This window comes from Salvia splendens, chromosome 7, assembly GCF_004379255.2.
Source record: "Salvia splendens isolate huo1 chromosome 7, SspV2, whole genome shotgun sequence".
NCBI classification, from domain to species: domain Eukaryota; kingdom Viridiplantae; phylum Streptophyta; class Magnoliopsida; order Lamiales; family Lamiaceae; genus Salvia; species Salvia splendens.
The window spans coordinates 17441787-17513875 of record NC_056038.1 but is presented as its reverse complement, the minus strand read 5'-3'; the positions used below and the strand labels follow the sequence as shown (position 1 = coordinate 17513875).

Below are 72089 nucleotides of genomic sequence, written 5' to 3'. Positions count from 1 at the left end.
CCCACCCATATCGAATTCCTGGCTTTGTCCTTGTCTTCATGAGAGGGAAGAATAAACTCAATCCACAGTTGTCGCATATCCATCTTTAATCCTATGTTAGAACTGATCGACAAATCGTATATCTTAAGGTAACTCACTTCTTCACATCGTTAATGGAAACGTTAACAAGATCAACACCGTCGTCCAATAACACATCACTGTACCTTCTTCTATAACAACATCCATTTCACATTCCAGTTTTTCTCCCATTCATCTTTCTACAATAATCTATGTATTTATTTAATCAGTTTTATACGTAATTATTTATATGTTCTTATTTCTACAAACATTAAATAAGATTAGTAAGTAAAGACATGTCAAATTAAGAAAAATGAAAGATATATTAATATTTTGTTAAAAAACTAAAATACGAATTTAGTGGGATCAAGAGAAATCTATATATGTAGATTATTACTCAGTAATTAGCAGTGAATGATTCATCCCAAGTAGTGGCATGCTTTCCTATTTTTTGAAGAACCCTAATGACCTTCTCTGTTGTCACATTCCCCGTAACCGTCACCTTATTATATTGCGTATCTACGTCGTATGATTCTATATCTGCAATCACAAACAAACACTCGTTATCAAATTTTAAATTCTTTAAAACGAAAAATTAAATAACTAATTAAACTTTATTAGATGCTACTTTAACATAATATTCGAACAATGAACTGATTTTCTAAGTATGATTTCAAAAATATGTTACAAAACAAATGACCATGTTACTCAAGTTGTATTCTGTTTCACGTAATCTCAAGTTGCTTCAGTCATTTTTCTTTTTGCCCAAAAACTTTATGTAATTTCCTACTTTACTCTCTACTTTTTCTCATATTTTATTCTCTATTCTATTTTATTTTCTCTCAGCAAAACATTTAACCATAAATTTCTTAAAAATCTGTCCGATGAAATATATCAAGTAATTAACGGAGGAGGGAGTAAATTTTATCATTTTATGCTTGTCACAAAGATAAAAGCGCATCATAAAATTAGCCATAAATGCGGGAGCTTTAATTTTATGAAAAAAAATATAAATATCTTATTTTTATATTAACAAAAAACATATGCGTATATTTATTTAACTAAATTTGTAGAATACGTATAAATTTTATGTCACATTTCCTGTTATCACCAATATTATTTCAGTACCATAAAAAAATTATTAGTGTGTGTAAATGGAAGGAGGACCTTCAATTTTCTTGATGGCCTTCAAGATCTTCTTGATACATTCATCGCAGTGCAATCCTACCTTCAACTCCACCACCTAAAATTTAATCAATCACAATTTAGTAACACAAAAGACACATATACAGTAATAGTGTCATCACATCTGAAAATTTTAATTCTAGTGATTTTTAAAATTACAGAAATTTTAATTCTTTTAACTCCATTTAATTTAATTGGCAACTTAGAAATTCAAGAATTTCCGACTACGAGTCACAATTCCCCCATCATTTTCATGAAAAACTCTTAAAAAGATTTCAATAGTATCATAACAGTTGAGCAAGTTTTGAGTAAAGAAATCAAGAGGACCGGAAACCAATTAATTTCTAAACTACAAACAATGGCAATATATATAAATAAAGTAACCAATTTCTAAAAAACTTCAGATCAATTTTGCTATCGTAATATTTTAGACTAAAAATATCACCTTTCTAATTTCGAAAACCAATTAGAGTGTTATGTTTACTCTACACATATCAACTACAACCGTAATAAAAGATGAACATTGGAATATAGATTCGAAGCACTTACATTAGCCATTGATTGTTCGTCAATGAAAAGTGGGAGGAACGAGCTCAAAATTAGAATTTTGTGGTATGTGTATATAGTTGAATATGAATGAATTGAAGAGTTTGGTGGCATATAAAGTGAGAAATTGGGGGTGGAGGATATGATTCTTTTCTTTTGCTTTGCGAAAAGCTACTTTAAATTGCTTTCATTGAAACGCGGCGTAGTTTCGGTGGCAAATCTTGTGGCCATGTCTGGTGCTAAATGGACAAATTAGAGAATAGGACTTTTGCTACGCACCATTGTTTTCATTCAATCATGTAAATTCATAACATTTAATATACTCCCTCCGTCCCAAGGTACTTGGGCATTTCTTTTGGGCACGAGATTTAAGAAATTGATTTGTTAAATGTTAAAGTGAGAAAAGAAAGTAAGAGAGTGAATAAAGTAATAGAGATGAAGAGAGAGTAAAATAAGAGAGAATAAACTTTTTACCAAAAAATGAAAATGAATCAACTACCTTGGAACATATAAAAAAAGAATACGACTCAACTACCTTAGTACTGAATAGGGGTGTGCATTCGGGTTTCGGTTCGGTTTTTTGCCATAACCGAACCAAAACCGAAAAACCGAATTTAGTTCAAAATCCAAACCGAACCGAACCGAACCCGAAAAACCGAAAAACCGAAACTGAAAAACCGAAAACCGAACTTAAAAAACCGAAAAACCAGAACAAAACCGAAAAACCAGAAAAAAAAACCGAAAAACCTGAAAAAAAAAATAATATAAATGTATATTTATATATGTGTATTTTATTTTATATATACTAATAGAATATTTATATATAATATAAAATTAATAATATATATAATATATATTATATAGTAGAATATATTAAAAGAATATATATTATATATAATATAATATATTAAATTAATAGAATGTATATATATAATTAGGTTTTTCGATTTTTTTCTTCGCCCGAACCGAACCGAACCGAAAAACCGAAATTTTTTTATTTTTAAAACCGAACCGAACCGAAAAACCGAAAAAACCGAACCGAATTTCAAAATTTCGGTTCGGATATTCGGTTTATGGTTTTTTTGCTCACCCCCTAGTAATGAAGGAGTAATATTTTTCTAAGTTTGCACAGAAATAGCAAGAGTGTGAACAAGGGAATTCGGGAACACCTACGGAACTTTTACCTAACTAAATTAAAATTCTTAATTTAATCTTAGTCTAACAGAATATTTAATTTACTGCAAATGGTATTTGACTTTTCACAAAAGAATACCAATCTTTTCTTTATAGTATTTTTAGTACCTAAAAATTACATTTTTACAACCTGATAGTACCAATTTTCACCCCAAAATGCCCTATAAAAAACATATTTTCACATTTTTTTCCAAGAAGGACATTTTAGCATACACGAAAAAAGGACCTAAAATGATTTTATTCTTTTTTTCCTCTTGTTCTTCCCTAAAAGGATACTCCCTCCGTCCCTAAAGAATATGCACTTTGGGTTCGGCATGAGTTTTAATGTAAAATTGGTAAAATAAGAGAGATGTAGAGAGAAACAATAATTAAAATATTGTTAGTGGAGAATGAGTCTCACCTCATTAGAGAGAAAAGACTTTCCAAAATTAGAAAGTGCATATTCTTGTGGGATAAACTAAAAATGAAAGAGTGCATATTCTTGTAGGATGAACTAAAAAGGAAAGAATTCATATTCTTATTAGACGGAGGAAGTATATAAAAGAATTGAAATATTTTTAATAAGGTGTTTTGACTTTTGTCATTAATTTATGAATTAAAAACAATTGTGCCAATATGTCCTTCTTCTTCCCTAAAATGATTAATAGGTGAATATCTTCTCTCTCTTTCTCCTCTTCTTCTATTTAGTATTATACATACAACTAATTAAATTAATTTAATATTTTTAAATAAACCAAAAATCAAACCAAATCCTCATTATTTAATAGAGTATAGTTTTTATTAATCTATACTATTATTATAATGTTATAAATTAATAATTAATTTATTTTTAATATAATTCAAGTTATGATTCATACTTTGTTATAATTATAGTTATAATTATATATTATAATTTCACTATTATTATAATACTAATAACTAGTAATTAATAAATAATTATTATATAATTATTTAAATTATGAATAATATAATATTAAATAAAAAAATAAAATTAAGTATTATTATTATTATTATTTTACCTTTAATTAATAACTAACCCGTATACTCTTAATAAAAAAATTAAAATTATGAATTATATCTATAATAATATTAAATGATTGAATGTTTTTAATTAGGTGTTTCAGTCCTAAAATGATACTCTCTGTCCTGGCTAAGATGACACATTTCTTAGTCGCTACGAGATTTTAGGAGTTGTTGGTTAATGTGGTTAACTTGAGAAATAAAAAGAGTCGGTGTAAGTATTAAATAGAGAGAGAAAGAGAGTGGAATATATAATTAAAGAGAGAAAAAAGTGGTTGGGTGCATTAATTGGAGATAGAAAGTTACCAAAAATATAAATCTGTCATCTTAGTTGGGTGATGCCCTTTTTATTAGCACTAAATAAACTTGCAAGTATACAAAGTATATATAGTATAGCTAATGGTCAGTACTGGATATCGAATACAGGGAAAACTATCACAGATTGTCTACCTTCTACTAAGCTTCTTCTACTATTTGGAAAAACAAGAAATTTTGGTTTTTGAAAATAAAAATTGTAAAAACAAAAGCAAGTAATGATTGTAGATCAAACACAAACATTAATCAAATGAAGATAAGGGAATTCTAGAGATGCGCTTTCACAGTTATGGATATACAAATTCCAACTACAATACCCTAGCACAGTTCATACTTCACTACAACGAGTCACAAATATATTGTCCATGCGGCACAAAGTGGATTACAGACACTAGGGGCGTCATTCATAGATTAGTAACTGAAAGAGCAGGTTTGCGTAGGTGTCGTTCAAACAAGGACGTATCCTACTGATCAGGATGAACAATTCCCTGCTAAGCCTAAAACCTGGTATCAATAATTCCTCAACCCTCTTCTACTGGGTAGTATAGTGAAGGTAGGGGTCGAATCCCACAGAGATGAATGCGTTTTGGGAATTGTGGTGATATTCTGGAAATGTTTGGTTAGCTACCACGCTTTGGGTTGAGATTTATCTAAGCTGGAATTTAAGGTGGTACTCTACTGACTAGGAGGCGGGAAAGGTGTTGGACAGGCGGCTGTGTACGTGGAAAGTGGGGAACATGATTTTTGGCTAATAAATGTGGAAGGTACGAGTTTACTATAAAAGGTTAAACAGAATATCAGAGGAAAAAGAGGTAGTCAGGTGACTAGGCCTACAGGTCTGAAAAGTAACAGCTGAAAAGTAAGGAAAAGTAAAGGACAAAAGCAAAAAGTAACTAAAAAGTAAATGTGGTCCCAAATTTGGATGTGGACATTGTCTTCTCCAGCAAGTCTGAACACAAATCAAACAACTCAGGTTCCATGAACGAGAAATGCAGATTAACAACTTCACAAAAACAGATCTACAATCTAAACTCCAAATCAAAAGATTTAACACTGAAACTGCAATTATGCTTACTGGTCAACATGCAGGGTGGCAGAATAACGTAAACTCGGATTTCACACTAGGACACTTCTGGAAAATAAATCTAAACAGCCACTGAACTAACAAATCACAGATCGAACAACTCCAAATGAAATCATGCTTCCAACACTTAGAAATTCCTGCAACAACTAGATCTAAGCTACCTAGGCAGAATGAAACAGATTTGAACAAAAAGAGATGCATTAAAACAACTTCATTGCATAAAACGTTTGGATCTCAACAAAACACTTCAAAGGATGATAAGTACTGAAAATGCAGCAGATCCAACGAAAGAAAACAAGTAAAGGTTAACTAAGAAAGCGAATAAAGATTGTTTTGCCACTCCGGGCGATGAAACTGCTACCACTACGGAATAAACTGGCTGGAACGGTGGAAAGCGAATCTCCGGCGGACTTCTGGAACACAGGTGATCATGGTTGTGGCGAGGAATGAGACTCTGGACTGGGCTGAAGGACTGAACTACCGAGAGAATTCTACCTAAAATTGGATGATGATCCCCTTTATTCTACGGAATAAAAATTGTAAAAACAAAAGCAAGTAATGATTGTAGATCAAACACAAACATTAATCAAATGAAGATAAGGGAATTCTAGAGATGCGCTTTCACAGTTATGGATATACAAATTCCAACTACAATACCCTAGCACAGTTCATACTTCACTACAACGAGTCACAAATATATTGTCCATGCGGCACAAAGTGGATTACAGACACTAGGGGCGTCATTCATAGATTAGTAACTGAAAGAGCAGGTTTGCGTAGGTGTCGTTCAAACAAGGACGTATCCTACTGATCAGGATGAACAATTCCCTGCTAAGCCTAAAACCTGGTATCAATAATTCCTCAACCCTCTTCTACTGGGTAGTATAGTGAAGGTAGGGGTCGAATCCCACAGAGATGAATGCGTTTTGGGAATTGTGGTGATATTCTGGAAATGTTTGGTTAGCTACCACGCTTTGGGTTGAGATTTATCTAAGCTGGAATTTAAGGTGGTACTCTACTGACTAGGAGGCGGGAAAGGTGTTGGACAGGCGGCTGTGTACGTGGAAAGTGGGGAACATGATTTTTGGCTAATAAATGTGGAAGGTACGAGTTTACAAAAACAACTCAGGTTCCATGAACGAGAAATGCAGATTAACAACTTCACAAAAACAGATCTACAATCTAAACTCCAAATCAAAAGATTTAACACTGAAACTGCAATTATGCTTACTGGTCAACATGCAGGGTGGCAGAATAACGTAAACTCGGATTTCACACTAGGACACTTCTGGAAAATAAATCTAAACAGCCACTGAACTAACAAATCACAGATCGAACAACTCCAAATGAAATCATGCTTCCAACACTTAGAAATTCCTGCAACAACTAGATCTAAGCTACCTAGGCAGAATGAAACAGATTTGAACAAAAAGAGATGCATTAAAACAACTTCATTGCATAAAACGTTTGGATCTCAACAAAACACTTCAAAGGATGATAAGTACTGAAAATGCAGCAGATCCAACGAAAGAAAACAAGTAAAGGTTAACTAAGAAAGCGAATAAAGATTGTTTTGCCACTCCGGGAGATGAAACTGCTACCACTACGGAATAAACTGGCTGGAACGGTGGAAAGCGAATCTCCGGCGGACTTCTGGAACTCAAGTGATCATGGTTGTGGCGAGGAATGAGACTCTGGACTGGGCTGAAGGACTGAACTACCGAGAGAATTCTACCTCAGAATGGATGATGATCCCCTTTTTTTCTCCAAGTGACTTCCTTTTATAGGGAGCCTTACCCTTGATTTTAGGGTAAAACCTCGTGGCGAGATGACTTCTTTGCCCTTAGTTGTGGTCGATCAGTCCCAGCTATCCTTCTTCTCCATCTCGAGCCATTTTTGCATGCATACTGGTCAGTAAGTAATCGTCCTGACGCCCTTTTCATCTGAAGCGTCTGAAGCTTTTCCTACTGGCTAGAACACTCAACCTGCACACTTAAGCAACTGTTTTGCAGATATAATCTAATTATGCACATCATACTGACCAGTAACCAAGGCCTAGAATACGACTTATCAGTAACTCCTAAAAACTCCTAAAACTCCTAATGTTCTCGTTCTCAATTAACAGTGCCGTTTTAAGGGAAACTAATTGTAACGTCAACTAAGCTCTTCTAACTCGCAAACCTCCTCTCACGATTATGTTGCAAGCCAATAGATCATCGCAGAATGTATCACTCAAACGTGAAGTGATTATCCAACACTTAGAATAAAAAAAAGTAATGAACAAAATAAATATTAAATAAAAAAGAATTGTATAACCAAAGTCGTTACTAACACATTCCTAGAATTCTATGAGTTTAGTTACACATAGTTGAATAAGCTAAAAACATAGTTTGTAGGAAAATCAAAGAAAATATAAGAACTATAATGATGGAACTCAATGGTCGAATCTTGTAGCCTTGATCTTCTCTTGAATCCTTCTTCAGACGCCTTTGATCTTGATGAACAATGGAAGGACTCTAATATTATCTCTGAAAATTCTGCAGAAAAAAGATCATTTTTTGAATGAATAAATATCAAATAGAACCAAAACCAAAGTTAACATCATACACTCGGGCATACAAAGCAACATGGTAAAGACTAAACCCAGAGTGGGCGGGCCTCGTTAAAATCCCTTGGGGGAAAACCCCCATGGGATAAAACTCCCCAATGGGAAAAAGAGTACCCTGATGAGTGACTCAAAGTGCGTCGTAAACCATAACATCCAAAACCTGTGAACTCCATTATCTGTCTGGAAGGTGGAGAAGAACCTGCTCATGTGGAAAGTGTGAGTACAAAATGTTGTAGTTAGCTTCTTTGATCTCAAAGATGACCCTAGCTGCGTCCCAAGCTTTTCCATCAAAAATAATCTCATTCCGAGTCCTCCAAATAATCGCCACACTAGCCATTAGTGCATTCCTCTTCCCCATCTGAACAATCTGTGATCCTCGAATCTGCCGTCCTACCCATTTGATGATACTCTTAATCGTCGTCGATCTCCTCGCAATGCCAAGCCAGAGCATGATCTTCCCCCAAACTGCCCAAGTCTTCGAGCACTTGAAGAAAAGATGATCCACTGATTCATCCTCCCGGCTGCAAATCTGACAAGTGGCGTCCAAATTCTCCAAGTAGTGGAGGCGATCCCGTGTGGAAAGGCATCCGGGAAGTGCGAGCCAAGTAATGAACGAGAACTTAGGAGGGACAAAGTCCTTCCAAACACACTTAGCCCAGAAACTTCTCTCACCTCTCGGCCTAAACCAGTCATAAGCCTCTAGAACCCCTTTTCCCGCAAACCATGTGCTCCAGAGGGCTGTGATCTCGTCTCTAGTGTACCTGCCCAACATCTCATCCAAGATGGATAAGAGTTTCTTGATGAGCATGAAGTCCTTCTTCTTGTGTGTCGTCCACTCCCAGATCGTTCCGTTCCCAATAAATTCTGCATGAATCCAACGAATCCAGATAGAGTCCTTCTACGAGTAAATGTTCCATAGGATCTTGGCATGAAGCGCCGTGTTCCAAGACTTGAGGTTTCTGATTCCCAAACCTCCTTCCTTCTTCAGCTTGCAAACATCATCCCACGCAACTTTACCATATTGCTTCCCCCAAAGAAAAGTACAGGCAATCCTAATGATCTTTTTGATGACTGTCCCAGGTAGCGGAAAGGCTTGAAGCCAATAAGCTTCCATGCCCTGCAAGATAGATGTAATTAGTTCCAAGCGCCCAGCAAAAGGAAGAGTCTTACTTGGCCATTTTTTTATTTTGTCCTTTAGCTTGTCGATCAAATGGCGTCTGAGAAAGCAAGTCTCTTCGATGCAAGCGGAATGCCCAGATACTTGATTGGGAGATTGTCTTCTGGGAAGCCGAACACTTGCAGCAAAGTCTCCTTGGGTACTTTGACGGTGCTTGCAATAAACATGTTAGACTTGCCCTGGTTAATCCCAAGTCTTGAGCATGTCGAGAATTCCTCCATGATGTCTGGTCTCCCCTGCCGAACAGCAGAAGGTCATTTGCAAAAGCAAGGTGAGTAATATCCGCTTGCTCACACTTATTATGGAAGTGAAAGTCCGTATAAGTGTGAACAAGTAGCAAACGAGACAGATATTCCATACAAAAAATGAACAAAGAAGGAGACATGTGGTCTCCCTACCTAAGACTCCTTTTACCTCTAAAGTACCCATGGTGACTACCATTCACCGTGATCGTGTAAGAAGGTGAAGTGACGCACTCCATGATCAGGTGGACAAAGGAAGGGTGGATGTTGAGACCTGTGAGCACGATAGCTTCTAATTTTGTGCTCCTTAATATGGCAAATATTTAGCACAATATGGTAAATCTTGGAGAGAAAGTAGGTCAATTCTGTGCGCCGTGTTTTCCCCGCGGGCCGCCGCACTTTGTTTAGCGATCAATGCAAATTGTTCTATAGCTTCTGGTTTTGATCAGCGGTCGCTGGCAATAATCCCATAGCTACTGGATCTTCCGGAGCGGTCGTTGTGAACATCCCAGTGGTCACTGGGCCTGTTCCTCTTTTCAGCTCAAGTTTTCTGAAGAGGACAACTACTTGTTTAGCGGTCGTTGGCGGCCAGTGGTCGCTGGCGGACCACTGGACGGCTCGATAACTCCAGATTTCCATCTTCGACTTTTTGCTATCTTTTTAGACTCTATTTTGCACATTTCTCACAAAACACGTCAAAATACTAAAATAGATAAAACTTGTAATTAATGAACATGTAATGCAACATTGACAATCAAAACGGACCAAATAATGGCCTTAAAATAGTGCAAAATCCGAGTGTATCATTGGTGAAGGGGTTGGCAATGGAATTTTATACAAATAAATTACATAATAATTTCGATCTATTCAATAGATTATTTAGACAAAATCTATTCGCATAATTAATCACATGTATCATGCTCATAACTTGAATTAAAACATGCTTTAAGATTAATTGAAACATAAAACATGCTATTCTACGACGTAGGAATTATACCTTCTTGATTCTCCAAACAATCGTCGATAGCTCGCTACTTCTCCACGTGAAGGCGTCGAGTACTAGACCACGGATCTTCTGACTGGTTCCCGGACTGTATTCCGATATCAGTGTGGGCTGATCTCACCGAGATACTAGGACTTCAATAAATAAAACAGAAATCCCTCACGGAGTAGGAAAGGAAGAAAAATCGTCCCCTTTTGAGAGAAGGGAGTGGACGAAAATTTTTAAGAAAAATAAGTGTATTTTCTCTCTCATTTATTCTCTTATTTATATTAAGTTCATATTGGGCCCAGTCAGGGATCTATGGAAGGTTTTGGATATGGCCTCACTCAATTATCTTTTTACTAATTAAATTGAACCCAAAATTTAATACAAGTTTATATTGGAATATTATTAGCAGCCACTACAGAAATAATATTGCACTGCCCATCCAAATCTGAAATTACAAGTAGTTCGGGTTTCCATTTTGACGTTCATTTCCCGCGCTTAAGATATAAATGTACATTAATTAATTAATGTCTGCTATGGACTTAATTAATTAAATCTTATTCATTCCAAGAGTGGACTTAGTATGAAACGCTTATTTATTATTCATAGAGTAATTAAACTTCAACTAGCTAGGTTCCGTATAATAAAACATTGTTTCGAGCTCCTCTTGAGGATATTATCAAACGAGACTCACCTCGTGCACGTTTTAGTATAATAGCAATCTCAGCACCGCTAGATATTAATCACCACTACTCAATATATCAAGATTATTGGGTTGCGAAAAACCCACACCATTTGATAAGTCAAAGTAGTGCGTAATTAATACCGCATGCTCAATGCTAACATATATTGATTAAGAAATATATATTTATCAAGACCTTGTCTTTTAGTAGATAGCATAAAGACATGTTTTGTTGTTAGATCAGTTCAATGCTATACCATATCAATGTCATCTTATTTCAGTAAGGCTTAGAAATATGTGGACTGACATTGCAACCTTTCACGATAGGTAGTCTAGGCCTATCTGGGTTCTCAAATTCTTCTTTTTCTTTGTTCAGAACTGACCGTGTTACCTTAAAGTGGACGACGCCCACAACCGGTCTACTAAAACAAAGACTTAGACTTTGTTAAGTTGCTTATACATTTAAATATGCAATAAACATCTATTAAATGTAAAACATAATAACATTATGACAAAAATAATCTGTTTTATTCCTTGGGAAATAAAATAAGAGTTTTTACAATATTCAATCACTCGAAAGGTGTTTTATAGTATACAAACTCTAACAATTAGGACAAAGGAAGTATAAAACAATTGAATTAAAAATATTCAATTGATTTAATTAGTTTAAACAAATTATTTAATTAGGTGTTATTTTCTTAATTTATATTATGAATGTCAATTAGATGTATGTAAAAAACACTAAAAAGAAAAAAGAAAATGAAGAAAAAAAGAAAGAAGAGGATATAGAAATTGGAAAAGAAAAAAAAAAGAAGAAAGAAAGAAAAAAGAATCACACGTTTGTAACCGTTTAATTGAAACTTTCAAAAATATCTTTCTTGGCCAAAAAATTACATGTTTAGTACCCAGAGCTATTTTCGTCACTAAGTACCAAAAATGCTAGTGTTCATTAGTGAAAGATCAGATACTACCATTTATGTATCTAATCTTTCACTAATGAGCCACATTAGAGATCCATGAAAGTTGGACTTGTGCCAAACCTGTTTGGGTTTTAATTAATTATGTTGAGCCCCAATTTAATTCAAGCCTAAACAGAATATTATAATCAACAGCGATAGTAACATGATATTGACTACCCGTCCAATCCGAAATTACGAGTATTTTGAGGTTTCCTTTTAATATACTCCTTTTGTCCTAAGATAAGTGAAACACTTCTTTTGAGCACGAGATTTAAGGAATTGATATTTAAATAGTTAAAGTGGAGATAGTAAAGTATGAGAGAGAGAGAGAGAAGTTGATGAGTGAAGAGTAAAGTATGTGGAGAATAAAGTAAGAGAGGTGATTTTTCGCTAAAAAGTGAAATGATTCACTTATGGTGGGATATCCCAAAAAGGAATGTGACTCGCTTATGGTAGGACAGAGGAAATTTTCCATACTTAAAATATAAATATCCATTAATTAGTTTTAGTACGATACTGACTTCAATTAATTAACATTGTCTAGTTAAAAAATGTACTCCCTCCGTCCCATAATAGATGTTACACTTTCCTTTTTAGTTTGTCCCATAAAAGATGTCACATTTCCTTTTTCGGAAAAAGTTCCTTCTCACGTTAATATAAATTTATTATTTTCTCTCCTCATTTAACACACAAAATAACATCTCCTAAAAGCCCATGCCATTACCCAAGTGTGCCATTTTTTATGGGACGGAGGGAGTATTTATTATTCGTGGAATAAATTCTAAATGGCCGAGTTTCTGTATAATAAAACTTTATTTTAAACACAAGGTGTAATGTTGTTCCAACACGTGTTGGAAAGGTGTCCAAGTAATTGGAGTTGAGTACTGAGGTATGCTTTAAGGTTGTCCCAAATGATGTAAGGTTATAAGTACTATAATCTTCAAAGATAGATTTCTTGTATGAAGATCAAGAGATGAACTACAAGCCTAACAGGGTGATAACTCTCAAAATAAAGGGAAAAATATCAGATTTTCCACATTACCAAGAAGTCGTACCATTAGAAACTTTTGCACTAATAAAAATCAACTACAATAACTAAGATTGTAAGAACCATGTCGTAGTGGGAGCGTTCCTGAGGAACACAACAAGTTCATGGGTCTAAAAGTGTTGTAAGACTCAGTCTTAGATTAACTTGAACATAATCCCTTTAACTACAATATAGCATTGGTTAATTTGGATAATCATCTTTGAAAAGGTGATAGATTCTATATTACAATCTAAGATAGACAACATGTTTTAAAAGACTTGCAATAGTACCTACATGCTGTGTCAGTCAGTGGGAGCAAGTATCTTTGCAAGTGTAAATGTGGATCTCAAATGGCTAGACAATGACAATGGGTTATGCCCAAAGAGAATTATCTTCTTGATGTCTTTGTGCCAAGATTTATTCGATCCTATTGTCTATTAGGACTTACATAAATTAGAATGTATGTATTATGATTATCAAGACAACCTTCTACAAATAGAAGTCCTGAGGAAATCATCCACTAGAACATCCTAATGGGTATGTAATTAAGGGCAATAAACACATGATTTGAAGCTTATGAAGACCTTCGTGGTCTTAGGCAAGCATCTAAATCAGAGTATATTTGTTATATCAAAATTGTCAAATGTTTGGAATTTGACTTGTGCCCTTAACCGTGCTGTAAGCACAAGGAAGTTGAAAGTGCATTAAATATGGTATTATTGGTACTCTACGATGATGAAATCTACAAAAGTTGCAAACAACTAAGATTGGCATCTGGCGTAGGAAACTGGTTGTCTACCTAGTTTAAGATAAAAGATTTAAGAGAAACTAATTACATTCTGAGCATCTAAGTCCTTTTAACACTGCTAGAAATAATGTTGAGATTCTCTTAGGAATTCTATATCTATACATTACTTGGAACATTTTAGCATTAAAAATTCCATGAAAATGTTTTTACGTTTCAAGATGGAATTATCTTGTCTCTAGTCAAGTGTCGTTTGACGCTTAGTGAGATCAAGAATTATGAGACTAGTTTTCAAGATAGATGTCTCATATATGCTATGATGTGTACTAAGGTTGATATTAGCTTTGCTTTTGCAAAGCAAGTGTATGTCATATTAACCATTGTAAAAGACTTTGATAGAGGTTAAGAATATACCATAGTGCTTGAGAAAGACTAATCGCTATATTCTAGTTTACCAGTCATTCATGTAATGTCCTTGGGGTTACACTGACTTAGTTTTATGACTAAATCATTGATCGAGTGAGTCATCCTCTGAATATGTGTTTACCTTAGCAGTATCTTCCTAATAACTTTAATCGTAAGTTTGAGTATGCCTATAAGTATTATATTTTGTTATGATTACTCTAGGGAAGACCAAGTCAAGGGACACACGAGCTAATAAAGCTAAGCAATCACATAGAGAGATGGATTTAATTAAAGATCAAGTACGCAACAAAGACATTATGGTGGCAAAGATATGATCAAAGAACAACCAAACATATTTTTCACAGAAAATGCCTTTGTGGCAACATGTTTCAAACATGATGTGAAATAAATGGTAGTTCGATATATCTAGCACCAAGACCTGCTTTGAGTATAAGTGGGAGAGTTTGTGGCAGTGGGTATACTCGAAAGCATGTTTTGAACATAAGTGGGAGATTGTTAGGTTTGGTATACTGAAAAGCATATTTCGAGCACGAATAGAATCTTGCTTGTATACGTAACACTCTACAATCTACTTTTAACCCGATTCAGTATTATTCGAGAAGTTTGCACGAATAGAATCAATATATTATTACATTGTGTTTGCTTGTGCATTTATAAGAAGCAAATAAAGTCTTTAAACATTTAAATGTATAAGAAGCAAATAAAGTCTAAGTCTTTTGCTTAGTAGACAGGTTGTGGGCGACGTCCACTTTAAGGTAACACAGTCGGTTCTATGCAATGATTTGCTAAAGAAAAAGAAGAATTTCACAACCCAGATAGACTTAGACTACCTATCGTGAAAGCTTGCAATGTCAGTCCGATTATTTCAACCCTTTCTGAAATAAGATGACTTTGGTGTGATATAGCACTGAATGAATCTAACAGTAAGACGTGTCTTTATGCTATCTACTGAAAGACTAGGTCTTGATAAAATACTATTTCTCAATCTACATACGTTAGCATTGAACATACGGTATTGATTATGCACTACTTCGACTTATCAAATGGTGCGGGTTTATCGCAACCCAATAATCCTGATAAATTGGGTAGTGGTGATTAATATATAGCGGTGCTAGGATTGCTATTATGTTGAATCGTGCGCGAGGTGAGTCTCGTTTGATAATGTCCGCAAGAGGAGATCGAACAAGGTTTTATTATTCGGAAACTGACCGGTTGGAGTTTAATTATTCCATGAATAATAAATAAGTGTTTCTTGCTAAGTCCACTCTTGGAATAAATAAGATGTTAATTAATTAAGTCTATAGCAGGCATTAATTAATTAATGGACATTTATATCTTAAGCACGAGAAATAAACAACAAACAAAACGGAAACCCGGATTACTTGTAATTTCGGATTTGGATGGGCAGTGCAATATTACTTCTGTAGTGGCTGCTCGTAATATTCCAATATAAGCTTATATTAAATTAGAGTTCAATTTAATTAGTAAAAAGCTAATTGGGTGAGGCCATATCCAAAACCTTCCATAGATCCCTGACTGGGCCTAATATGAACTTAATATAAATAGGAGAACAAATGAGATAGAATACAAAAAAAAAATTATTGTGAAATTTCGTCCCCCTCTCTAATTAGTAGAGCCCGAATTTCTTCAACTCTCCTCCGTGAGATTTTTCTGTCTTCTTTATTCGAGTCATAGTATTTTGATAAGATCAGCCCACACTGATTTCAAAATACAGTTTGGGAACCAGTCAGAAGATCTGTGGTCTAGTATTGAAGATCATCGTGGAGAAGGCGCAAGCAATCGATGATTCTTTGGAGAATAAAAAATCTGTAACTCTTAACCGTAGAATTCATGTTTTAGGATTTACTTTTTTTGAGCATGAATTATTTGCGTTGTAGCATGCAATTATCTGATTAACATGTGAATTGATTAATCGCATAATCGGTCAAATAGATCATTGTCTGATTTATATGTTTTATACAAATCTTCCGTTGTGCAAGGGGCACCAAACCCCATCACATACCTCTTGAGATTTGGGTTCTAAATTTGAGATCTATTACCATCATACCGATCACAAGAGAATTTGTATTAGTTAGTCGACAGTAAAGACTAAAAACGTGAGAAGCCAAGTGTTTCTTGCTATGTTGATGCAAAAAGAGACCATGCGAACTTAAATTGAGTTTGGTTTTAGTTGTAAACTTGCACTTAAGTTTATGTTGGTTCTGGGTATATGGAGATACAAATTTGCAGGGCGAAATTATACGGAAATAACAGGGAGAAAATTACACAGAATAAACTGAAAATTACACGTAATAAACTTGTAGAAAAAGGTAAGCCGAGTCGAGGAGTCCTCTTTTTGCAAGATGAGATACGCTCCGGTAGTGCTCTTGGATTGGCGTATCGTCCCCAAAGATAAAACGGCTTCGTCTCTAAAGTAGCAGCACCGCTAACAGCAGAGCACTGACGAATGGGAGTAAGGCGAGGGTAGAGCTTCGATTGGAAGTATATGCACAGAGGGAGAGAGCGTGCATCCAGAAAGCTTTAGTATGTTGTGTATGGAATGCAACGGGTACATGCCTATTTATAGGTCAAGTCCACCCGCAGGGTTGCTAGAGTCAACAGACATAATGTCTGTCATCAAGGCCCTTGATTATAACCGCCGGGGGTTACTGACTGTTGCACTAGCCGTTGGGAGCCAAAGAGACACGATGCACCTGGACACGCTACACGACGGGGAACGAGGACCTTTTAGCACACAATGCGTCGGGTTCATCGGGAACCTTTTAGCACTCGCTACGCGTTGGGGTTCATCAAGGACCTTTTGTCACCCGCTATGCATCACGGTCCATCGTGGACATGACGTGGAGCAGGACCGTCCATGAGTAAGGGTCCGTCGAGGACAACGTAGAATTTGAGGTGGTCTAAAAAGAATAGGCGTGCCTCGAACCACGCTCAATGAGACACGGGACACGGGTTATAGGTCACGGGTCACGGTGCGTGGCTCGCGGTGGCGTGTGCGTGTGGGCTTTTTCTCCCGTCTTATTCCGCAATAATTATTACACGTAATAATTCATCTTATTAAATACCTCGTCAAATAAGTTTATCTCCCCCGATGCGAGATAATTAACACTTAGTTAATTAACCCCTAGGTTTTCTCATAGCTCATTTCTTGTTTTATTGTGACCTACTTTAATATATTATTTCTCACTCGCTGGGAATTGCATTTGAGAATATGAATGTACTACGATCATCTACTCAGAATGTAGATCGACCCTATTGTATTTAATTTCACAAAATTAAATGTCTCATCTCATTTATTATTAGTCAAAGTCCTTTGACTAAGCACGATTCCAAGTATTTCTTGGGCTTTCACAAATTCAACACAAAATAAAATAAGACATAAAGGTTATGAAGATCCCAACAGACTTGGGAGAGATGATCATGGCCGATTTTTGGCGGGGTATGAGAAACTGGCATTTGGCAGACCCTTAAGTATTGGACATGACGTCGCCCATCCAACGTAATGTCGATATCTCATCCTTGTCGCACCCACAAACAAAAATATATGTTCCGCTAGTTATTAATAAATATTTTTTTTAAAATTACAATAATATATTTGTCATTTAATTTCAACAAAAAATGGGTTATAAGATCATCTCTGACCATAAACTAACACTCATTTCACTACCTTTTCCCTCCATCTCTCTAACTTTCCTATCTATCTTACTTTACTAATTATACATTAAAACTCATGTCATTGACAATCTTGTGTATTTTCTGTGGATAGAGGGTGTATTTAAAAATAAGTTTGAATTTGTTGTAAATAATTGAAGATGCTATGATAGTATCATCGAAATATGAATACTTGACTCTCTTTGTTCCCTCATAGTTGAGTTATTTTTCATTTTAGGAAGTTCCATCATAGTTATACAATAGTACTCCTTACTTCCTCCGTCTATAAAGGATGTCACACTTAGTTTTAGGAGGTTTTGTTTTGCGTATGAAGTAGAGAGATAAAAGAGAAATTTTTCTAAAAATGAAAATGGAAACATGACATCTTTAGGCCATCTCCAACCATTTACACCAAACTCAAACCCATTTTTCTCGTTCTGTCACATCAAACAGTAATTCTACTCCAACCATTTACACCAAACCTAAAACCCAAAAGAATATTCCATATTCACCTACTTTTTTTACTTTTTCAATCTTAACTACATATTTATTTAAATTACACATTCACCCCACAACATTTTGTCAATAATTTTCCAAATATAATTAAATAATTTGATACAATTATTTATAATATATATATATATTAAATATATTATGCATTTAACAAAATATACACTAACTTCAAATTATAATGCATCAAACGTACTATAATAACATTCAAACATAAATTAAAATACATTCAAAGACATAATTAAAATACATTCAAAGATATCATGATTATATAAAACATAGGACAACACATAAAAAGTAGCTAAAATTCAAGATTGCGTATTTGAAAAATTTTCCCACAAATGATCAACTAATGCATTTCGAAGTTCTAGATGTGCACTTTTATTTCTTATTGCGGCATACCGAGTCAAGTACTCTTGAAATCGAACATCTTCATTTGTCGTCATCTCAACTTCTGGTTGTGGTGCGTGTCTAGCAACTTCGATTGGAGAACTCAGGTCACGCTCATTTTCAACTATCATATTATGCAAAATTATAAATGTAATCATTATGTCACACAACACTTCTTTATCCCAATACCGCACTGGTCCTGCTACAATTGAGAAACGTGATTGGAGAACACCAAATGCACGTTCTACATCTTTTCTACATGCCTCTTGCCTCATAGCAAAATACTTTTTCTTTGGGGTACGAGGCTCATGAATTGTTTGCACAATAGTAGACCATTTTGGGTATATTCCATCAGCTAGGTAATAACCCATATTGTATTCTTTGCCTTGAATAACATAATAAGCAGGAGGAGCAATACCTTGAGTGAGATTATAGAAAAGATGAGAGGAATCTAACACATTGATGTCGTTGTTGCTGCCGGGCAATCCAAAATAAGCATGCCATATCCAAAGATCATAATCTGCCACAGCTTCAAGGATAATTGTAGGACTCCCACTACGACCTGAATATGAACCGCTCCACCCTGTAGGACAATTTTTCCATTTCCAATGCATACAATCTAAACTACCTAGCATCCCTGGGAATCCACGTTGCTCACCAATATATAAAAGTCTAGCAATATCATTAGTTGTCAGGCTTCTCAAATATTGAGTTGAAAAAACTTCTATTATTGCACGACAAAAACGTTTTAGACTTTTGATAGCACTGCTCTCACTTATTTTCACATACTCATCACAAGCATCGGCTAGTACACCGTATGCCAATATACGAATAGCAGCTGTTACCTTTTGAAGAGATGATAGTCCAAGCCTTCCGGTTCTATCTCGTCGTTGCATGAAGTAGTCATCGTGTTCCTTAACTGCATCCACAATACGAAGGAACAATGGACGCGACATCCGAAATCTCCTACCAAACATGGTTTCATTATACAATGGATTATCAGCAAAATAATCATTGTACAATCTAGCGTGAGCACCCTCTCGGTCACGGTTGATGACAATATGCCCTGGAACTGATCCACGATATATATGTGGACTTTGATGGTCACGAAGGTATTGAATCAACATGTTGTTGTTGTCGATTCTACGTTGCATATCCTGCATAAATTGGTTGTAAGTGTATATCATATGAGAATTTTCACCATCTTCATCAGAAGATGAAGAGCTAGAAATAAAATTGGGATTCATGGTGAAAGATAGATGAATTTGAGTGATTGATTGATATGATAAATGATCAAAACATGCCTTCAATTTATAATGATTTTACAAAAGCACAATCCGTGTGCTTTCAATCGTAGCCACCCATCGCAAAAGTAGATCTAAATCCTAGCCATCCATTCAGAATCCGGAAACAAAAAAAGCACAATCCGCGTGCTTTCAATCGTAACCACCCATCACAAAAGTAGATCTAAATCTAGGCCATCCATTCAGAATCCGGAAACAAAAAAGCACAATCCGCTTGCTTTCAATCGTAGCCACCCATCACAAAAGTAGATTTAAATCCTAGCCATCCATTCAAAATCCGGAAACAAAAAAAGCACAATTTGCGTGCTTTCAATCGTATCCACTCATCGCAAAAGTAGATCTAAATCCTAGCCATCCATTCAAAAAGTAGAAAAAACATTTCATATCTATAAATATAAGAAACCACAACATCACAATTATCTCATCCCAGTTTTTATCTTTATCTTTTCCTCACAAAAATGTCAGTTCGTCAAGAAAGTTACACAGAGAATGAAGACATACTTTTGGGTAAAGTTTATATGGAAATTTCACAAGATCCTAGCATAGGCACATCACAATCAGCACAACGATTCTGGCAGCGCGTGGAAGATGGATTCAATCAAGTTGAAGAAAGAGATCCCACTTGGCCAGAGCGTACGCAAAGATCTATGCAGGCTCGTATTCAAGCCATCGAGAAAGCAACAAAAAAATTCCATGGATGTATCCGAGCTGCTGAAGCAAGAAATCGAAGCGGTGCTTCAAATGCAGACATAGTGAGTGTTTAATCATATTTTAATGTTTCATTTTCTCTTTGAACATGCGATTAATTGATTATAATTATTTGTAGATGAATGAAGCCATGCAAATGCTCAAGACAGATTCAAAATACAAATCCGGTTGGAAATTTTCTCATGTTTGGGAGATGATTAATAATTTTGAAAAATTTAAAGATTGTGCAGGGAGGAGCTCTAGACAACAAGCATCACGTGGGATGCAAAGTTCTGATTCAGAAAGTCAGGCTCATACTTTGCATGGCTCACAAAGTTTGTCTTCATTTCCAATGAGCTGTGATGATGACGAGGAACAAATCCTTGGCGGTTCTTCTTCATCAAGGCCTATCGGGGTGAAGAGGGCTAAACTGAAGAAAAAGCAATCAGATAACTCGGAATCAATTATTGCTACTCTAGAAAAACAAAATGAGCTATATACTGCAGGCATGAAACAAGCAAATGATAAAATGTCTATGTTTTTGAAACAACAAAAGAATAGCCATGATCTCAAAACTGTGAAGGAAGAAAATAAAATCATGGCTATGGACTTGAGCTCCATAGTCGATCCTGATAGTCGTGCTTATTTTCAAGTTGAGAGAAGACGCATTTTACAAAAAAGAGCTCAGCAACAAGAACAACCAAATGACTATGCAACTGGAACATATCCCTCGTACTTCGATAATATAGGAGGTTCTGGTTCTGGTTTACCGGATTATTAGATTATGTTTTTCATATTTGTTATTGTAATATGTCGTTTGTCTTTATTTTAGTTTTATGTCGTTGTAACATAATTTCCATTTTTAGGACGTGTTATGTAATAGGAGTACTTTTATTACTAAATATTGTAGTATTAATTTATATTTGTAATATTATAATATTAAATACTAATATTATAATTCATACTCAATAAAATAACTAATACTCATTAAATTATTTAATAAATTATATTAAATATAAATTCACAAATCACACAAAATAAATATTTAATACTAATAATTTATATAAAATAAACTAAATATCAATTAACTTTTTGAACTATATAAATATTGATAAAACCGTCCAACAAATAAATATTGTGCAATCATTACATTTATACATATAATAGTAATTAATTAGCCTATCTTAGATTCTCAAATAAATACTCCACATATGTTTAATTGAAGGTGGTTTAATTAGCCATGCCATTATACATATAATAGTAATTAAATATATTCTAAACCTAATTCTCTCTCCCAGCGCCGCTTCGTCTTCTTCATCTTCTCTGATTTTTCTCTTCTCTGCATCTCAAAATTCCCTTCACATCTTCTTCAACCATCTCATCTCTCCATAGATCGTTGCTTCCATTCCAAAATACAAAAGATGAGGGAGCAAATTACAATTTCCAAGAACTTCAAAAAGTGAAATGCAGTAGCTACAGTGCTACTGCATCTTTGGCGTGATACTGTTCACGAACGCAAAAAAAGGACGATTTCAGATGCGTTTTGGAGTATGATTGGAGGTGTTTCCACTGCAAAATTGCGTTTTGCAGTGGCGTTGGAGATGCTCTTAGTAGAACAAACTAAAAAGCAAAATGTGACATCTTTTATGGAACAGAGGGAGTATCACTTTTTCTCATTCTTACTTTACTCTCTCTTACTATACTCTCTCTTACTATACTCTATACTATATTCACTTTCTACTATATTTACTCTACTTTTTTTTTTCTCTTTTACTTCTTTATCTGTTTATTTAACACAATAGATATTTATTTTTTAAAATTGGTGACGAAAAGTTGCAGGGGAGGATTTAATTTAGCAATCTTAGAGCATCTCCAATGGCGGACGTCCGGTCGGACGTGCGCGACGGGCGATCGGGACGTCCGCCATTATGGCAGGGGAGGTCGGATACGGACGTCCCGTGAGGACGTCGGGTGTCCTCGCACGTCGGCGCGACAGGCGGGCGGACGTCCGCCATTGTGGCGTGGGTCGGACGTCCGATTTTTAAATTTTTTTATTTTTTTTAAAACTCTATATATACGGCTCGTTGAATTTTATTTCATTCGTACCACTTGTGTTAACAAGTTTCTCTCTCTACATCTCTAATTTCAAGTATATCTAGAATGTCTAGTGACAGTGATAGTGAGAATGAATTGGAGGTCGCTGTGGAAGGTGCGATAGATAGGCTGCTACAGCAGAGGGCGCAACATCAACGACATCAACGTTCTCCGGTCGTCGCCCCTGTTCAATGCTCAGTGCAATGGCGTTGGTCCCGCCATCAGTTTCGTCGCCAACGGCAACCAGCACAATATGGGATACTATTTGGCGGATGGGATATACCCAAACTGGCCCGTCTTTGTGAAGAGAATCAAGCATCCGCTCGGACAAAAGAAGTCTTACTTTGCGAGCCGTCAGGAAGCAACGCGCAAGGATGTGGAGCGGACATTTGGTGTGCTCTAGAGTCGATGGGCGGTAGTCAAGGGTCCTGCACGGCAGTGGTATATTCCCAACATCGGCGATGTCATGTACGCATGTATCATAATGCACAACATGATTGTCGAAAATGAAGGTGCGGAACTGACTCAGTGGACCAATGAAGATGATACGGGTGCATGTCCAAGTCACGGCGTGGCCACCGCGAATGTAAATATGGGGGTACCTCATGGAGAGGTCAAGCGGATGCGTGCATTTGCCGACATGCAGCAAACAGATGCCCATGTTCGACTTCAGAACGATATTATCGAAGAGGTTTGGACGCGGAAGGGTTGACGTTGATGTTTGTACTTTTTTTTGTTTTATTACTATGTAATTTTTTTTTCATATCATGTATGTTTTTTTTAAATGAAGTTGTTAAATTTCCCGTTCGTATTCGTGTTGAAATTTTATTTCCGTAAACGTAAATTGTTTTATTTGTGAATTTGTGATTTTTTTTATTGCGGGAAGTCCTAATGGGAAGGGCGATGGGAAGGGCGGATTGTGAAGGGGATGTCCTAGTGACGTGACAGAGGGATGAGAAGTCCTAGTGACGTGGCGGGAGGTGTTTTCGGGATGTCCTATTATATGTCCGAGTGGAACATCCGCCCACTGGAGATGCTCTTAATGACAACATGTATCCAATCAGCGATTCCTTTCTTGGAAAGGCAATAAAGGCAATGGAGATAGCCGTTGACTAATAATTTAGGAGCCGCTCCCCTTTCTCTCAAACCGTGGCTTCTCCTCATTCGTTTCTGAACTCGACTTTCATCACACCGTTTCCTCCAATAGAGTTTCACAGAGAGAGAGAGAGAGGAAGCAGCTCAATTGTAAATTTCACTTGCAATTTTCAATTTGTTTCCCTCATAATTGAATACTACCTTCTTCTGATTTTTCGTTAGTTTCGAAGTCAATTGTAAATCATATTCAAATATTGAACCCCCAAATCGGAATAAATTCCAAATTGTATAAATGGGAAACGCTCTAAGATTCCTGTGCGCCAAATGTTGCGAACCTTCGCCGGAATCCGATTCCGTCGGCCACCACGGCGTCACTGCCGAGACTGTCGGAGTTTCCGCCCTCGCTCACGATCTTTACAACTTTGAAATCACCAACCAGGTATCCCCAATTCCCAGATTTATTCGACTTTCCTTTTGTTCCCAAGAGCGATATGAGTAGTAAAGTACTAATTTTGCAATTTTAGGTTCCCCAAGAACTAGGTAAGCATGTTGTGTCATCCAGAAAAGCTCAATCCAACTGGTAAATAATCGACCAATTTTCCCTAATTAATTGATTTTAGCAAAAGCATTAAGCAACAAATGAAAATGAAAGGTACAAGAAGCTAGCTGTAGCTTGGAGGGAGACAAAACCGCCCCCTAAATCCGCGGAAGAAGCCTCGCGGCTCGTGATTCAGACGCTCAAGAGGCATCAGAAGGCGGACGTTGAGGTTTCTAACAGGATTAGCTTCATACCTTTTGGAATAATGAGTACAATTTATGTAATCTTGATTGCTTTGCTTGTAAAGGGTCTCTTAGCTTTCTATGGCCTTCCATTGCCTCACACTTTGGTGGAACTCACCACTGGGCCTCCTCCCTCCCACTCCCAGCCTCAAGGTCTCAAGTTCGAATTACATACTATACCCGTGAGACGACAATAGATGCTTCCTTTCAACCTTTTTCCAATTATTTAAACGTTGTTTCTGATTCAATAACTATGCAATTGGGCGGTGTCTACAGGTAGATCCGAAGGCTGTGGCAGATGGCGATACCATTACGGTATATGTAAATGTTGAAGACTCTAGGGAGTCCGCAAACATTCCTAGGGAAGTCCAAGTTGCAGCTGTTGAAAGAGTTAACGCTCGCTCTCAGAGGAATTATGATCGCGCGGATGAATTCCACAAGCATATCATTGATGCAGGGTACAGGTACGGATGATATGTGCTTACAGATTAGATAACCGGTGCTGATAAGGCTTCGTTTGCAGGGTGATAAATCTTCAAAACGAGGAGGTTCTCGCCAAGAAATACAGAATACGATTGAGGTATTGATTTACATAAAATGCATTTGAATGCGGTGATTGTTGAGACATTTATGATACTACATTGGTACTTAAACAGAGGAATTGATGCACCGGAGGGTAAAATGCCTTTTGGACAAGAAGCGAAGGACGAGCTGGTAAAAATTGTGCAGAACAAGTGTCTAAGAGTCCTTGTGTTTGATGAAGATCGTTATGGTAGGTGCGTAGGAGATATATATTGCAATGGCATCTTCGTTCAGGTAGTATGATCAACCTCTCTCTGATGGAATCTTTGATTATGATTTGAACACGATGCGACATATTGCTTTTAATTTTGATAGGAGTCGATGCTTAAGAAGGGGCTAGCATGGCACTACAAAGCCTATGATCGACGTCCGGAGCTGGATAAGGTTATCATCCGATTACACCTTAACTTCATCCCTAGTTATTTTGGATTTGAAGCCTTTATATTGTGTACAATGTAGTGGGAGAAAGAGGCTCGCGCAAAACGCGTGGGTTTGTGGTCGTCTTCTAACCCTGAGATGCCATGGGAGTGGAGAAAGGACAGACGTCAAGGCAGATAGATAGCCCACCATCTTGGTCCAAGGATCACATTGTGATTATGTTGTATTTAAGCAAATGGTATTGAAATTTTTCCTAACTTGTTAAAACTCTGATATTTCTTTCCCTTTCTAAGCACATCTATTTAAAAAATCAGATCATCTCTTGCAAATCACTAGTAATATTTCACTATTTTGTGACAAAAAAGATGGGTGCATTCAGTGGTGGATCCAGGAGGGAGGGGTCGACCCCCCTCCCCCCTAATTTTTCCTTATTCGGATGTAAAATTTCATTGTCCTCTCCCTCAACCACTGGGCGTGTTCATAAGATTTTTACAATTTATGCTATGTGAGCAACTTATAATGTCAGTTATCCACAATGCTCTATGGTGAAAAGCCATATTGTGCAATGTAGAAAGTGCATTCAGGGAGCACTCCCTCCTTTCCATAGTAATGGAGTTATTTTGTCATTTTGGTACGCTCCATAGCAGTTGGGTCATTTTCTTTTTTAGTAAAAGTCAACACATTTCTTCTCATTTACTTACTTTCTTTTACTTTATTATCTTTTTCATTTTCTACTTTATTCTTCTTTTACTCAACTCACGTAACACAGTTTTTCTTAAATCGCGTGCGGAACAGAAATGCATCTACTACCGCGGAACGGACGGAGTATTTGGTAGCATGCGATAAAGGGCTATGAATATTTTAGTCTTGGCTGATCGAATCAATTGAATGTTACTAAATACTCCATTCATCTGCGAATAGGAGTCATATTTGTTTTCGCGTGAGTTTTAAGAAATGATAAAAAAGTGGGTGGAAGAAAATTAGTGGATTAGAGGTTCCACTTGTATATATTAGTTTTAAATTATATATGAGTGAAATAAGTTGGTGGAATGTGATGTCTGTTTATCATTTATGTTAATTATGAACTGAGACTCCTATTTGTCGACGGACTAAAATGAAAAAAAAGGCAATCCTATTCGTTGACGGAGGGAGTATCATTTAACTTTATCCCACTCAGTGAAATAAAGAACTTATATAAACAATATATTCGGGTGAGCCTTTAGCACAGTTTTAGTCTTGAGAGTTTTCTTCAACAATGCTACCAAAAGAGTCCTTATCATAGTTTCTTTACTAGACAATTGTCCATACTTGAAACCCAGCTAATATATTTACTGAAAAAAATGGTTTATGGTAGTAGCCAAAATCATTAAAAATATACATTATTTCAACCAAAACTCAGAAAAATTAGAAGACAAAAAGGATGCAGTAATCCATCAACATTGAAGAACTGTGTGTTAAGATGGAAACAGAAGGCGGCAGAAGAAGAAGAGACAAGTTGAAAATTGAGCAACTGATGATAATTAAGATCCAAACAATAGCTTCGTTTGAATTTGAAAACGAAGCCAAGCATCACTGTTACAGAAGCATGGCAGCATACATAATAATGCTTAGACAAACTAAATTGACTTTCAGAGTATCAGAGATAAATTCAAAGAGAATCAGGATGTGATGCAGCCGAAGGATCCATATTTCAAGAGCCAATCACAGTGCTCGTCCTCACTAGTAGCAAAGCCGTGAAGTTCAAGGATAAATTGAATGGACTAATTCAAGAAGTTTTGGCTCTTGAATTATCCAAGAGGCCCATGGAATATAAAGGTCTAAGCAGTCCAAGTTGCATCACTTTAATTGCATGTGACTAGGCCAAAGAGTGAGGACAACTGGACTATCTGTAAAGAGAAGGGCCCATGGAAGAGAAGAAAGAGATTAGGAGACTGGGTAAATGAGATGATCGCCTTCATTCGCGCACAAGTGAAGAAGAAAAAGTACGAATTGTAATATTTTAAGTTTTACGCCTTTTAATTTTTAATTTCTAGGGTTTGTAATTTTTAATTTCCGACTGAAGAATGAATTTTCCATGTTTTAATTATATGTTCTAACGTTTTCTATTTACCGGTAAAATAGCTCGTAGTTGTGAATAATACAATTTAATAGTTGAGGTCTGGATGAGGCATGCAGGGTTGTGGGAGTTGTGGCCTAGCGTAGAAAATGAGGGAAATGATGACGTGGAGGGGACTTGGGTTGTGGATGCCCTAAGGAGGTCGATTCTCATATGATTATTATATGGAGTGAAGTACTCTCTCCGTCTCAACAAAGTTGAGTCGTATTCTTTTTTATGACGTCCCAACAAAGTTGAGTCGTATTCTTTTTTATGACGTCCCAACAAAGTTGAGTATTTGACAAAAAACAAAATATCTAATCACCATTAATTTATACTTCTTACTTTATTCCATCATCTACCTTGCTCTCTCTTATCTCTTCTACTTTTTTTCTCTCTTTTATTTTACTTTTTTTCAATTAATTCATTTAACAAAATTTCTTAATCTCTGTATCCAAAAGTTTTGACTTAACTTAATTGGGACGAGGGAGTAGTTCTTACATCCAGCATTAAACGAAGGCCATTTTTAGGACCCAAACTCCCATACCTTGAAGGGCAATTTAATACATTCATTTTTAATTTTCAATTGTCTCTACATGTTGCTTAATTAATTTTTTCATGATTATAATTACAATATTTAATTTTAATTGACCATTTTACAACACTTAATAATAGAGAAATACATGCAAAGTACTAATCTTAAATTTTAAATTAAATAGATCATCTCTCAGTTCCTCCAGATGCCATCAATCATAGTACATGAATTTTGTCGCTCAACTAGAAGCATCACTCAGAACTGACGAAATAATTGAAGTCTTTAGATAATAAAAACTGAATTAAATAAATATAATTGCTACTTTTAAATCCTTAGAATTCTTACTGTAGATCTATACATAGACAAATAGTAAAATAGTAAATTCTTACAGTTGATCTATACTTTTAAATCGAATGTAGTCTTCAGGCTTTAATTAATTAAAGTCAAATAGCAGACTTAAATTAATTAATGGATATTTATATCTTAAACACGAGAAATAATAAATTAAAGAGGTATAGCCCTGGATTACTCGTAATTTGGGATTAGACGGACATTCAATATTATTATACTATAGTGGATGATAATAATACTCTATTGGACTTGTATTAAATTGGGGCTCAATTTAATTAGTAAAAGTACAACATGTTTGGCCTAAGTCCAACCTCCATGGATCCCTAATCTGGTCCATCATAACTCTATATAAAGGAGACTAAATAGAAGACGAAATTAATGAATTTAATCATAAAATTTCATGCTCCCTCTTTTCCCGAGGAGACGGAAATTTTCATTCCCTTCTGGTGGGAATTCTATCTTCTGCCTAGTCAAGCCCTTTTCGATTTTGACAAGCTTTGCCCACCCAAAGGTCATTATCAGAGTTCGGGATACAGATTAGAAGGTTTGTGGTTGAGCATGAAGAACATCACGTGGAGAAGGCGCAAGCAATTGTCGATTCTTTGGAGAATCAGATCGGTAATTCTAAACCGTAGGAATTCATGAACTAGGGTTTTGATTCCTTATTTGTGAATTATATGTGTTCTAGTATGCAATTGATTGTTTTAACGTGTAGTTAATTAATTCCATAATCGGTCAAATAGATCTGTATATATGATTTATTTGTAAATGCATGACTTCCGCTGTGCAAGGGGCACCAAACCCCAATAATTGGTATCGGAGCCAATTTTTGGCTCTGATTATGTGGATTAATTTCATGTTATGTAAATTGCTTGAATGCTTGAAAGATTTTTACATAAGAATTGGTTTTATAAAATTACGTGTTTCATTACTTGTTAGAATCAATTGATTCTTTTTGTAATTAATTGGCGTAATTTGTATAAACTAATTATGTAATTATTGCGTGGGTAATTTGTGTTGCTCTTTACCTTTATGTACGAGAATCCAATCACGAAAATTATTTGGTGTAATTTACTAAGTAATCAATCATTACATGGACGGTGGTTGTTTAAATCAATTCGTTCGTTCATGTTGGTATGAATGAGTGTACGTGATTTTGGAGTTGTGGTATCACTGCGACAACCTACGCGGACTGAAGTCGTTTGGTAGCATCACGGCTACGAGGAGATTTCCGGCAGCGCTGCGGACATGAAGCCACAGCAGTTTGCGGTGATACAGCGCCGACGGTTGTGGAGAAGTTACAGCAGCGGTGGGGGTTCGAGTGGGAGCCTTTCGTGGGCAGTTCCCGGGCTCGGATGAGGCTGTTTTCTCAGCAACTGCGCAGCTGTGGGGAAACGAAGCAGCGACGACGACGCAACAACGTTGTCGTCAGGCAGCAGCGGCGTCCCTCCGTGACCAGCTCCACCAGCAGCGCTGAATTAGGGTTTTTTTTCCTAAGAAGACTTGAATTAGGGTTTCCTAACCCTAGAAATTAATTTTGAATATATTTCAAGATATAATTTAGAATAAATTTTGAATATATCAATTTAATTGGATTATCTATAAAATATAATTTTTAATTAAATTATGGATTAATGTGATTTTTATCCTTATTTTATGGATTTAGATAGATTAAATTCTATCTAAATAAATCCTAGATAAATTAGGATAATAATTAATTTTATTTTGTCTTATGGATTTATATAGATTTAATTCTATGTGAATAAATCCTAGATAGACAAGATAAATAATTAATTATATTTGGATTTTATCCTTATTTTATGGATTTAGATATATTTAATTATATCTAGAGAAATCCTAGATGAATTTGGATGATAGTAATTAAATTTATTTACGTCATGTGGATTAAGATAGAGTTTATTCTATCTTGGTGAATCCTAGATAGACTAAGATAAATTTTAATTATGTTTAACCATATCTTGTAGACATTGATAGATTTATATATATATGGAATATATCTTAGTAGATTTGGATAATTAAAATCCATTTTTATTTTTATCTTGTGGATATTTATAGAATTAATTCTATTTAGAAAATATCCTAGTAGATTTAGATAATTAATTGTATCTCTATCTTATAGATATTGATAGATTTATATCTATCTAGAATATATCTTAGAAGATTTAGATAATTGTTAATCCAGTATTGTAATTATCTTTTGGATTTAAGATAGATTTAGTTCTATCTAGTTAAATGATGTAAATCAAATAATGATAATTCTACTCAAAGATTTCTCCTGATTTTTATATGAAAATCATATCTAACAACTAATTATTGAAGTTTAATTATTATATATTAATTGATATATTTTCATGTATAGTGATTTACGTGTGGGTGGATAGCAAATTTTGGATGAACAAAACTCCTCCTGCATGGGCTGTTACAAGCATACATCAATCTATGATCTAAATGAATTTGTTATGTACCTGGATGTGCATCGAATGTGTTGCAATTCTGTGAGAATGTAGTTAGGCAGAGAGATTTATGAGATGATGCCTTACATATGTATGTGTATATCCAATGCATCACGTGGAGCTTGGCAAATTATATAAGTGGGCCCGCCCATAAAATATTTGCAAATTGAAAGAAGCCCAGTATTGTGTGACCTATTTGGAGGAAAGGGAATAAATACGTGCATATAAAAAAAGAGAAGAGAAGGCAGCAGTGGGGGACGCCACTTTTGAGGGAGACACGCAGAGATAAGAAATTGAGATCTTCCATTGAGCAATTGAGAAAAAGGGGACGATTCTAGACGAATTCAGCGGAGAAAACGAAGAGAGAAGAGAAGGGAGAAAATTCCATCCGTCATCTACTCTAAATTTACTCCATGATTTCTTGGGTTTCATCTCCATTTACCATTGTTCTTAGTTTAATTATGTTAGGCTAAGAATCTTGTGTTACTCCAAACACGTAGTATGACATTTTGATTTCGTGATTTATTCTATGCTCGTTTTTGTCTCATGTTCGTTATTACTACTTATTTGATTGAATGAATTTATTACTTTAGGTGCATCTTTAGTGATAATTCAATAGTCTTGATTTAATGTCTCTTTAGCTTGAATTAAGATGGATTGTGGTGGTAATGAATTATTAATTGGAATTGTTTAGATGACAACTTGATAATGGATTTTGATCTTAATTGCAATTTTACTTTGAATCTCGCGCTCCCGTAGGGTTCTCAGGATTATTGAATTTGGTTTAAAGAGTAAGTGTTTAGCTATTCTTTGACTAGTTTATGCTTAGCATGTTTAGTGCTTGCATGATTTATTTTAATTGCCCCGAACGTATGAGATAGAATTGAATGCATAGGATTAATCCGTGTCTTGTCAGCAAGTGTTTGGAGTAACAATTGTCTCACTTGTGTTAATTTGAATTCAACTTTATTTTTCATTATTTTCAGAAAACAAACTTCAAACAAAAACATTCATCTTTACTGTTATTTTTATTTATTTGGAGTTAAACGAACTTACCTTCCCTGTGGATCGACACCTTAAATTACTACACACGAAGTTGTACTCTTGCAGTGAAGTGGTAATATTAGGGATAATTTTGTGAACTTGAGTGCATATCTATTCTGATTTAAAAAGACCTAAAATTACACGCCATTAAATCCTAGTTAAATTAATTAATATTAATTCTAGTTTATCCTAATTTTATGGATATAAATATATTTATTTATATTTAGAAAATATCCTAGATAAATTTGGATAAAGATAATACATGATAATCCTAATCTTATTGGATTTTGATAAAGTTAATTTTATCTAGAATAAATCTTAATAGATATGATATATTATAGTTTCTTATTCTAAATAATTTAAGATCTTCTTAAATCTTAGAGTGATTGGATTTTATCTTATGGATTTGGATAGATTTGTTTCTATCCTGAAATATCCTAGTACGATTTTGATAATGATAATCCAAGATCAGTCGTATCTTGAATTTAAGGATTTGATTTTATTCTTATAAAATCTATAATAATCCCAAAAAGGATTTAGATAGATTCAACTCTATCTAGATAAATCCTAAATTAATTTGGATAGTCATTATCCAAGATAAATTTATCAAATCTGAAATTCATATTTTGGATAAGATAAGGAATTCATTATTTATTTAAATCTTCCTAGATTTATTAAATAATTTCAATAATTATCCAATGTGATTAATCACCATGAATTAAATGGATTTATCTATTTATTTGGTGTTAATCTGTTTTAAGTGGATTATCTGCCTTATCTGCTTGTGTGATAATTATGCAAAAACCATGTTTAAAATGACTAAGCGATAATTACAACAGTGTGTTGTATATGGTCTCCATAAATTGGTCTATATAGTGGGAGCAATAATCCTACGAAATAGCAAGTTCGTAAGATTAGACTTCTTTATAGTAGATTGCTTAAAATAGAAGCTTGTTTCTAATGTTATCGCGACCCACCCTAGTGGGAGCCATAATTCTACGAAATTGCTAGTTCGTATGTTTAAGCATATTTATAAGATAGCTATGGAATTTTGTTAGTGTCGTACGACCTTCCCTAGAAGGAGTATCAAAACAGAAATGAAATTCCTAGATGCAAATATTTATGGTAAATGCTTAGGCAATATTTGGTGGCCATGCCACCTTAGTGGCTCTGGACTATCCGTCGGTATTGTGACCAGGAAATTGTTGGAATCCGAATTTGTATGACCTCCCTAGAGGCGTACTTATTTTGGTTTTCACGGTTGCGAGATACATAAATTGTTTTGTGGTTGTTTGCGATTATGTATTAAGCATAGTATGTGATAAATAGTTTTATTTCTTCTCAGCCAAATTCTTAATAATGTCTGCGAACCTTAAAGAAATCAAACTCGAAGGCAAAAATTATGTAGACTGGAAATATTAAATGGATAAGATTCTCATTGCTGAAAACTTAAAGTTTGTACTCACTAATTCATGTCCTCCATTTCCTCGACAAAATTCTACAAAGAAAGTTTGAGAATGCATTTTACGCATGTACTCGATAAGTTCTTTAAGGAAGAATGTCAAACTACTTTCTTTTAAGTAGTGAGATAAGTCTTGGTTTATACCAATGATAAAAGAATATCCAATGAGGACGTTGTCCAGATTCTATTGGAATATCCAAAACAGATACAAAGTTTTGATGAATCTTCTGATTCAGTTACTCAAATAGTTTCTACACTCAGTTCATCGCCAAATGTAATAGGAAGTGAGTACAAGAAGGTTGTTACTGAAAAGTTGGAAACCTTCAGCATTGTATTCACTTTATTACTTTTGGAGGAAGATAACATGATAGCTGACGAATTCATCAAGGCTACATCTTTCCTATGTCTTAGTTCAATCGAACAGAAGACTAGCAATGGAAAGAGGGAATAGCTGAATTGTCATCAAAGAAAGCTATAAAGGCACGAAAAATTGGGTGAAAAAGTAAAAGAGAAGATGCATTGTGAGTCGGATTGACCTCTTCTACAGAAGGACAATGACTTAGATAACAATGCAATTTCTAAAAGAGAGATCTAGATCCAGTTGGGCAGTTGTTGCAATGGGATCTATTTTTTATGCTCACTTTATTGTTTTGTTTTGATGTATAAGACTTTGTTTTATTGGTACAGTTTAGCTTGGAAAGAATTCAGTTTCAGTTTCTAAACGTGTTAATGATTAAATGATGTTCGATGTCATTTGATAATGCTTGCATTATTGAGAAATGTGGATCGAATATCTATCATAGTACCATAGAAAAACAAATTATACATCATAGTATCTAAACAATATAATTGCAAAAAGATTGAGTTTAACACCACAGTTCAACTTCTTAAACAATAAATGATAAAGTATTTATGGTACTTAATCATAAGGCCAAGAAAGTACTTAGTAATTGTTCAAACTGATTTTGTCTAACTCAAGCGACTATCAAGATTTTAACAACTTGTTTGTTAAATAGCTTAAAGGTCAAGTAAGTCTGGTTGATGCACTATAAGTTAGAATCCTTTGGTGGTTCAAGGGATTCAGAATACTTATAGAGATGCAACATAGAAAGACTAGTAAGTCTCAATGGTTTACACCATAAGAGACGAGCAAATGAGTTAAGATCAGTAGTGGGAGTTAAATCCTAGTTGACTACTCCAAGCATTCTTCTAAAGAATGAGATAGTCATATAAGAAGATATCGAAGTCTATCGAAGACAAGTTCGATAAGTGAACAGTTTTACTCAATAACACCTTATCATTGATGTGATATACGTTGGAAACAACGAGTTATACCTTAAAGAAACTATCATAACATCAGTACCTTCTACAACACACGATTTGTGGACTAGAGGCAAGTTTAGTCCAGCACATCTCAAGGTGTGGAGTTATTCCAACACATGTTTTGGAAAAGGTATCCAAGTAATTGGAGTTGTGTACTGAGGTATGTTTTAAGGTTGTCCCAAATGATAGAAAAGGTACATGTTCTATAATCTTCACGGCAAGATATGTGTTTGTTTACACGAATACTAGATTTTTTGATAAAGATTATGAGGAAGAACTACAAGCCTAACAAACATGATAATTCTCAAGATAATGAGAATATCTATTTTCCATCTTAACCAAGAAGTCATACCATTAGAAACTTATGCACTAAGAAAATCAACGTTTGTACCTAAGATTGTAAGAGTCGTGTCGTAGTGGGAGCGTTCTTTGCGAACATAATAAGTTCATGGGTCTAAAAGAGTCTTAAGACTCAGTCTTAGATCAACTTGAACATAATCCCTGTAACTACAAGGATGCAATGACTTGTTCAAATAATCATTCTTGATAAGATGGTAGATTCTGAATAACAATCTTAAATAGACAAGAATGTTTGCAAGACTTGCGATACTACCCATAGACTATTTCAGTCAGTGGGAGCTAGTGGACCTGCAAGTGTAAGCATGGATCTCAAAAGGCTAGAACAATGGCAAAGGGTTATACCCAGAGAGAATTATATTCTCGCCTGCCATTTTTACCTAAGTCGATTTGTATATTGTCTATTGTAGCCAACATAAATTAGGATGTATGTACTATGATTGTCAAGACAGTTTTCTTTAAGTAGAAGGTTGAGGAGATCATCTGTATGGAACATCTTAATAGTTATGTAATACAGGGCAAGAAAGTTGAAAGTGCACTATATTTGGTATTCTTGGTCTATACGATGATGACATCTATAAAAGTTGATAAACAACTAAGAGGGTTATCTAGCGTAGGAAACTGGTCGTCTACCCAGTTTAAGGATGATGGATTTAAGATAATCTAGTTACATTCTAAGCATCTATGTCATTAGATTGCTAGAAAAAGAATGTATGTTTTCTTAAAGAATCCTACATCTACAAAATACTTAGACACTTTAGCATTGAAAATTCCAAGAAAAGGTTTTTCTTTTTCTAGACAGAATTATTTTGTCTCTAGTCAAGCGTTTTTCGACATTGAATGAGATCAAGAAGAATTAGACAAGTTCCATAATTGGAAGTCTCATATATGCTATGATGTGTATTAAGTTAGATATTAGCTTTGTCGTTGGCATAGAAGCATGATATCATTTAACCATGGCCAAGGACATTGGATTGGGTAAAGAATATACTATAGTACTTGAAGACGACTTAACGGTATGCTCTAGTTTATCAGACATCCATGTTATGTCCTTAGGTTACCGTTAGGAGTTGAAAACTGAGTCATGAAGGAGTGTGATTACATCACAGACTCTATCATGAAAATTACAAGTGTGGTTTCATCAGAAACTACTAAGGTAGTTGTTAATCTCAGTAACTTCCTAATAGCTTTGACCGTGATTCCGAGTATGTGTATGAGTATTATATTTTGTTATAATTACTCTAGTCATATGTCTAACTCAAGAGAAACACGAGTTGATGAAGCTAAACAATCACATATAGCAGAAGTATGGAATTAATTAAGGAAAAGTGCGCAGCGAGACATTATGGGTACCAAGATATCATCAGAGAACAACCAGACAAAATTTTTTTTTACAAAATGCCTAAATGGTCACACGAGGTGAAAAGTATGGTAGTTCGATGTATCATGGTTCGAGACCTGCTTAGAGTATAAGTGGGAGAGTTTTGGCAGTGGGTATACTCGAAAGCATGATTTTGAGTATAAGTGGGAGATTGTTAGAATTGATATACTAAAAAGCATATTTCGAGCATGTTGCACGGATAAAATTGCTTGTATACAATAAACTCTACAATCCACTTTTAACCCAAGGCGAGAAGAATTAATTTTATCGCATTGGTGTTTGCTTATGCATTTATAAGATGTTTCTCAAACATTTAAATGTATAAGAAGCAAATAAGTCTATTCTTCTGCATAGTAGACTGGCCGTGAACGACGTTCGCAGAAGGTGGGGCAGTCGGTTCTTTGTAGAAGAGAAAAATAATTTCACAAACTAGATAGGCTTTGGCTACCTATCGTGAAAGGTTGCAGTGTCAGTCCGCATGTTTCCTTACCTTTGGAAATAAACGACAATGATGTGGTTTAGCACTGAAGGATCTAACAGTTGAGATAAGTCTTTCTTGCTATTTACTGAAAGACGAGGTCTCGGTGATTGTTATTTGTTAATCATTGTTGACATAACATTGAGCATACGATATTGATTATGCACTACTTTGATTTATTGAATGGTGCGGATTTTTCGCAATCAAAGAATCCTGGTATCTTGGGTAGTGGTGATCAATGTCTAGAGGTGCCAGTATTGTTATAGCAATGAATCGTGTGCTGGGTGAGTCCAGTTTGATAATATCCTCAAGAGGTGTTCGAAAAAGGTTTTATTATTCAGAAACCCGGCCGGTTGGAATTTATTCCAGAATAATAAATAAAGATTTTGAACTAGACAACTCTTGGAAAAAGATATTAATTAATTAAAGTCAAATAGCAGACTTAAATTAAATAATAGATATTTATATCTTAAACACGAGAAATAATAAATTAAAGAGGTATAGCCCCGGATTACTCGTAATTTGGGATTGGACGGGCAGTCAATATTATTATACTATAGTGGATGATAATAATATTCTATTGGACTTGTATTAAATTGGGGCTCAATTTAATTAGTAAAAGTCCAACAGGTTTGGCCCAAGTCCAACCTCCATGGATCCCTAATCTGGCCCATCATAACTCTATATAAAGGAGACTAAATAGAAGACAAAATTAATGAATTTAATCATAAAATTTCGTGCTCCCTCTTTTCCTGAGGAGATGGAAATTTTCATTCCCTTCTGGTGGGAATTCTATCTTCTGCCTAGTCAAGCCCTTTTCGATTTTGACAAGCTTTGCCCACCCAAAGGTATCAGAGTTCGGGATACATATTAGAAGGTTTGTGGTTGAGCATGAAGAACATCACGTGGAGAAGGCGCAAGCAATCGTCGATTCTTTAGAGAATCAGATCGGTAATTCTAAACCGTAGGAATTCATGAACTAGGGTTTTGATTCCTTATTTGTGAATTATATGTGTTCTAGTATGCAATTGATTGTTTTAACATGTAGTTAATTAATCCCATAATCGGTCAAATAGATCTGTATATATGATTTATTTGTGAATGCATGACTTCCGCTGTGCAAGGGGCACCAAACCCCAACACCTCCGTCCCATAATAGATGACACACTTGGGGATTGGTACTTGATTTTAGGTGATGTTGTTTTGTGTGTTAGGTGGAGAGAGAGAAAATAGTACATTTATATTAATGTGAGAGTGAGCTTTTTCCAAAAAAGGAAATGTGACATCTTTTGTGGGATAAACTAAAAAAGAAAGTGTAACATCTATTATGGGACGGAGGGAGTACCTTTTTCTTTTTCTTAGTAGTCTTTTTTTAATCATTTCTCAACAGATATGTTAAAATACTAAAATATAGAAATAATGCGATTACAGAACATATTTTGCATAACTGACATTAAAAACGAACCAAATCTAAGCCTTAAAAACATGCAAAATCCGTGTTCATTAACATCCCGCCAAATCAACATCAGAAAATATACTCATGATTACGACTGACTTAGTTGAATAGAAGAGGCCATAGCTTAAAGTTCCCATCCAATATATATTTCAAAATTTTCCCACCAGCTAGCATATGTCCTATGCATGGCTTGGAAAGAAACTTGCTTAGAGTCCAGAGGAAAGAGTCACACAACCAACAAATGTTTAACCAATTTATACAATCTAAATGTAAAATAAGGAGACATAGGCAACGTTCTTAAAAGAGAGTCCATTAGTGAGTGAAATGATAATTAAATTATTGCTGTCTTGTCACGACCGCCCTTACTAAGGATAGTAAAGACGGGGAAATCGTGACTAGGGAAGGGACTAAGGAGCGGGGAAGAAGAAGGGGAAAACAATGAAAGACAACATCTTAAACAAAGCTTCAAAAGAAAAGTTTTAATAGATTAAACAATTAAGCAGCGGGTTAATATCTCAAGGTAATTAATGTCATAAAGTAGTGTAGAGTAAAACGAAAGACTTTATCAAGAACGATTCGAAACAAGGCAGCGAAATAAATGTGTCTAGGGAGTCATAGGGAGACGCCTATGTATGAAGACACGACGCATCCAGAATTTCTTAAGGCTCGACTCAACATCCGCCGCAACATCACCGCTCAACCTGCACATAAAGAAAACATATGCAGGGCTGAGTACTTGACATACTCAGTGGTCACACGCCAAAATATTTGATAAAAGTTATGTCATCCATACCATAGTGAACTCGAGTTTTAACATTTTAGAAAAGAATATCATCGAGTATCACAAAACATTTTCGTAGACTGGCCAGTCAAAACAATCTCCCCACTTTCTCCACAATCAATCAATCAATCACATCCTCTTACCATAGTGCGACGAAAGTGTGGCCACACTATTTGCCCACGAGACCGGCCGACTAGCAAGGACGGCTCCCGATCCCATCTGTGTACACAGGCTGATAAGGTTTGCGGCCCTACTCAGACTCGAATTAATTTCACACATAGCCCTATAGCCTAACGGAGCAAGCTCAAACGAACTAGGCATCAGGCAACAATCTCAACATCAAAACAATCATGGCATGACATAACACTTTAAACCACCCTTATAACTCCAATATCATAATTTTGAAACGTAAAAGAGTTTTAGCAAAGAAAGCCCACCTCGATTGCTTACAAATACGGTTCACAACTTTATTGAAATCCTTGCTCTTCATACCCACGTACGCACAACAATCCTTACCAACTTGATAACCACATAATACAACACAATCAGTTTTCTATCAACACATTACTCATGCATGCCCTATCGTTCCTTTCATCATTTTCTTATATTGCCCATCCCAACGTTCACCATCGTAAACGAAACGAAACCATTTGGCATACATCAACGTGCAACACATAATCACATCATAGGATAAGTTCTTACTCACACATGTATCATGTATTTCATTCAAAACATGCCGACAAGACTATTTCAATCAAGACATGAATCTGGCAGAACAGCGCAGTCGTTTTTTTAAAAATCATTAAAACTCCATCCGATATCATTTGAAGCTAAAATTTGGCCACCACACAGTAGACACATCAAGGTTCATCCAGTTATAAATCCACACCGAAATCACATCTTTATGTCGGTCAAAACAAAAACGAAACTCACTGGACGAGAATACAAATTCTGACAAGACTGCGCAGTTCAATTGAAAAATTCGTTAAACATTCATCTTTCGTCAAAAGAGGTTGAAATTTTGACACAACCCAGAAGACACCTAAAATTTCACTCAGTTAAAAATACATGTCAAAATAAGATCGTTTGATCGGTCAAAAACCCGTTGGAACCTACTGTACGAACACAATAGTTTTCATGTTCAACATTCACAAACTAGGGTTTGTGTATCATTCATCCACACATACATATTCATGCTTTCAACACATATTCATGCTTCAAAAACGACATCACGACCATGTTTTCCTATTTACACATTGCATTCACCAATGAATCACCCACAAACTCGCACACACACATACATATTCATGCAAACATTCTTCCCAACCGATTAATTTTTTTATCTACGATTTCTACACTCACTATATGCATGAGGGGATCAAGAAACATGGATTCAATGGTAAGAAGGAGAAAGATGAATCAAAGTATACCTTTCTCTTGAAAAACAATCGGTAGGAATGAAGAATGATGCGATTCTTCGATGAATCTGGAATTTACAACTCCACAATGATTCAAGAACAAGGAATTGTGGAAGAGAGGAAAAACGTTTGGGAGGAGAGGGAGGAAAAGAGGCATGTATTATGAAGATTAGGGTTAGGGCTCTTTTAATTTATAGTCTAGGATAAATCCCACAATAAAGCAATTAAAATTGTGGAAGAATAAAATAGAGGTCAATGAATAAATCCCACCATTAAAAGGAAAATAGAGGTCAATGAATAAATCCCAATTAAATTTACAAAATAATTCCTTCTCCTAATTAATAGGAAAATTTCTAAAATTTCACGGGATGGACAAGGGGTCGAAAATCATGTAGAATAAAATATGGACAATTTAGTTTGGATTTAATTTGGATAAAATATCCCAAAACAATTAATTAAATCCAAGAAAGAAAGTATTATTTCTAATAAATAGGAGGACCGAAAATTTCTATAAAATGGCTAGAATAATTATGCACGATCCCATTTAATTTAATTCACACATTGGAAATTTAATCACATTATTTCACATAACTCACAACAACTAATTTCTTATAATTAACTCAATCACATAGAGATTAAATTTCATCATTGAATTTCCCAAAACAACATCCTCATCAAAAAATAAAAAATAAAATAAGTCACAAATTTTCGGGGTGCTACATCCTTCCCCTCTTAACAGAAATTTCGTCCTGAAATTTGGCCGTCTCACATAACACACATTTATAACATCATGTCACTCATGCTCATGTTTCAACATAATAGCACCATCACATTGTCATATTCACACATAACTTTCATACACATGCATACTCTTGCCAAAACATCCTTATCATCACATCATCGATTTCATATTCTTTCAATAACTTAAAACATACCTCACTTTCTTGTGGTTGAGCGTGATGCTTCTGATGTTGAGCCTTCATGACACTTTTAGTATAGGGGTACTAATCTAGACTTAATCTGAAAGAACACTCTCGGATCAGAGCGAAAGAACGAAGCTCTGATACCACTTTGTCACGACCGCCCTTACTAAGGATAGTAAAGATGGGGAAATCGTGACTAGGGAAGGGACTAAGGAGTGGGGAAGAAGAAGGGGAAAACAATGAAAGACAACATCTTAAACAAAGCTTCAAAAGAAAAGTTTTAATCGATTAAACAATTAAGCAGCGGGTTAATATCTCAAGGTAATTAATGTTCACCATTGAATCACCCACAAACTCGCACACACACACATACATATTCATGCAAACATCCTTCCCAACCGATTAATTTTTAGATCTACGATTTCTACACTCACTATATGCATGAGGGGATCAAGAAACATGGATTCAATGGTAAGAAGGAGAAAGATGAAACAAAGTATACCTTTATCTTGAAAAACAATCGGTAGGAATGACGAATGATGCGATTCTTCGATGAATCTGGAATTTCCAACTCCACAATGATGCAAGAACAAGGAATTGTTGAAGGATTGGTGGAGAAGGAGAGGAAGAAAGGAAAAACGTGTGGGAGGAGAGGGAGGAAAAGAGGCGTGTATTATGAAGATTAGGGTTAGGGCTCTTTTAATTTATAGTCCAGGATAAATCCCACAATAAAGCAATTAAAATTGTGGAAGAATAAAATAGAGGGCAATGAATAAATCCCACCATTAAAAGGAAAATAGGCGTGTAGTATGTAGAGTAATTTTTGAAAATTGCTATTTAATTAGCATAGATATTTATTTGGTATTTACTTGGAGAGAAAGATACTCACAAAATAGGTAAAACGATATTGAGTATTTCATAAATAAGGTAACAAAATAATTCAAGCATCTCCAAGTGGGGAAATAAAAAGGGACTTGTATAATGAGAGAAATCAAGGAAAAATACTTAAATCCTCAAATCGAATAGGAATAGGATTTAAATTTGGTAATTTCTTGTAGGAAAAGACTCCCACAAAATAGGTAACAAATAAATTAATCCCACAAAGTAATTAATAGGCATAAGGGGCGAAAATAATGAGGTCTCAAAGAAGGAAAGAGTCAAATCCTAATTAAAATAGGATATGGAGAGATTTGGCAAGATATGGTAGGATTTAATTGGATTTTAATTCAAGGAAGGAAATAAAAAAAAGTACCAATTAAATTTACAAAATAATTCCTTCTCCTAATTAATAGGAGAATTTTGAAAATTTCAAGGGATGGACAAGGGGTCGAAAATCATGCAGAATAAAATATGGACAATTTGGTTTGGATTTAATTTGGATAAATATCCCAAAATAATTAATTAAATCCAAGAAAGAAAGTATTATTTCTAATAAATAGGAGGGCAAAAAATTCCAATAAAATGGCTAGAATAATTATGCATGATCCCATTTAATTTAATTCACATATTGAAAATTTAATCACGTTATTCCACATAACTCACAACAACTAATTTCACTTAATTAACTCAATCACATAGAGATTAAATTTCATCATTGAATTTCCCAAAACAACATCCTCATCAAAAAATATAAAATAAAATAAGTCACAAATTTTCGGGATGCTACATGTGTAGAATATGAGGGTAAGGATAATTTAAATAATTTAATTAATTTTGTTAATAAGACTTAAAGAGACCATTTGTAAGTGAAATGATAATTAAATCATTGGTGTGTAGAATATGAGGGTAAGGATAATTTAGATAATTTAATTAATTTTGTTAATAAGACTTAATAAATCATAGTCGAATCCTAAAAGACAAAATGGTGATTACTAGTGGAGTAATTGGACGAAAAATGGTGACAAACTGACAAAGACTAATGAGATGAGGACATTAGGGAGTATGTTCCAAGTAATAAAATTCTCATGACTATAGTAAAAAGTAAATTATTTTATTTTACTGAACCATGCATACAAGGGTCTCTTAAAAGTTTTCAAATTGTATCCATCTATGTACAAATTAAAAGTTTAGAAGTTGGGAAGCAGCCATTTACAGTAACCACAATAGGGGAGCCGCGGCTCCTGGCTCGCGTGTGGCTCTGCTGTAGCTCCCTATTGCTAGCGCCACCGAGGGCCGCCGCCGCGGGGGCGGCGGCCAAGGGAGATCCACGATGGCGGCTCGGCCGCGCCTCTTTGGCGAGAGCCGCAGCTCCCCCTTTTTCAATTTTTTTATTTTTTATTTTTTATTTTTTAATAATTTCGAAAATTATTTATAAATACCTCATTCCACACATTTTTACCTCACACACATTTTACACCATTTTCTACAATTTTTATAATCTCAAAATGCAAGGTGCAGATGATAATTCCCTCGCGCTATGGAGATTCGGGATACGACAACTTTCCACCTCCTTAACACTGGAGATCGAGTCCCACCCCCCCTCCATCCCAGATGTGGAGTCTGCCATCGCCAGCGCCGTGGCAACAGACACCCCAAAATCGGGGCCAGTCCTCCTCTCATCAGCAGAGGAACGTGGGTCGTCCCCAATCGGGGTTGGGCGATTATCGACCCAACATGGACGCGATCAATTTTCCGCGTTCTGACATCCCTTCTCAATTCCAATCCTCCCAAATACATTCCACCCAATCTCCTCTGGATGAATCTGATAGATTCACATGGGAGGAATTGATGGGGACACTGGAGACCTCGACGTCCGGACGTGTGGAGATGGGGAGATGAGGCGGTGGGAGAGGCGGAGGCTCTGGTGGGGGGAGACGAGGCGGCGTCGGTGCACGAGGCGCCGGCCGCGATGGAGAGCAACAAGGCTGCGGTCGTGGCGGCCGCGGTGGCGGTGACGGCGATGGCAGTAGCCCCGGTGGCGGTCGACGGGGGACTTTGTACAAATCGGCGGAGTCCGTTGCTATTGCCAGGGCCTGGGACGCGGTCACGAAGGATGCCATAGTTGACAAGGATCAGACCAACGTATGCTTCTGGAAGCGCGTCCTGGCGGTGTACAATGAATTCAAACCGCCAGGCAGTGCTGAGCGTACACACGACCAGGTCCGGAAGAAGTTCGACAGGATCACTAAAGCCCTCAAGAGGTTCATTGGCATATACGAGAACCAAATGCGCTCTGCTAAGAGCGGCCGCGGCGAAGCCGACACAAAACCGTTGTCGATGCACTTATACAATACTGAATGCTTCCCCAAGTTCGGCTACTGGGATGAATTCCTCGTTCTGCGGGACTCCCCAAAATTCAGAGCCATCTGCGAGGAACAAAGTGCTCCTGGTGCGAAGTGTACAAGACTCGGTGTCTCCGACAACTACAGCAGTAGTAGCGGCTCACGTCCCTTCGACCTCAACGACGATGTGTTTGAGGAGCCCCCATCGTCACTCTCTCGGCGCCCACGTCCACAGGGCCAGCAGTCCACAATCCGAGACGCTAGATCCGCCTCCCATTTCTCTGCTGCGGGCGCGTCTGCATCGCGTACAGCACCGGCCGCGGCGGCGTTGACCAACAACCTGGAGGTGGAGATGATGAAGCAACTTCAGGATACTTTTTCCTTGTATGAGAAGTCGACCGACCCGGGCACCAAGAGGATGTACTACGACCTCATACTGAGGTTGAGGTCGAGGTTGAGGTGGCAGGAAGCGGCGGCTGCGACAGCGATGACGATGGCGATGGTGAAGAAGAAGCGGCGGATTCTGATGATGCCACCGAGTAGGCGGCGGTGACGGTGTTTTTTCGGTGTTTTTTAGTGTTTTTTTAAAAATTTCATTGTATAATTTTACCCCTTTCTATAATACAACGAAGATTTTGGTTTAATTTTTTTTTATTAAATTATGTATTTTTTTATAATTATTATAGTCCTATAATTTTTATTCTACTTAAATTAAAATACCTCAAAAAATGAAAAACATTAGTAATTGGTGGCTTGGGCATGTCCACTATTAGAGTGGACAAGTTTTTTGGTGGCCCGACCAAGTTTCGTGGCCTGGGTAGGGCCACGGGCTCTCCTATTGTGGACACCCTTAGTGACGAGACGTGAAGAAATTAAAATGTACACGTGCATTATATACATTTGGTAGTAAATATTGATACGATCGAATTTTGCACTGTTTTAAGGCCATTATTTGGTCTGTTTTGAATGTCAAAGTTACATTAAATGTTCATTATTTTCATATTTTTTCTATTTTGGTATTTTGACATGTTTTGTGAGAAATGTGCATAATTGAGCCTAAAAAGGGAGTCAAAACGCGAAGTTGGAAATTTGGAGTTGTTCTGCATGTCCAGCGGTCCGCTGCAACACTGCCGGTGACCGCTGGTGCCCAACAACCGCTAAGTCAGTAGCGGCCCATTCCGGGAAGGTTGTGCATGAAGAACAAGACACGCCTAGCGACTGCTGGGAAGTGCGAGGCGACCGCTGCCCAAGAGTCAGAAGCCTCAAACCAACCCACAACGACCGCTGGGAAAAAACGGCGAGCAGATTTGCCCTACTTTCTCTCCAAGATTATCATATTTTGCAACCATTTTCCTTATTTGAAGATGAGCGATTTTCTCCCTATAAATACCTCCCAATGCTTCATCAAAAAGGATATTCTCTTTGCCAAATATTTCCATAGCTTAAAAGTTAGAGTACTTCATTGAGCAAGGGGTTTAAGAAGGATTCAAGTTTACATCAAGACTACAAGGATTCAACCTTTGAGTTCTATTTGCTTTAGTTCTTATGTTTTCATTGTCTTCCTTACAATCTATGTTTTTGGTTTATTCTATCATGTGTAACTAAACTCATAGGATTTTAGGAATGTGTTAGTAACGACTTTGGTTATACAATTCCTCTTTCTATTTAACATCCGTTTTGTTCTTACTTTGTTTCTTCCTCAAGTTAATGGATATTGCTTCATGTTTGAGTGACACATTCTGTGATGATTTAATATAACTTGTTACATAATCATGAGAGGAGGTTAGCGAGTTAGATCCACTTAATAGACACTACAATTAGCTTCCTTTAAAACGACACTGTTAATTGAGAGTGAGGACTTTTCAAGGGTCTTAGGAGCTTTTAGGGGTTACGTATTTAGGATTGACAACCCTAATGTTTGTAATCAACGTTTGCATCGCATGAGCATAAGCTAGGTGACTTGTTCTATCAAAGTAAGAACTGTGCAAGGGTGTTGTAGTAGGTATTTGTATAACCATAACTGTGAACGCACATCCCTGGAATTCCCTTATCTCTATACTTTATCTCTGTGATTTATTTGCAATTAGTTGTTTGTTTCTTTCAAATTGTTCTTTGTTTTCAAAAATTTCCAAATCTTTCGGTTTTCCATATAGTAATTGAGTTTTAGTAGAGGATAGACAGTCTGTGTTTGTTTTCCCCGTGATCGATATCCGGTACTAACCTTTAGCTATATTGTTTCTACTATGTATATTTGCAGGTATTCATAGTGCTAATAAAAAGTGAATCAAATATCAACCATAGAGAACTTAGATCACATATAGTGACAATGTCCATCAAACCAGAGCATCTCTAAGGGTTAAATAGAAAGCTAAAGAGAAAATAACCACTCTTTCGTTCCATTTTAAATGATATATTATCTTTTTTTTAAGATATCATTCAAAATGACACATTTCTTAAAATAAAAATATAAGTATCATTTAAAAAAAAATTCTTTCTACTTTTATTTCCTCTTTACTTAACTCAAAAAATAACATTATATTTACCTCTCCATAAAATGCTTCTTAAGTTAGAAACTTATTTAGAAAGGTAATATACCTTCTTCAATTAAGAAGATATATAGGACTATTAACTTTTTCTCCACACAAAAAATAAATATAAAAGTAAATATCTTTTAACGTGATTTCTTCTCTTTTAATTTACTATTATTTTCTGAAAAAAATATGTTTACCTTTTCTAAGAGTTAAATGAAAAATAAATCTTCTCAATTAACATTTATTACTAATGTTAATTAGCTACCTAACCAGGTAGGCAGAATGGCTGGTCTGAAATAGGGGACAATCAACGAGTGGTAGGTAATTGAATGAAGTATTTACATGATTCACGTTTACTCCAATTTGCGTCTACATTCATCCGATTTTTGAACACAATACTGTTGCCAGATCCCTATTATATCTCTATAATTATATTATAAAAATGTGCCAAGCTGTCATCTTCAAAAATCAATCGTTGTCCACTCATCAGTTAAAATCTCCATACATATCCCTTCATTTTATTAACTATTTTTTCATAATATCGAAAACTACTTTTTTATAGTTATTGTTTGGGGAAAGTCTTTCATTATTACTAAAACATTGTGTTAAATTATTTTTATTAACATATGAAATGTCATGTTCCACCATCAATTTTGTTGGCTTTTGGCCTTGAATCATTTGTGTACAATTCATACCTCACTGATTACTATCTTTTATTTCATTAGTTACTAATTTACTCAATTTATTCTTTTTTAACTTTATATTTAATCTATTTTATTTTTTCGGTTAATTAATTTAACATTTAATTTCAATCTAAAGGGCGTAGTCAAGTGACATTTGACTTATCCATTTTTAATGGATGCCTACAAATTAGCGTGGGGATTAGTTACTGGAACCGATGATAGGCTGGGTAAATACCAAAAAAAGGATAGGTCGGGTGAAAAGCACTAACCAATAGATGAATGTAGACAACAATTATTTATGATTAAGGACCACTTGCCAATTCCTCACACAAGGAAAAATGAGTCCGATAATTGAAGCCGGCGGAGCTGAGGCCCCTCTCCTCCCGGACCGCCACCAAGATGGTTCCAATAAGCGGCCATCGCTTCCTGGGGCCGTCTTCAACGTGGCGACTAGCATCATCGGCGCCGGGATCATGTCCATTCCCGCCACTCTCAAAGTCCTCGGTGTTATTCCAGCCTTTTTGATGATTGTTTTGATAGGCATAGTGGTGGAGATATCTGTCGAGTTCATGTTGCGGTTCACTTACTCCGGCGAGGCGCGGACCTACGCCGGACTCATGAGGGAGTCGTTCGGCCGCTGCGGCGCCATCGCTGTGCAGATATGTGTAATGATCACCAACCTTGGTTGCCTCATCATGTATCTCATAATCATCGGTTAGCAACTTCTTTTTTCTAAATTAGTTTTTTTTCTGTTCATTTATCAATAATAAAGAAAAAGGAAAGAATGTTGTGTAACAACTTTGTTTGATCCTAAAATTGAAAATTGGAGACAATTAGGTAAGATTTGGTGGTGTGTGACAGGGGATGTGCTGTCGGGAACCGGGGCGGATCACTTGGGGGTTTTGCAGGAATGGTGCGGGGTCCATTGGTGGAACACACGCGCCGTCGCCCTCCTCTTCATAACCGTTTTTGTCATGCTTCCGCTTCTCTTGTATCGTCGTGTAGGTATGAAGTTTTTGCTGTAATTATCTCATTTTTATCAACTTAGGGGTATTCAGTTTTCATGTTTTAAAGGTCATGATTAATTTTATTTTTGTTCGATTGTGTTTTTTCAAAAGTTTGGCCTGCCTTCTTGATACCAAGTTTAGATTGTCTATCTCAAATTTAGCCTACGGCTAATTTAGTTTTGGACATATTTTATTATGGTTTATCACATATTGTATCTCACAGTTAGTTTATGTAACGAACCGAACGCCACCTTATTTGATCTTGATTCGGGGGAATTTATGTATGTGTTTGCAGAATCACTATGGCTGAGTTCAGGAATATCAGTGCTTCTAGCATTCGTGTTTGTCGGAATATGCACGGTGATGGCCATCACGGCCCTCATTCAAGGGGAAACACAGACTCCAAGATGGCTTCCCGACTTGGACGGTGGAGTCTCCTTCTTCAATCTCTTCACCGCTATCCCCGTCATCGTCACGGCCTTCACCTTCCACTTTAACGGTCAGAAACTAACACACACAACACACTACTTAGTGATTTTTTGGCAGCTTAGATAAGACCAAAATATATGATTTATATTTAATTGTTTTGTAGTAGATAAGATAAGGCCTATGTTATGCACTTAATGCCCATCTTACTCTAATTATCTTGTGTTATCTTAACATGACTACCAAACAGGCACTAAATGTTCGAAATAACTTCAAAAAAAGAAAAACTCAAATAAATTGTTAATTTGTTCAGTTCATGCTATCGGAGTGGAACTAGGGAAGCCTTCTGACATGATGAAAGCTGTGAGAATCGCTCTTATACTATGCGCTGCGATCTACTTTGCTATCGGGATATTCGGTTACCTCCTTTTCGGGGAGGGAACCATGGACGACATACTAGTCAACTTCGACCAGAGCTCAGGCTCAGGCTTAGGCTCGTTGCTGAACGACCTTGTTCGTTTGAGCTACGCGCTTCACCTCATGCTCGTCTTCCCGCTCTTGAACTTCTCGTTGAGGGCCAACATCGACGAGTTCCTCTTCCCCAAGAAGCCTCATTTGGCCGTGGACAACAACAGATTTGTTGCACTCACTCTTGCCTTGGCTGCTTTGTCCTACATTTTGTCAATTGCTATTCCTAGTATTTGGTACTTGTTCCAGTTCATGGGATCGACTTCCGCCGTCTGCCTCGCCTTCATTTTCCCCGGTGCCGTTGCATTGAGGTAACGTTTATTTCCATTCGTATATGAAATACTCTCTACGTCTCATCTTACTTGCATTTTCTATTTTAGGTCGTAAATTTGGGGTTGATTTTTTAGTGCAATTATATTAGTGTAATGAGAGATCACTTAATTAACTCTAATATACTACGCCCTCCGTCCCATAATAGATGTCACACTTTCCTTTTTAGTTTGTCCCACAAAAGTTGTCACATTTCTTTTTTTCGAAAAAGCTTCTTCTCACATTAATATAAATATACTATCTTCTCTCTCTACCTAAAATCTCAAGTGTACCATCTATTATGGGAATGAGGGAATATTAATTAAATACAGTTATTCTAACTTAAAATAGAATAGTGTAAGTAATTTGGGACGAGTCGAAATAAAAAAGTGCAAATAAAATGGGACGAGGGGAGGGAGTACTCTCCTACACTATTCCTGTTTTGATCAATCATCATATCTGCTTAATATTCTTGTTTCCAGAGATATTCATGGAATTTCTACAGCGAGGGACAAGATTGTAGGCACGATTATGATAAGTCTTGCAGTGATTACAAGCTGTGTTGCTATTTCAACCAATATATATAACATGGTTGTATAAGTGTACCATTATTTGCTTCCTCCTCTTTTTTAGCATTTATTGTTGAAAATATAGTTAAAGTAGCTGGATTTTTTGACCTACAATTATCCATTATATACTCGTCATTTGTATATGTGGGACTGAGATGTAGTATTATAGTACTAGTTGCAACATTGTTTCAATTAGAAATTGATCCGATTCAATATTTTACCAAATTCCTCTGTCGCTTAAAATTGGGACCAAGGGCATCACTAACGTGGATGTTGTGATTTTTACGGTATAAATAAGCAGTTTAGTTTCGCACAATCAATTAATAAAAAGCCTTAAAACACTACTCTCTGCACGAGAACAAATGTACAATGCAACATACTACTATTAGATATTGAAATCTCAAGGAAGCGAGTTACTGAAAAAGCTAAAGAAAACAATTAATTTGTTTGATTTTAGGTTTGGACTTAAGTTACAAGATTAAAAAAGAAAGCGAGGACCGAAAGTAAACACAAATGAGGGAAGAATTGATCTACGTGATCTTATTTTAACTTCTAAATCTAATGGTAAAATATTTATCTTAATATTCCCTCCGTCCGTGAAATATTGTCCATGTTTGACTCGGCACGAGTTTTAAAAAAATGTAAAGAAAAGTGAGTGGAAAAATTTAGTGGATTGTAAGTCACATATTTATATATTGATTTTATAATAAAATGTGAGTGTAATGAGTTAATGGACAGCGGAGACCATTTACCAAAAATGGAAAAAAGCAAAGCGGACAACATTTTGCGGACGGACCGAAATGGCAAAACTGGACAACATTTCACGGACGTAGGGAGTATTATTTGCAATCTAGATACATCCTTATGCATACATATCAATGCATCAGATCATTAAATTTAGGTAAAACACATCCTTAAGTCCTTATACTTTGATTGTTTATTTCAATTGATCCTTGTACAATTTTTCCGTTTTAATAAGTCCTTGTATTTTTATATTTGATATATTTCAATCATTATTTAACGAAACCGTTAACTTTTCCGTTATAAAATAACACATCATATAGTGATTATTTAAATATATTCCACCTAATATCCTAATTGAAAAATATAACATAACATAAATATTAAAAAAAAGATAAAAACAAAAACAAAAATTAAACCTAAAAAATTCCAAAACTTTAAAAGAATTTCACGGATTTATATTATTGGAATCAAATATTAAATTAATTAATATTAAAACTAATTAAATAACCTACGCATATATCAGTATTCTTTAATGAGTTCTGACTCTTGTAATCAAACAACAAATTTCTTCGTCTTTGTGCGTCATTTTAGGTTTTATTTTTAATTTTTTTGTTATGTTGATATTTTCCAATTAGGATTTTAGGTGGAATATATTTAAATAATTAATATATGATGCGTTATTTTATAACGGAAAAGTTAACGGTTCCGTTAAATAAAGATTGGAATATATCGAATACAAAAGTACAAGGATTTACTAAAACGAAAAAATTGTACAATGATCTATTGAAATAAACAATCAAAGTACAAGGACTTAAAGATGTGTTTTACCTTAAATTTATGGTTTATTGGTACCTAATACTCCCTCAGTCCGCGAATAGGAGTCCCGTTTTTTCATTTTAGTCCGTCCGCGAATAGGAGTCTCGGTTCACTTTTACCATAAATGGTAATAGAGTCTCACCTTCCACTAACTCATTCCACTCATATTTCATTTTAGAATAATATATACAAGTGTGACCTCCATTCCACTAACTTTTTTCAACCCACTTTTCTTAATATCTCTTAAAATTCGTGCCGCGATGAAATGGGACTCTTAATGGCGGATAGAGAGAGTATCACGAAATTTTCCAAAAATTTTGATTTTTTCACAACCATCAAACTTGACATCTAATATTACCAACTTCGTCTTGGGTGCTAATTTCCCATTTTAGAGATTAAGTGGCCAATTTTAACCTACATGGCTTGTCGGAAAGTTCATACGGATTTGGCCGGCTATTAACGAAACCACATGGTTTTTATTAATTACAAATAACCTAATTAATTACTTTAATAATTTCTTATTGTATTTAATCATTTCTTATATCCTTTTGGTAGTTTTATCATTTCCAAAGTCAAAACATATGAATAATTCCCCATCTGCGCTCTCAACAAAGAACTCTACGAGCACACAGCGCTGCCCGCTCCAAAATTCCCTATCTTTTTGGAGTTCCAAAAGGGAATTCAAAATCAGGAATTGAAGATCTATCCATCAGCAAGAGTGGGGAGGAAGGTGTAGACGAACAGAGATAGAAAATGACGTGTCTCACTTGCCAACTCATACATCTAAAAAAATACTTATGTTAAAGTGTCCCCATAATTTAAATTAAGTTCGTGAAAAAAAATTGTTTGGAAAGTTTCGTGATATATTAGGCTCCAATAACGCTAAATTTATTTATTTTTGTATTGTTATTCTGGTACGGAATGGCGGGTCTACAAATGGGAGAACCGCCAAGTTGTTTGGCCAACCGAACCAGAGAAAATGACGGAGGAGTGAGGAGAGAGAAGAAGAAGAAGCAGGCGCGTTTTCTCCTCAGCAGCGCATCCCTCTCGACGATAGTTAGTTTGTTTGTTTAGAAGATTTGAATTTAAGTTGTCGAAGATATTCTTAGTTTGTTGCAGATTTTTTTCATATTGTAAGTCTGTATATTGATGCTCCAAAATGGTGAAAATCATCTTGTGAAAATTAGTATTGGGCGATCTAGAATCGTAGGCCTCCTTGTGAGGATTTATTTCGTTTCATTACTGGAGTTTATCAACTGTTCTATCTATTTGTGGGAGTTTATCAACTGTTCTATCTATTTGTGGGAGTTTATTTCTTCCCATATAATTCTCGAGCACAACTCGTGCTCCGCTACAGGTCTGTGCCTTTAGTCTATTAATTTGGTGCGGTGATGATGGTGAATACCCGTAATACGGGCACGCGACTTGACGGATTAGAGAAGGTCGCTAGGGACCTAGATAAGACAACCGCGGCTTTGTCCGCTTTGGTTGATAAACTCAATATTCAGTGTTCTTTAACGAAAGACCGCATTTTAGCGATTGGGTCTCAACTCAAGACTTTTATGGCGGTGGTCCGAACGTGACAGCATCCGGGGGCAACTCCACTCTTTCCATGCCAACATTCGATGGATCGGATTCTATCTCTTGGCTTGCTCGTGCGGAGCAATATTTTTGGGGTCGCTATGGATGCGTTGGCCCGACCGGCTTTATTGTAGTTCCAACTCTTATGTCGGCGTCTTCCCTCTCTGACGTGGGATCACTTTCGACTAGAGCTAATGAAGCGTTTCGGTGACAAGATGGCATTGGATAGTTATGAGGCATTCACCTCCACACGACAAGAGGGCTCTCTCATCGATTTCGTTGTTGACTTCGAGGCCCGCCTCGCCCAGATATCCGACCTGTCGGACCATCAGTATCTTGGATTTTTCTTGGCGACTCTACGCCCGGAGATTCGGATGCACATGAAGGCAACCAATATCATGTCGTACTCAGACGCGGTTCAAATGGCCCTTCAACTTGACCAATTAGCTGGGTATCCGACGCCGGGGACCCCACCGCCGACACCTATGCCCTCCACATACAGGGCATTGCGCCCTAGCCCAAAGGGTTTCACACCCTCACCACTTCCCCTGTCGGGTCCTGGTTCACACTGCCTCCCAACGACGTTTTCGAAACATGTCTTCCGATGAGTATAAGAAGCATATAGCAGCCGGAACATGTTTTAAATGTGGGCTCAAATTCGGTTCCGCCCACCGGAGCCCCCCCGAAGACTCTCAATGTCATTGTCGCTAATGACGAAGAACCGTTTTCCGATGACCCAGTATCCGAGGAACACGAAGATGATATGTTGAATGTGGAATTGCAGCTCTCGAAATTATCCTGCAACGGGCTTGATACATCCCATACCATGAAGTTATTTGGGGACATCAACCTCAATAAGGTCTTGGTTACGGTAGACAGTGGAGCAAGCCATTGTTTCATTTCAGACCAACTCATAGACCGACTCCAGTTGCCTATTACGACCGCTCCCTACTCAGTCACATTGGGAAACCGGTCCACAGTTCGAGTGTCCGGGATCTGCCGCGATGTACCCGTTTGGCTGGCGGTAGAGACTTTTCTCCTATCTTGTTATGTGTTTCCTTTGCGTAATATTGATGTTATCCTTGGTGTTTCGTGGTTGGCTACATTGGGTTGCGTTCGTGGAAAATTGGCAGCACTTGTCAATGTAGTTTTCGGTTGGTGACAGATGGGTGACCCGACAGTTACTCAATGGCCATGTTCTTCCCGCGACATCAACACACTTGAGGAGGGCGACTCGTGTTGGGTTCTGCGTTTGAAAACTCGCATATTTTCATTCTCTTTTCTTCTCTTCATTTTTGGTATTATATCTTTGTGGCCTACACAAGTTAGATTGGCAAACTGATCCAGCCAGCCTGTATACGAGTGCTACGTGCAAAAATGTCGGTGAGTGGCTCCAGTGGAAACTTAGGCTGATCAACTCGACTTAAATTCAACTCGAGTGAGAAGAATGAAAGAACTAAAAAGTGCATTTTCAAAACCTTAACCCACAATACTATTAACTAGTATAGGGAAGTAAGAATCGATCCCACAGAGATGGGGCGTTTAGCATTTGTTTGCTTGACACGACTTGATGATGGCTGCGACTCGACTGGACTTTCCATAAATGGACAAACAGAATAAACGGGGGACTGTCAGTACCCTGTAAAGTGTACGATAAGTAAAAACTTTTAAAATGTCATCTTCTTCACAAAATCAACATGAATCAACATGGGAAACTGAGTAAAGAACGGATCTGAAATGCTATGGAAGATGAAACTTCATAACAACTCATAAAATTAGATCTACTCTTAAAATCTAAGCTATGACTACGTAAACGGGAAACTAACCCATAATCATGCAGAAATGAAACATAAACTACTAGATCTAAACATCCTAAGATTTCTCAAACATAGAACATCAGATCTGACAAAATCAAAATAGAACTAGACACTTTTTGAGCTAAGACATGCAACATAGAAAGGAAACCGAAAACAGATCATAAACATCATGCATAAAACCGAACACATCAGCTGAAAACGAAAACATAACTTCAGAGTGTGGAGGGAGGAAGGTGTAGACGAAGAGAGAGAGAAAATGACGTGTCACACTTGCCAACTCATACATTTTAAAAAATACTTATGTTAAAGTGTCCACGTAATTTAAATTAAGCCGCAATGTGTTGCCAATGGGAAATTAACACCTAGGTTGAAGTCCGCGATATTGAATGGCAAGTTTAAAATTCGTGAAAAAAAAATTGTTTGGAAAGTTTCGTGATATATTAGGCTTCAGGGGAGTGATCAATTACTAACTCATCATGTAGTTGCTAACTACAACTAATTTAAGAACATAGGATTTTAGAAATCTTGTGGTGTACAATTTTCCATGTGTAATTTCATTTTTCATTTTTTAATATTAAAAAGATAATAGTAACTATCAAATGTTGGGTTTAGAAACACAATGTCAATACAGTGTATGAAATACATCAACACAAAGATATGAAAATGTCAATACAATTTCATATTGACATTGTACGAGCATTGTATTTACATATGCAAGTAAGATCGTTAGAATCCTTATGAAATTATCTTTTATTTGATATATGTTGTGCGAAAAATAATTTAAATCGAAAAAGTTATATGCGTTTTAAAGTTATGGGATATTTTTCAAAGTTAGTTACAACTAAGTTTTTTGTAAATTGACCTTAATACCCCTATTGACGTTTTTTATCATATTGACATTTCGTGGCTGATGATCTAGGCCATTGATTTGAATATCTAATGACTATTATTTAATTATAGTTAGCAATTAAGTATAGAGTTAGCAATATAACACTCCCCTTAGGCTCCAATACCCCTAAGTTTATTTATTTTTGTATAGTTATTTTGTTAGAATATCTAATGACTATTATTTAATTATAGTTAGCAATTAAGTAATGAGGATTTTGTTAGAAATAGTGGGAAGAAATTCCCAAGCTATGTACAGGCGGTACTCTAACTATTACAATCGAAAGGAAACTTGCAACAAAAGAGGAATGAAAATTATAACGGAAATAAAGCAAACCAAATTTATAAGTCGAATCGAGGAAAGCCCTCTTTCCGCAAGACAAATTACGCCCCGGCTAGTGCTCACGGAATGACGTATTGCCCCCAAAGATAAAACGACTTCCTCCTAGCGTGTAGAAGCACCTCAAACCCGCTAGGCACCGGCGAACTTGATGGTGTTCCGAGAATTGAGCTAGACAATGCTCCTAAGATGCACACTATGATGTAGAGACCTTGAGAGAAAAGAGAGAATGTTTGTAGTTGCTGTGTTTCATATCCCTCAAATCCACCTATTTATAGGATAGAGGATGGTACTTGAAAAGCTTGGCATTCAAGATACAACATGAAGAAATCCAAGCCTCCTAGCTCAACTGGTTGAGAAGGGAGGCAAGGATATGGCGCCATCCAGGAGGTCCTGAGTTCGAATACTGGATGGCGCAACTTTGGGATTAATTTCCCTGTGGGCCCAAGGCTTGTTGCCTTGGGACTTTGCAAGCATACTGGCCTGGACCAGTCTGATGGTGGTCAACTTACGAGCTGAGACCCGTCTGAGGGTGGGTTAAGCAGCTAGTTCATGGGCCACGAGGGAAAGGGAGAGGCCGGTGCTTGGCCTGGACCCGTCTGAGGGTGAGTTAAGCGACTAGTTCGTGGGCCACGAGGGGCAGAAGGAGGCTAGTTCGGACGTGACCACGAGGGGCTGGAAGAGGCTGGTTCGCTTGCCAATGTATCTCGAACTCCGATGTGTGTGTGTAAAAAAAAAGATACAATATGAAGAAATTAGAGGTTACACAAGTTGAAAGGCCATAGGTCTAGGCCATGTGAAAAGCCTCCAAAATCCTCCATGTTTTACACGTTTTTTCCAACAATCCCCCACATTGGTTAGAGCGCTGCCAGCTCAAACCAACATAAGACATGTATGCATGCAGACTCTTTGCTCAATTCTCGAGAAGTAATATTGCATTTGGAATAATAGCTTGGGGCTTTGAACTTTCCATAGTCAACACTATCGGGCATACCGGCGGCCTGGTGGACGTGATGCCTTGAACCATTCCTCCTTGGTGTATACCGTGACAATAATATTGACACAATATTATTTACAAACTCATCAGTTCTCACGTTTGTGTCCTTTACTGGCCATGGAACACCACTTTGGACTCATAAGTGATTCACATGTTGAAGCGGCCCACACTTCTTCACTTACATAGGTGATTCTTTTCCAGGTATCCTGCAATACCCACCCCCTCGAGGTTTCCAAGAATCATTAAAAGTCAAAACTTAGCCTCCTACCACATGCAAGTTACAACACTCAATGCTTTCCAAAGAATGGGCGAAGATTAAAAATCTTCCGAGTATTACAACTAGATTCATATAGCTTCGTTTTCCGATTGAACCAAGCCCATGGGATCTCCAATCGTATGGTTGGGTTACCACTATAATCATCTTTTTAAGATGTGGTTTTCAGTCCCATTCCTTTTAGCAATTTATGCATTTGATCACGGTTTAAACCTTTTGTTAACGGATCCGCTAAGTTATCAACTGACCTTACATAGTCAACTGTGATAACACCACTTGTGATCAATTGTCTGACGGTATTATGTCGCAAATGAATATGTCGAGACTTACCGTTGTATAAGCCACTATGTGCTCTCCCTATAGCTGCTTGGCTATCACAGTATATCACTACTGTTGGCACTGGCTTCTTCCAACATGGAATACATTCTAGGAAATTTCTGAGCCACTCGGCTTCTTCCCCTGCTTTATCTAATGCGATAAACTCAGATTCCATGGTGGAACGAGCAATACACATCAGTTTCGTTGATTTCCACGAGACAGCACCACCCCCACAGTGAACACATACCCACTTGTCGAAAATCAGTCTTTTGAATCATAGATCATATTTGCATCACAGTACCCTTCAAGTATATCTTGTGTACTGAGCTCAAAGTTAAGAGTATACTTCAAGTATCTCAAAACCCTACACAGAGCTTTCCAATGTCCCTTGCTTGGGTTGCTCATAAATCTGCTCAGCTTATTCACCGTACACATAAGATCTGGTCGGGTGCAGTTTGTGATAAACATCAAACTCCCTATGATCCTTGCATATTCTTCTTGAGCTACAGGCTCACCCGTCTGCTTACTCAAATGCACGTTGGGTTCCAGTGGAGTCTTAGCTGGCTCACAATCGAACGAGTGAAATTTCTTTAGCACTTTCTCAATATAATGAGATTGTGTCATAGCAATTCCCTCATGATTCCTTTTAATTTTGATTCCGAGAATCACATCAGCTAAACCCATATCTTTCATGTCGAAATTTCTCTTCAACATATTTTTGGTTTCGTTGATAATGGCACTATTGCTGCTTATAATCAACATATCATCTACATAAAGACACACAATAACAAAACCGTTATCTGTGTTCTTAATATAAACACACTTATCACACTCATTGATAGTGAACCCGTTTGACAACATCACATTGTCAAACTTCAAGTGCCATTGTAACGGCGCTTGCTTCAACCCATATAATGATTTTACCAGTTTGCATACTTTACGCTCTTGCCCAGGCACAACAAACCCTTCGGGTTGTTCCATATATATTTCTTCTTCCAGATCACCATTCAGAAACGCAGTTTTCACATCCATTTGGTGAATCTCAAGATTGTGCAAAGCAGCAATCGCAAGAAGCACCCGAATGGAAGTGATTCTCGTAACAGGTGAATAGGTATCGAAAAGTCATGCCCTTCTTTCTGCTTAAAGCCTTGGACAACTAGGCGAGCTTTGTACTTATCTATAGTACCATCGGGCTTATATTTCCTTTTCAGAATCCACTTGCACCCTAAAGCCTTACAGCCTACAGGAAAGTCTACTAACACCCAAGTGTTATTTCTCATGATGAATTCAATTTCACTGTTGATAGCTTCTTGCCACCACGATGCATCTGGGCCAGACAAAGCTTCCGCCACTGACTTTGGTTCACCATCCAACATGAAAGTTATGAACTCTGGACCAAAAGTCTTAGCAATTTTAACTATTTTACCACGTCTTGGTTCTATATCCTCAGGACTTGAACTCGTCATTTTTGGAGGATTAGAACTAGTGGATTCATCCATCATTCTTTCACTAGAACGATCCTCCTGCTTCTTGCAAGGGTACACATTCTCAAAGAATATAGCATTTCTTGACTCAATTGTTGTTCCTTTAGCCACGCCAGGCACAGCTGACCTATGGACTAGGAAACAATATGCACTACTATTAAGTGCATGGTCAATAAAGATGCAATCGACTGTTTTAGGGCCTATTGCAACTTGTTTCGGAGGAGGCACTTCTACCTTCGCTAAGCACCCTCACACTTTGAGGTATGAATACGAAGGTTTCTTGCCTTTCCACAACTCATAAGGAGTCACATCCCTATTTTTTAGTGGAATTTTGTTTAGGATATGATTCGCTGTTAACACAGCCTCCCCCCACATGTTCTGGGGTAATCCTGAATTAATCAACAAAGTATTCATCATCCCTTTTAGTGTTCGATTTTTGCGTTCAGCAACACCATTTGATTGAGGAGAATATGGAGCTGTGGTTTGGTGAATTATTCCACTTGCATGGCATAATTCTGCAAACGGCGCTACATACTCACCACCTCTATCACTTCGAACACACTTAATTCGACAATTAAGTTGATTTTCAGCTTCATTTTTGAAGTCTTTGAACGCTTCAATTGTCTCATCTTTACTTCTTAATAAGTAAAGGTAACAATACCTTGTGCAATCATCTATAAACGTGATGAAATACTTTTTACCACCTCTTGTTTGCACAAATTTCAAATCACATACGTCTGTATGGACCAATTCAAGAGGTTTTGTGCTTCGCTCTACCGAATGGAACGGCAGTTTAGCCATTTTGGCTTCAACACACACTTCACATCTTTCTTGTGAGTTAAACTTATCTACTTTTAGTAAATTAAGATTTACTAATCTTTTTATAGCATTTAGATTTACATGTCCCAATCTATTATGCCATAAATCAGAGCTTTCAAGCAAATAAGAAGATGTGTCATCTTCTTTATTGCTTATTCCTTTTCCACGGTGAATGACCGTAACATTCAGCTCAAAAAGCTCATTCACTAGGTGACCTTCACCTATGAACTTTTCATACTTGGTCAATATAACCTTTTCACACTCAAATTCTAGTGAAAATCCATGATTTACTAGAAGTGAGCTTGACACCAAATTATTTCGGATGTCTGGGACATGCAGTACATCCCTAAGGGTAAGAACTTTTCCAGATCCTAATTTTAGGAACACATTACCCACACCAACCACCTTAGAAGAGGCTTGGTTTCTCATACGTACTTTTCTACCTCTAACAGATTTGTAGGTAGAAAAAATGCTTCTTTCAGAGCACACATGACATGTGGCACCTGTATCAACAAACCATTCATTTGGATTGTTACCATGGTTCACATCGGAGACCATTGCGACCACCTCATGATCATTGTAGTTTATAACAACACGTTCAAATAATTTGCACAATATTGTCTCCACCAATAAGTACACAATTATATTGAACCATATGTGCATTGGTATATTCAACAACCCATGCATCCCAATTACTACTACCAAGTCTAAATTGGTCTTGTTTGTCAAATGACAAACGATAAACACAATTCTCAAGAGAGTAGATCTCAAGGAATTAACCATTTGGTAACCCATGAACATTGGTACTGTTCGTTTCTTCATTCCAGCTTTGAAGCTCATGTTTTCTCCAACTTCGATTGATATAACCATGTCTTAGAAGAGTACAATAATTTATCTTGCGATTGTTAGAAATAGTGGGAAGAAATTCCCAAGCTGTGTACAGGCGGTACTCTAACTATTACAATCGAAAGGAAACTTGCAACAAAAGAGGAATGAAAATTATAGCGGAAATAAAGCAAACCAAATGTATAAGTCGAGTCGAGGAAAGCCCTCTTTCCGCAAGACAAATTACGCCCCGGCTAGTGCTCACGGAATGGCGTATTGCCCCCAAAGATAAAACGACTTCCTCCTAGCGTGTAGAAGCACCTCAAACCCGCTAGGCACCGGCGAACTTGATGGAATTCCGAGAATTGAGCTTGACAATGCTCCTAAGATGCACACTATGATGTAGAGACCTTGAGAGAAAAGAGAGAATGTTTGTTGTTGGTGTGTTTCATATCCCTCAAATCCACCTATTTATAGGATAGAGGATGGTACTTGAAAAGCTTGGCATTCAAGATACAACATGAAGAAATTAGAGGTTACACAAGGCCATAGGTCTAGGCCATGTGAAAAGCCTCCAAAATCCTCCATGTTTTACACGTTTTTTCCAACATATTTATCTCTTGTTTCCGTTCTTATTCAGTAATAAGGCCGAGGGTTCCTTTTCGTTTCATTCCTGGAGTTTATCAACTGTTCTATCTATTTGTGGTAGTTTATTTCTTCCCATATAATTCTCGAGCACAACTCGTGCTCCGCTACAGATCGGCGCCTTTACTCTATCATATTCATTTTAAAATTATGATTGAAATGTCGAATTCGTCGCCAAACATAGACATAGGATGAATAGGCGATAGTAGCACCTATTACCATTTTAGGTAAGCCTCATTCGGGTTGTAAGGGAGCTAATTAAGCTAAACAAATTGTGAAGAAGAATAAAGAGAAAAGGAATGAAATTAAGAATAAGCATATAAGGGAAATGGATCAAAGACCAAGCTTTCTATTTCGAATTTCCATGAAGGATGCCCTGGTGATGTGTACAGTTAGATGAGGATTCTTGAGCGCGAAGGCATCAAACCGCGCAGAGAAAACTATATCTTCCATATTTCTTACAATAAAATTAAGAGCCGTTTCTTTAAGGTTTAGGTTGGAGCAAGTGTCGGATACCTCCAAGATATCAAGAGCGTTGGATGAATTCAATGATCCAAGCATTTTATTCTCGCAAAATTTCTGCAGGAAAGGGATCTCGTATTTGTCTGCAGCTATTGCAAGTGAATAAACGTGTTTTTCCACCTTCTCTTTTGGGAGGCTTCCACTGTACAAAAACTCGAGTAGGGATTCTAGCTCTTCGTGATTCAGCTCCGCAAGCGTTATGGTTTGATTTGCCGGAGCTTTGCATTCATCCGAATCTAGCACGTTTCGAAATATTGCTGATCTCGTTGCCTGTGGAACGAGCATATTTGAGTTTGACGTGTATAGTGTGTGCATTGAATACGCGGGGTGACAAATCGTACGAGATTGATTTGTTACATACCAATAATGCTCTATGAGCGGGTATAGATGGCTCATTGTTTCCGGGAATGATTTGAATATCAGTGTGGATTTGATCCTTCAATGCGGCGGCGAAGCCTTCTAAATAAGATATCTTTTCATTTAATTCCTCCTCCATTTCCTTCATCTCCTTCACCCATTTAAGAGCATTTGTGAACCCCTAAACCATACATATATATATTTGTTTAGTAATAAATCATTCGTAATCAATGCAAATTTTGACTTGCTAACACACATATACCAAGTACCACCATATAGAAATTGAGATCAATAAACCAAAAGAAAAAAAACGCGTTATTTGTCCCACTTTAATTCATCATGATTTTACAAAATGTAAAAGAAAGTGAGTGAAAAAAATTTGTGAAAAACAAATTTATATTTATCAAAAATAATAAAAATAAAATGAGACATTTGATAAGAGACATTCAAAAATAGAAAAAATGGGACACATAATGGAGGACGCAAAATTATAATGATTTATAAATAGTATGAGAAACTTGTTTTTTTTTCTTCAGAAATGAAAGAGTTACACACAACTTTTATATATTGACTAATCAAAGAAAAATGTGAGACGGATAATTTACCTATAAACATTGAACATGCACCATTACCATACATATGAATGATCATATATATGTTCTGATAATTTACAGAGACGAAACAGAGAAATTAAAAAAAAAAAAAAAAGCAAAAAGAGAATTTGTACCTTATTAGAATTTGAAGAAGAAAGTAGATTATTGTTGTTGGGTTTCTCATTTTCATGTTTGCTTGTCAATGAGATTATGCTTCTCGCTCCTTCGTAGCAGGCTGCGCATATTGTGTTTCTTGGAGGCCTCAAAATATAAGGCAACGATGTGCAAATAGAGCAATCCATTTCCTCTCTCTTGATTATCACAATAATTCACAGAGATCACAACAACAAGATGATGAAGAAGAAGATAGACAGGCGAGAATATAAATGAGAAGAAAAAAATGGGATTCTACGTGTTGATATTATGCATTGTTTCTAATTTTTTACTCCATAATTTTGTGGTTTTATATATATTTTGTGGGATTTTAATAGAATAGTGCTTCTTCTGAAAGAGTTGGAAAGGAGAAGCAGTATAATTGCTTTCATTATGTTGTTGGGTATACTTTGATTATAATAAGGGTTTATCTTAATATAGTAGCTAACTAAGTTTGATGCTCTTATGAAATGACAGAAACACCCAAGCAGATGTGTCCTTTGATCTGTCTATCAAGAGTGTTTTATGCCAATATTTATTATCATATATAGCTCAATGCTTTTCAAGGATACCATTTCATTTTCATGTATAATAATATGTAATTAATTGTAATTGTTATTAGAAAATGAAATATCGAAAGTGAAGTGTGTGAGGGCAAATTGGTCATTTAAGTGCTGAAGATGGAGTCATGTGGTTGGCTATCCTGGCATTGAGTAGGTTTGAAGAACAAATAATAATAGAATCCGATAGATATATATTACTTAATTTTATAAAGTTAGGAAGTAGAAAAAGACTTTCCAACGTTGCACACAGCAAAAATGTGGTAAGCACGTCTTGGAAACTACTCCAACTATTTCAATATTTCATTATCCTAAACTTAATTGTAACCAACTAATAATTATTACATAATTAGTACCAAAATAATTATCACCAATCATTTAAAAGCTTCTTGTTTGATAGGAGTCGGTTTAGTTTATATATTGAGCACACATGATCTTTTGTTACTCGCGTCAGCGAATGGAATGGAGCTAAAATTAATAAACGTGTCAAGTCTGCTACCAAAATTTATTATTGGAGTTTAATTTTGTTATTAATAATTTTGTTAGCGTGTTTTAATGATAAAAAATATAACAAAACTGTGGTAAGCATCTTTACCTAATAACACGGGATCACTCAAGCAACGTTTACCATCAAAGATTGAAATGAATATTCCCTCCCGTCCTAAAATAAAATAAAGACATTTGAGACCGTATGAGAATTAATACATACTCCTAATTGATAAAGTAAGATACATGAGGAGAAGGGTAGTAAAAATAGTGTTAGTGGATAGTAAGACTCACATTAATATTAGTATTTAATGGTGGCCCCTAGTGATATAAATTGTAAATAAATTAATGTATATGTGTAATGAGTTTGTGAGAACTTTCCATAAATAGAAATAAGATATTTTTATGGGATGAACGAAAAAGAAAAGTGTCATTATTTTTAATGGGATGAAGGGAGTAGAACTTTTCCCTTCAAATAAGAGAAAACACTCAAAATAAGATTACAAATGATCAAAAGTTAATGGAAAGAGATCCCAAAAAAGTATTTATACTTAGGTCAAATTAGAGAGTGAAAAGTCTCTAAAATGGGTCCAACTCTATGCCTCTGCGCATTCCACCCAGTATGGTGGTTTAGTGCGTTGAGCTCTTTCGCTCAGGTACTCTATGTCTCTCGACGCCACACCCGAGCTATACGCTTGGGTGGCTATGTGTGCCTTAACCATCCATTCTAGTCACACTTTCTAACTTTTTCATTTCTCACCCAGTCGGGATAAATTTTCCCACTTGTCACTTGGTCAGGTGGTTTGAGTGCCAGTCTCGTACTCAGTCGGGTTCTACCTCGTGGACCGCTAATAACATTTTCTTTCTTTACCAATTTTACATTAAATCTCGTGTCATTTCATGGAATAGATTTCAACTGTTGTATAAAATTGATCTAGATACAAAGATAAACTATTGGGCATAATACAATCCAAAGGAAATAGACAAAGATATAAAATTGCACTATAATTAATTGAATACATAAATTGAAATACAAAACCGTAATGTACATCGTCGAGGAATGCCTCTTTTCCCAAGACGAGATACCATTGTTGGAAAAGAAGGTATTAGACTGTGACTTAGTTTTTTTTTTTTTTACAAAAATCCCCTATGTGGGCGGGAGGTTTAGGCAGACCCCCAACCCGTGAATAAGATCAAAATGTAATGTTCCAAAAACATGATTTTAGCGCAAAAGTGACTAAGATCCAAAACAAGAACATGAAAATGTAACCCAGATGTCCCACAAGTCGGGATCCTCCATGCTATCAAGAGGAAAAGAGGGGCAAAATAAACAATAGGAAGCAATATAAAGTAAGGCAAATCACCATGAGATCAAGATCAGCCCACATCTCTACGTCGGAAACGGAAGTTAGGATATCCCAGCTGGTTCATCCTAACTAGCGCCTTGAATCTTAAATTTTTGTAATCTTAATTCCCTTGCTTGAAGATGTCTTATGTCGCCACTTCCCTTGTGACTGCTTCCCCCGACTCTAGTAATGTCGTGCCCAATGTTCCCTTTGCCATGTCTGTCACCTTACCAATGATTATTTCAACAGATCGAATAGTGTTCACACTGTTGCCTCAACAATGCCATGAGTGTTTACTAATTCTTTTGGGTCGACTGGTGTATCCACATTGAGTGGCGTCGATGTTTCTACTTTTAGTGGTTCCATTATGGAACCTTCAATGGTTAAGTGTTGAGGCCTTGAGGATAAACATGGGTGGTGGGGCCTTAGAGACCATCAACTGAATTGATTGTTCCACTTTAAGTGGTTCTATTGGTTTCTTCAATAGATCAAGTGTTGAGGCCTTCGGGGTCAACACGAGTGTCAGGGTCCACATGTCCAACATGGGAATTGATGCTTTCAATTTTAGTGATTTCATGATATCCTCTACTGGATTAAGTGTTAGGACCTTCGAGGCCGACATATGAGTAAACAAGTAGGAATGCAAACAGGTCGAGCAGATTTACCAAACCAGCTGGTCAAGCAGAATCTAGACCTAGTTGTGTGTCGTTGGACGCGTTGTAAGACCTGATATCAAAACCTTAACTCACAATACTATTGATTAGTATAGGGAAGTACGGATCGATCCCACGAGGAAGAATGTGCTAAGAGTGTGTTTGGAGGTTTTGGAAAATGTTGGTTGCTGCCACGCAAACCGAGGGGGTTAAGTTTAAATCTACTGGACTCGGTGGAATTAAAAGACTATTCTATCTAACGGACCTAGGAGACTGAAGAAGTACGGATACATGCATGAACCTTAGACATGAAGCAAACACTTGAATCTGAACTAAAACAACTGAAAACACCTGCGTAAAGAGAGATTTTGCCGAAACTTTCCCGAAATAATCAGTCAAAATGTAAAAGTGAAGTGGGGACCAATTTCCCTAACAAATTAAGCTGGCAGAAAAGCTGTAAAAAAGTGTAAAGAAGAAAGCAAAACCCAGATCTGGATCCTAACCACCACTACTTCATCATCTTCATGTATTCAACGAAAGACAGAGTAAAATAGAATAGCAAACACCATTGAAACAGAGCATGCTTCAGAACAAGACATAAACACAAAATTCAAGCTAGAACTACCAGATCTACTCTACTTGACCAAGCGGAATTGATAAACGAACAGTAGTAAGCCATAATCATGTAGATTCGAAACAATACAACTTAGATCTACCAACTTAAACTCCGATCTAACGTGGAATCCACCGAAACCAACTTCATCAAACTCAGATCCATGAGATCAAACTCGAATTCAACCGATTCCAACACCCTACAACTAACAATTGCTATCCAATCAAAACACAATAATAGGTAAATAAAATGAAATCCAACGATACATCAGTGGAAACATCCATAGCATCAAATATAACACCAGATTCATAAAAGCCAACGTCGAAATCCAGATTTAACACAAAATAGCAACGAGATTCACGAGCTAAAGAGTTCAACACTAGAGAATACTTAAAACAATAACGGAAAGAGTTCAAACAAAAAATAAATGATTGTTTCTTCGCCCAAGTACACAGAACTTAAAATATAAGAAGATGAGCTCGGGAGACTTGAGCTAAGAAGGAGAGCTGCCTCATCTTTCCATTTTCATCCCTTTATATAGGTAGACTTGAGGCTATAATCCCTAGGGTACCCTCTCTCTGATTTGACACTTGTGCCCTTAAAGAGGGATCTTTGAAATCTACTCTTTTTCTCCCACTTCTGCTTCTGTCGCCGTCTTCATGATTCTCCTTGGTCAGTTTGGCGACTTGTGGTACTTCACTTCAAATTCTGCTTGATTTTGCGTCTGTCCAGTTGATCTGCACAATTTTCCTGGACCCGACAGATTTCTATGCACCTGAACTCAAAATTACACATTAACTCCCCGAAAGTACAGAAATCCACCCCATAACCAATGCATGAAACGAATCTTATCATCAACACAACTACCTCCCACGTGAGGGAGAGCTAGGCGCCTATGGGACAAAAAATGATGTTGATTAATGGGCGCAAAGTCGTCGAAGGTTGGTGGAGCCTACTTCAAAGGTGGCACCAAAAGATACTGTTATACCTAACAACACTGGGTGTTGTCGATTTCTTGAAGGAAAATAAGTTGTTTGTGCCAAGTGCACAAAAGAAAATCATCTTCATCGGAATTGCATATGATTATTGGCTCAATGAGGACTACCTATGTAAAAATGTTATTCTAAATGCTTGAAATTATAGTTTGTACATTGTGTATTCCGTTGTAAACACATAAAAAATGATGTGAAAAAATTTAGTGAAAAATTATAACAAGTGTGACAAAGGGGACATAGTTGTTGTGATCAATGATGAAGTCAACCACATCGAGAATTAAGATAGTTGGTACATTAACATGAGTGCTAATATCCGCATGTGTAGTGATAGGAGCAAGTTTATCTTCTAAAAAAACTGTTAAGGTGAGAAAGCTCACACTTTGATCAAAATAATCAGTACCAAATAGAAGAAAATGAGAAGATGAAAAATATCATTTATATGCTGAATTTATCCATTTAAATATGAATGCATAAATTAATTCATAATTAAAAGTGCGACTTAGCTGTGTTCATATTACTATTCAATTACACTAACATTAAAATAAATATCGGATAGCTACTTTGATACTAGTTGCCTGCTTTGTGCGCTTCACTGTAAGCTTTTATAACCATTTTTGTAGGTGGATCTCTACTCAATAACGATGATTTTCAAATATATATATTATCACAGCTCCCTTATAGTTGAGTCATTTTTTCATTTCGAAAAGTTTCATCATAGTTGAGTCATTCACTCTATTTTTTTTATCTTTCTTACTTTTTCATTTATTTATTTAACACACTCAACATTTCTTTCTTAAACTCCGTGCCAAACTAGTTTCACTAACTCAAATTTGGACAAACTCAAATTTGGACAAACTAGTTTAACACACTCAACATTTTTTCATTTAAGTTCCATTATAGATGTAATTTGCTTGGTTAATTTTGTTCGTTGAAGTATTTGTCTTGTAAATTACCCACTTAAGAAATTGAATGGACCCTTATCAAAGTGAATTTCCTTCTTCTTATTGGCTCCGCCGCCGCCACTTGCAATCTAGCATCCCTTCCACTTGCCAATGCCATTGGCTTGTGGTTGTGGACCTCTATGCCAACCATTTACCAATGTCCCATCATTGTTTCTTCTCCAGTTGATTCTTGAATTTCATTATTTTTCAACTTTCTTCATAAAAGGGTATCCTTGAATCTAATGTCTTTTCTTATGATATTTTCACAACAATCGATTACTCTCTCTTATGTGAAACTTCTCTAATTTTATCCCATTAAAAGATATACATTTGACTATGTTATATAAAAATGAAATAATAAAGTATAAGAAAAAAATAAAAAAGTGTAAAAAGAATAAAATAGAAAAATAAATAAAATAAGAGAGTAAATGTAGTAATAGTGTGTTTTTGCTAAAAAATGAAATTGGTAAATTTAGATGAATTGAAAGTTGAAATACCCAACAAATAATACAAATCAGTTCGGAATACAAATCGCTTTTAATATAGTGGATAAAAGTACTAATCTCTCCATTACCCATGAATCCATGATGGTTCTAATTTTGCATTTTGGTCCGTCTCATTTTATTTTTACTATTTTTAGTAGTGGATCTCACATTCCATTAAGTACATAATTCTTTTTTGTATATGTTTTGTGAAAATGATACCCCCTACATCCCACGTTACTTTAAGCGTTTCTTTCGGCACGTGGTTTTAAAAAGTTGTGTTTAGTGAGTTAAATAAAGTAAAATAAAGTAGAGGAGAGAATAAAGTAAAAGAGAGAACAGAGAGTAACGTAAAAGAAGGAATAAAGTAGGTGTGATTAGATGTTTTGTTTTTAGCCCTAAATAACTTGGTGATGCACTTTTTATTAGCCCTAAATAAACCTGCAAGTATACAAAGTATATATTGTATAGCTAATGGTTGGAACAACCCAAAATGGAATACGAGTTAAGTAACCTGGTGATGCACTTTTTATTAGCCCTAAATAAACCTGCAAGTATACAAAGTATATATTGTATAGCTAATGGTTAGTACCTGATGTCGAACACAGGGAGAACTATCACAAATTGTCTATCTTCTACTAAGCTTATTCTACTATTTGGAAAATCAAAGAGTTTTGGAATAAAAATGTAAAAACACTAAAACAAGTAATGGATGCAGATAAAAACATTGAGAAAAATCAGATGATATAAGGGTATTCCAGGGATGTGCTTTCACATTTATAGTAATACAAATTCCAACTACAATACCCTAGCACAGTTCATAGTTCACTAGAACGAGTCACAAATATATTGTTCATGCTGCACAAAGTGGATTACAGACACTAGGGGCGTCAATCCTAGATTAGTAACTCCTAAAAGCTCCTAAGACTCCTAATATTCTCGCTCTCAATTAACAGTGTCGTTTTAAGGGTAGCTAATTGTAACATCATCTAAACTCTTCTAACTCGCAAACCTCCTCTCACGATTATGTTGCAAGCCAATAGATCATCACAAAATGTGTCACACAAACGTTAAACAATTATCCACTTATAATAGAAGCGAAGTAATGAACAAAACAAATATTAAATAAATAGGAATTGTATAACCAAAGTTGTTACTAACACATCCCTAGAATTCTATGAATTTAGTTACACGTAATTGAATAAGCTAAAAACATAGTTTGTAGGGAAAACAAAGAAAATATAAGAACTATAATGATAGAACCCAAAGGTTGAATCTTGTAGCCTTGATCTTCTCTTGAATCCTTATTCAAATGCCTTTGATCTTGATGAACAATGAAAGGACTCTCAAATATTATCTCTGAAAATTATGCAGCAAAAAGATCCTATTGATGAAGCTTGAGGGGGTATTTATACAATTTAATTTCGTGCTCCATAATATGGCAAATATTTAGCACAATATGGTAAATGTTGGAGAGAAAATAGGTCAAATCTGTGCGTCACGTTTTCCCAGCTGGCCGCTGCACTTTGTTCAGCGTCACTGCAAATTGTCTCGTAGCTTCTGCCTCACGATCAGCGGTCGCTGCACTTATTTCAACGGTCATTGGCAATCATCCCGTAGCGGTCGCTGGGCGTGTTCTTCTTTTCGGCTCAACTTCTCCGAAGGGAACAGCTACTGGTTCACCGGTCGTTGGCTGCCAGCGGTCGCTGGTTGGGTTGCAGCGGACATCTGGCTAGCTCGAATACTCCAGATTTTCATCTTCGACTTTTTGCTATCTTTTTAGACTCTATTTTGCACATTTCTC

The 72089-nt window shown here is 36.3% G+C and overlaps 6 protein-coding genes across 7 annotated transcripts; 3 read left to right on the top strand and 3 right to left on the bottom strand.

The window, feature by feature from the left end:
* Window positions 1-361: 361 nt before the first annotated feature.
* On the bottom strand, window positions 362-1947 carry LOC121811228 (copper transport protein ATX1-like). Its single transcript, XM_042212042.1, has 3 exons — window positions 1792-1947; window positions 1225-1300; window positions 362-597 (listed from the first exon to the last, which is right to left on the bottom strand). Exons 1-3 carry the CDS (start codon window positions 1900-1902, stop codon window positions 455-457), a joined length of 330 nt encoding a protein of 109 aa, XP_042067976.1. The 5' UTR covers window positions 1903-1947; the 3' UTR covers window positions 362-454.
* A 16798-nt stretch (window positions 1948-18745) lies between these two features.
* On the bottom strand, window positions 18746-20074 carry LOC121810505. The gene is made up of 2 exons (XM_042211267.1): window positions 19456-20074; window positions 18746-19245 (listed from the first exon to the last, which is right to left on the bottom strand). The coding sequence occupies exons 1-2, from the start codon at window positions 20072-20074 to the stop codon at window positions 18746-18748; spliced, it is 1119 nt and encodes a 372-aa protein (XP_042067201.1).
* Window positions 20075-20580: 506 nt separating this feature from the next.
* LOC121741257 lies at window positions 20581-21684 on the top strand. Of its 2 annotated transcripts, none has more exons than XM_042133967.1 (2): window positions 20581-20863; window positions 20958-21684. In XM_042133967.1, exons 1-2 carry the CDS (start codon window positions 20720-20722, stop codon window positions 21597-21599), a joined length of 786 nt encoding a protein of 261 aa, XP_041989901.1. In that variant the 5' UTR covers window positions 20581-20719; the 3' UTR covers window positions 21600-21684. The 2 variants fall into 2 exon arrangements, with proteins under 2 accessions (XP_041989901.1, XP_041989900.1); XM_042133966.1 differs by having other exon boundaries at window positions 20581-20883.
* Window positions 21685-23987: 2303 nt separating this feature from the next.
* Window positions 23988-26060, top strand: LOC121742288 (staphylococcal-like nuclease CAN2). The gene is made up of 9 exons (XM_042135393.1): window positions 23988-24446; window positions 24532-24587; window positions 24660-24774; window positions 24853-24969; window positions 25064-25251; window positions 25311-25367; window positions 25444-25603; window positions 25685-25753; window positions 25829-26060. Exons 1-9 carry the CDS (start codon window positions 24300-24302, stop codon window positions 25925-25927), a joined length of 1008 nt encoding a protein of 335 aa, XP_041991327.1. The 5' UTR covers window positions 23988-24299; the 3' UTR covers window positions 25928-26060.
* Window positions 26061-48498: 22438 nt separating this feature from the next.
* On the top strand, window positions 48499-51264 carry LOC121741980 (amino acid transporter AVT6C-like). Its single transcript, XM_042134975.1, has 5 exons — window positions 48499-48974; window positions 49122-49265; window positions 49563-49766; window positions 50007-50472; window positions 50953-51264. Exons 1-5 carry the CDS (start codon window positions 48599-48601, stop codon window positions 51068-51070), a joined length of 1308 nt encoding a protein of 435 aa, XP_041990909.1. The 5' UTR covers window positions 48499-48598; the 3' UTR covers window positions 51071-51264.
* Window positions 51265-62904: 11640 nt separating this feature from the next.
* Window positions 62905-64620, bottom strand: LOC121811384 (BTB/POZ domain-containing protein At3g56230-like). The gene is made up of 3 exons (XM_042212234.1): window positions 64191-64620; window positions 63468-63644; window positions 62905-63376 (listed from the first exon to the last, which is right to left on the bottom strand). Exons 1-3 carry the CDS (start codon window positions 64356-64358, stop codon window positions 62918-62920), a joined length of 804 nt encoding a protein of 267 aa, XP_042068168.1. The 5' UTR covers window positions 64359-64620; the 3' UTR covers window positions 62905-62917.
* Window positions 64621-72089: the final 7469 nt, after the last annotated feature.

Coding starts and splice junctions, on each gene's coding strand:
- LOC121741257 (XM_042133966.1), top strand. CDS start 20,590: ATGTCAGTTCGTCAAGAAAGTTACACAGAGAATGAAGACATACTTTTG. Junction 20,884..20,957: donor GTGCTTCAAATGCAGACATA/GTGAGTGTTTAA, acceptor AATTATTTGTAG/ATGAATGAAGCCATGCAAAT.
- LOC121811384 (XM_042212234.1), bottom strand. CDS start 64,358: ATGGATTGCTCTATTTGCACATCGTTGCCTTATATTTTGAGGCCTCCA. Junction 63,645..64,190: donor CTTCTTCAAATTCTAATAAG/GTACAAATTCTC, acceptor TGTATGGTTTAG/GGGTTCACAAATGCTCTTAA. Junction 63,377..63,467: donor CCGCTCATAGAGCATTATTG/GTATGTAACAAA, acceptor CTCGTTCCACAG/GCAACGAGATCAGCAATATT.
- LOC121811228 (XM_042212042.1), bottom strand. CDS start 1,902: ATGCCACCAAACTCTTCAATTCATTCATATTCAACTATATACACATAC. Junction 1,301..1,791: donor ACGAACAATCAATGGCTAAT/GTAAGTGCTTCG, acceptor ATTAAATTTTAG/GTGGTGGAGTTGAAGGTAGG. Junction 598..1,224: donor GGCCATCAAGAAAATTGAAG/GTCCTCCTTCCA, acceptor TTGTGATTGCAG/ATATAGAATCATACGACGTA.
- LOC121741980 (XM_042134975.1), top strand. CDS start 48,599: ATGAGTCCGATAATTGAAGCCGGCGGAGCTGAGGCCCCTCTCCTCCCG. Junction 48,975..49,121: donor CATGTATCTCATAATCATCG/GTTAGCAACTTC, acceptor GGTGTGTGACAG/GGGATGTGCTGTCGGGAACC. Junction 50,473..50,952: donor CCCGGTGCCGTTGCATTGAG/GTAACGTTTATT, acceptor TCTTGTTTCCAG/AGATATTCATGGAATTTCTA.
- LOC121810505 (XM_042211267.1), bottom strand. CDS start 20,074: ATGAATCCCAATTTTATTTCTAGCTCTTCATCTTCTGATGAAGATGGT. Junction 19,246..19,455: donor TGGATTCCCAGGGATGCTAG/GTAGTTTAGATT, acceptor ATCTCACTCAAG/GTATTGCTCCTCCTGCTTAT.
- LOC121742288 (XM_042135393.1), top strand. CDS start 24,300: ATGGGAAACGCTCTAAGATTCCTGTGCGCCAAATGTTGCGAACCTTCG. Junction 24,970..25,063: donor TCGAATTACATACTATACCC/GTGAGACGACAA, acceptor CGGTGTCTACAG/GTAGATCCGAAGGCTGTGGC. Junction 25,604..25,684: donor GCAATGGCATCTTCGTTCAG/GTAGTATGATCA, acceptor TAATTTTGATAG/GAGTCGATGCTTAAGAAGGG.